This window comes from Macaca thibetana, chromosome 4 (assembly GCF_024542745.1).
Source record: "Macaca thibetana thibetana isolate TM-01 chromosome 4, ASM2454274v1, whole genome shotgun sequence".
Lineage (NCBI taxonomy): Eukaryota > Metazoa > Chordata > Mammalia > Primates > Cercopithecidae > Macaca > Macaca thibetana.
In genome coordinates this window covers 51,594,956-51,667,044 of record NC_065581.1, presented here as the reverse complement: position 1 = coordinate 51,667,044, position 72,089 = coordinate 51,594,956, and the positions used below count along the sequence as shown (strand labels likewise).

The 72,089-nt window shown below is 40.5% G+C and overlaps 1 protein-coding gene and 1 long non-coding RNA gene across 3 annotated transcripts; both read right to left on the bottom strand.

Moving 5' to 3' along the window:
• Window positions 1–28,143: 28,143 nt before the first annotated feature.
• On the bottom strand, window positions 28,144–38,421 carry LOC126951989 (uncharacterized). Its single transcript, XR_007724758.1, has 3 exons — window positions 38,332–38,421; window positions 28,630–28,731; window positions 28,144–28,290 (listed from the first exon to the last, which is right to left on the bottom strand). It is a non-coding gene; the product is annotated as an uncharacterized LOC126951989 (long non-coding RNA).
• A 6,521-nt stretch (window positions 38,422–44,942) lies between these two features.
• TFAP2B (transcription factor AP-2 beta) lies at window positions 44,943–70,340 on the bottom strand. 2 transcript variants are annotated; one of them, XM_050786281.1, is made up of 7 exons: window positions 70,190–70,340; window positions 65,347–65,805; window positions 60,571–60,631; window positions 52,987–53,206; window positions 51,172–51,290; window positions 48,932–49,073; window positions 44,943–46,140 (listed from the first exon to the last, which is right to left on the bottom strand). In XM_050786281.1, exons 1-7 carry the CDS (start codon window positions 70,268–70,270, stop codon window positions 45,840–45,842), a joined length of 1,383 nt encoding a protein of 460 aa, XP_050642238.1. In that variant the 5' UTR covers window positions 70,271–70,340; the 3' UTR covers window positions 44,943–45,839. The 2 variants fall into 2 exon arrangements, with proteins under 2 accessions (XP_050642238.1, XP_050642239.1); XM_050786282.1 differs by lacking the exon at window positions 70,190–70,340 and adding an exon at window positions 67,038–67,206.
• Between the last annotated feature and the right edge of the window lie 1,749 nt (window positions 70,341–72,089).

Here is a 72,089-nt window from a genome sequence, read left to right as displayed (position 1 = left end):
CATGTCAGTATTTTCTATCTTAATCTTACCTTTCGGGCTATTTTTAAACTACAGACTGGGGAGAAGGAAGTGTCATTCATTCATTTATTATTTCAGCAAATATTTAGCAGGCACCAGATGAAATTAGGGGCCACTGAACTTAAAGCCCCATGCTGGAGATAGACAAGTAACTAGCAATTTACAATGCACTGTGATTATGCTATGATAAACTGAGATTCTATAGGAGAGTAAAGTAGAGCATGCAAAAATATATATATATATAATTAAATTATTTTCTTAGAAGAGCTTTTAAACTTGTTATCAAACATGCAAATTGTTTTATTGTCCAGTTCACATGAAGGTTGCCCTTATTATTGTTTTACCAATAATAATATATTATGGTTTATTCCTTTCTTATTCACTGAGGGTTAATATTGCAAATAAAGTGGGAGTTAGTGAAAGCTAGATCACTCTGGAGGAAACTTCATATCAGACATTCTTCCTCTTGTGCTTAATTTTACAGACTTTGGTCATCTCACATACTGCTTCTGGGGCTGAAAGAAGTTTGTGTTGTGATGTATTACATTTGTCATCATGTGCCCCCAAAGCCCCTCCTCTTCTTACGTTGCTTTATTGCAGTATAAAGTCTAAAATCCATGAATCTTGCTGTCTTCCAATAGCCCCCTTCCATAACACGGTGACCTGTGCAGAATTAGAGCTAATAATTCAAACCAAAAAGGATAAAAAGCATAAAGCAACTGGCTTGCTTCCAGATTCCACCTGACATTTTTAAAGCCCAAATCAAATATTTTAAGCAGTGCCCTTTCTGAGTCAGAATTTTAAGCAGCACCCTTTCTGAGGCTGTATGTGGCTCTGTCAGGAGCCCTGGGTTCTAACTTTGCTTCTGTTAAATATAGAAGGCAAATCATGAGTTTCCTCATCTTTAATTGGAAGAGGCAGAGACTACAAGATCCCTAACATCAATGTCAACTCCAATATTCTAAAAGTGAATTTTAAAATAAATTAGATAAATTTTTTTGTTATTTTAATGTTCAAACCTTTAACCTACCCAGTCTTTAAAGAACATTTTTAGATAAGACTTCCTACATCATTCTAACATACGCAAGTGGCTAAGAAATGGCATACTCTCCACGATTCTGAAATAAAAATTCTGAAGCCGAGAGAGATTTAGTGATTTTTTCCAATAATATGCAGTGGCTTAGCAGAGGAATATGGAACCCAATCCCTATCTTTTCAAAATTTACATAAAAAACACAAAATATTCCATAGGAAAAAGACAATTTTTTTTTTTTTTCCCTAGACAGAGTCTCACTCTGTCACCCAGGCTACAGTGCAGTGGCATGATCTTCGCTCACTGCAAGCTCCGCCTCCCAGGTTCACATCATTCTCCTGCCTCAGCCTCCCCAGTAGCTGGGACTATAGGCGCCTGCCACCACGCCCAGCTAGTTTTTTGTATTTTTAGTAGCGACGGGGTTTCACAATGTTAGCCAGGATGGTCTCGATTTCCTGACCTTGTGAGACAATTTTTAATAATTGTGTCTGATTCAGTTAATAATCTGACCCCCAGTATGAATTGGTAAAACATTAAATATATTTGGCTGTCTGACAGATAAAGTAGTTTAAATTGCCAAAATTCATACTTAAAGGAATCAGGTGTTCATTGGAGCACCAAATGGGCCACAGAGAAAGCACAGATTAATGCTCCAATGTCTCTATATTTGATAGTGATAGTCACCACTGGCAGGCAGGAAATCTAGGCCAGAAGTATCTCAATATTAGCTTCCTTCTCTTCCCCTCTGAATGCTAAATATCCTGACATTACCATTTGATCTGTATATCTGGAAGTCTCCCTGGACTGGTTAGCAAACTAAGAGCATATCTCCTAAAAGTGAATATGTGTACTCTTAACTTGGAGTGTCTCTAGCCCTCAATGCACTGAAAAAAAAACTCAGGCTATTTTAAACGATATGACACGATGACCACAGAATACAGGAGCCTGGATTCCAAAGAGGTAACATAGGTAATTCAGCCCAGACAATGTCCATGTCCTTTGCCCCCATCTTGTCTATCTTCTGCACATTTTCTAAAATGTATACAATCTAAATCTGCACCAGGAAGAGATTCTGAATAAATGCTATTGCTAGACTGTGTGTGCGAGAAGAGGGTTGGAAATAATATATTTCTTGGTATCTTGCCCAGGTATTAACTCAGTCCTTTCAGTCACTTCTTTCCCGAGTTGAAATTCAGTCATCTAGAAAATGTGACTGCCTAACACATAGAAATTCAAGTTTTTTAAAACATATATTTCAGTGGAGATATCATGTCAATTATGTCAATGTAACCATTTTGTATATAGTTCAAACTTCAGAGACTATTTTATCTTTTGTGATTCAATGTTGTCCAGTACTTTTGCTCTTGCCAAATCCCTACCTCCTAATCCTTACTCAGTAAAATTAAAGATTGGTACTCATCACTGTGATGCTTGTCTACAAGTAGACAGGTGATAAACAAACCTAAACAATAAACTCTCTGCCCCAATTTTTCTCAGGCAAATGAAACAGTAAGACATACTGATAATCAAATATTTTAATTATTTTATGTTGAAAGCATACAGGGTCTTCATTTGAAGTCTGGTTCTATCTTACTTTCACTCTAAGAACAGAAAATAAATGAAATTTTGAGATTAGTTTGTATGAAGGAGATTTTTCAATATATTTTTAGGGACAGATCATTTTATGTAATTATTTAACCAATATTATATAGAGCTTACTCTGTGCCAGATGGTATTCTAAGTGTTTACGAAATTTAACTTATTTAATACTCATAACAGTCCCATGTGTTTCTACGATTATCCCCATCTTACAGGGAAGGAGAGTAAGAAACAGAGGTTAAGTAACTCTCTGAAGGTCACCAGCCAATAAGTGGAGGAGTTGCGATGCAAATCCCAGCAGCATGACTCTAGCGTCTTTATTCTCACATCTCAACAAGATGATTTAAATGTCAATAAGATAATATGAAAAGTGGAAAACATTTCATTTCCAATGAAAACTAGAAGCATCACCTAATTTCCTGAACCTGATCTCAGTCCTGGAATCATGCTTTCTCATGACTTGTTCAAATATTTACAGAGCATTCTGAGAAAAGTGCTATTGTTTCTCAAAAATAATTTTCATAGTCTTCTCTAAATCTATGATAAGTATTTGTACAACTTTTACCAGACTGATTTTTGGAAATGAGAATAATGAAGGAAGTTCTAGAAAGAGAAAATGGAGGAGATATTCCTATTGTTTTCATCTTAATTCACATAGATGCAATAAAGAAAAATAAGGAACTGCCTGGGTTTGATTCCCAGAGAACCAGGCCATTGGAGATACAAATCCTTTAACTCAAAAGGAAATCCTAAGTCCACCATTCTGGGACTCTGTGCTATTTGGCCATGCAGTTTTAATTTTCTTTTGTAAAATATGGTGAAAATACCTGCCTCACAGGGTTGTTGTAGGAACTAATTGAAATAATATAAAGTTCTTAGCAAAGTTCCTGGCATAGACAAGCCCTCCATAGATACCCAAATCCTTTCCTCTTGCTGCAGAAATAAGGGCTTTCCAGTTTTTAAATATAGAGGGGGAATTATTAAGCTTTCAAAAATGCAGCTGGAGAAAACACTTTGACTCAATCATTTAACAAATATTTTTCAAGTGCTTATTATGTTCCAGGCACTATTATTTCAAACACAACAGACTAGAATTCCAGAAGGCTGAAAAGTCCCACGGATACTTGTTTCAATGTTTCTAATTTCATTAGAAGCAAATGTGCAAATGAGTGATTTCCACCACTTTTGATTGTTGTTCCTTTGAAAAACCACACTATTTAGTTCAACAAGAACAGAATATTCTGTGATTACTTTGTCTATTACTTGACTTGGTAGGAAAATCATTTCTGAATAACCACACATTTGAAAAGGCATATGACGCTTGGTCCTAGGGAGCAACCGCAAAGCATTCAGAAACAACAAGCTACATGAAGACCAATACCATTCCATTTCTGGTCATTTCGAGGAAGCCTGTTCCTAGTGATCTACAACATCCAAGCCCTTTTGCAATGATCAATGTCTAATTGGATCATTGGTATTAAGACAGTGCCTTTCAGGTTTAGTCTATTTTGCTAGAAATCCAAGAACATGTATCTTCTTTTTAAAAATTATCCAGGTTTGTTACTTGAGTCTCTGGTACAAATATTAATGAATTTTCAGCTCCAAAAGAAGAGTAGAGCAAATGACCTCAAACTTTAACGGTTTCTTCTAGCTTTCTGACTCGCCCATCAGGTGGGAGGCAGCTACTGCCTGTATCAGCTACCTGTATGGCACAAAGACACACTTTAATTCTTCTCAGGTTGGCTCTTCACTAACATACTTGTTTGGTTCATAGCCACTGCGTCTGTTCACAGAGCCTAACATTAACAACTCAGCCCTTCTCCTCACTGTCTTTCCACTTCCCTCTTAATTCTCACTGCTGCAGGTCAAGACATATGGCCCCCTTGATTGATTTCCAGTAGTCATTCACATCATCACTCCACAAGTAGCTATTGGGCACCTAGTATGTGCTCCGTGCTAAGTACCGTGGGAATGTACTACAACTATGCCTCAAACAAAAGCATTTATTCTGGTTGGAATATAGAACTTAGATTAAGTTTCTCCTAACTATTCAAGAGGGTACATAATTAACAACCATTGCACATGTGTGCTGCCTGATTCATGGTTCTACACTGCCCTCCTCCAAAGTCCCTAGCAGAGATCTCAAAGAGCACTCCCCTGTGACACTGAGCACTCCTCACTATATCTTCCTAACAGCTCCTCTGCACAGGAGATGCTGCTTTGCAATACTTTATATTCTATCCAAATTCCTTTAATAATATAATCTCTCTCAGAGTTGCCCCAGGGTTTTCAATGTCTTCATCTGAACTCCAAGATGAACCCCTAGAATTTATTCCTGCTGCTAAATCTGTCAGTATTTCCACAGATTCCTTGGAGGGTTATACTTTGGCTGTACAATTTCACTTTAGGATAAGAAGATCTTAACAGGAAGACACCCCACACACACACACACACACACACACACGAATAAATGATCTTTGGTTGTCTATTTGATGAAGAGAAAATTTAAATCACAAAATCCAAGATTTTTAGGCAGAAAGGGTCCCGTAAAATTATCTAGAATTTTAAAAAATTATCAGTCCTACAGAAGAGGTTCTAAGGCTCAAAGAGAATGAGTCTTGTCCCAGTTTATATATTTCTAGAATGTTTAAGTATATTTATCTTCTTTTATTTACTCTATGAACATACTTCATTCTCTAAAGAATTTTTCACTATTTATAGTTAATGTAGACTTATAAAATTAAAACAATTCAGGCATAGTTTTCATCAACCTACTTTTTGTTCTCTGTTTCATAACCATTTTACTGCTGCTTCTCTCCAAAAATGAAAATATTGGTTCCTGACACCACTTCTGAATTCAAGTAAATTCAATTAAGCCAATATTTAATGAATAATTATGCTCAGCCCTAGAAATTCTCATTCTATAGATTTAAACTCCATAGGACTAAAAGATTTCTACAGATAAAAGAGTTGGTCAATTTGTAAGTGAATGTGGAGATTCAAGTAGTCATTGTGACTGGCACAATATATACCTTTACTTACTGTCTGGCGTGGGATCCTATAAACATTAATACATTAAGAATGCTGTTGAAGAAAAATCAGAAATAGAACTATCATATAATTCAGTCATCCCACTTCTAGATGTATATATCAAAAGGAAATGAAATAAGTATCTTGAAAAGATATCTGCACTCTCATACTCATCACAGAATTACAATGTATTTATGATCATTAATGGAAGAGTTGTGGTGATTTTTTAATTATAATAACTAAATAAATTATATAAAACTCCATTTTTCCTGATCTTTTCTCTAGTTTCCCTGATGTTGTCTCTAGATTTTACCTATGAGTAAAATAGGAAATACAAGGCAGATAATAGGATATTCTGATTTAAAATACTTTTGCAAATATGACAGCTCTCCAAAAACTGCTAAAGCCAACTTTTCTGCAATATGCAAACTCTACAGCTGAAACCACACCTATATTACAAGAAACTGGCTTATTTTTAAGCTCACACCTGTAATCCCAGCACTTTGGGGGGCCAAGATGGGTGGATCACTTGAGATTAGGAGTTCGAGACCAGCCTGGCCAATATGGTAAAACCCCATCTCCAGTAAAAATACAAAAATTAGCGGGGCATGGTGGCACATGCCTGTAATCCCAACTACTCAGGAGGCTGAGGCAGGAGAATTGCTTGAACCTAGGAGGCAGAGGCTGCAGTGAGCCGAGATCGCACCACTGCACTCCAGCCTGGGCGATAGAGGAAGCCCTCATCTCAAAACAAGCAAACAAACTATATATATATATATAAATATATATATATATATATATGTGTGTGTGTGTGTGAATAGAACTTTTTTTTATTTAGTATATAAAGGCAATTTGGACCAAATTGAGCATGTCATTATTTGTATTACTACGTTGTTACCATATATTTTAAACTTCTAAAAAGTATATAACCAACATATAAAATATTATATAGAGAACAAGTTTTTGAATGAATCAATAGTATTATACTGCAGAAATGGAAATTAAAATGCTAAAATGCAGCAAAATCCCCATAAAACACAGTCCAGGTCAGGGATGAGAATGGCTCCTGAAAAATGCCTGAATTACAGGCTACCAGTAAGGAAGTAGTGAGGAAAAAGAATTTTGCCCCCCTTCCCCAGATAGGCCAGTTTCACAATAATGGAGGCCTAAAAAGCGAAGCTCCTAAAAGTTTAAAGAAACAAAAGAATCTAATGATCAAAAGAATTAAATCACATTAAAAAAAAAAAAGTGGGTTGTGTCCACACAAGTCAGAATATTCCCCTCTGAATGGCTTTGTCTGCAGAACATTCCCTCTGAAAGCTATGACTTAGGAAAATGCTCTTTTCCTATGGATTTTCTAAGTGAAGGGATGAGTGGAATCAGACTCTTCATTTGCCTCTCTCTCTCTCATTAGTGTTAATAAAGAGGAGGCAGGATGGTCCTGGGGTATGGCATGGTGTGAACTCAGTAAAGCGGGAAGGAGACAAAGGAGAACCTGGTTCTAGCTATACTGCCTACTCGGCCACAGGAAAGTGACATAAAACACTTTAAGCCTCCTTTTAAAAAAAAAAAAAAAGTATGTATAATGCCGCATTTTTTTCATTTCTCTTATTTAACTGCCTGCACTTTTCTTCTAGCCATAGTGAAATACTCGTAGTTCCCAGAAATCAGCATGTTCTAATTTTTATTGTTTCATCTACTATTCCCATTGCCAGAAATTCTCTCTGTACCCTTATTGTCCCTCCTCACCCACTTAGCTAATGCCTGTTTATGATTCGGGTTTTATATTAGACATTACTTCATCCAGAAAGACATCCCTGATGCCTCAGTATTGATCTACATACACTTCCTATGTATCCTGATAGACAGCAAGTGCTTATCATTATTTCAGTGTTCCCGGCACTGAAGCCCCACCCTTATCCTCCTCTAAAAACCCCCTGCGAGCTTAGTACAGACTAAGCACTCAAAAAATACCTGTACAGGAAGGGGAGGGGAGGGGAAAGGGGGAGAGAAAAGGGGACAGGAAGGGAGGAGGGAAGGGAAGAGGAGGGGAGAAGAAGGGAAGGGAGGAACAAAAGAAGGAAAAAAAGGGAGGGGAGTAGGGAGGGAAATTGAATAGAACTTAAGTTTTAGATTGGAATGAACTTTTAAATACCTGAAAATTAGATGCTTTAATGCCTATGAGTGACTGGGAAAGAAATGGGTCTGTTCAAGTTATAGACAAGGTGTAAAGAAAGATTTATCAAAGCATGTTTGAAAACAACAGAAGGGGAAAAAAAAAACTTTTTTTCCATTTGTACCCCTATCAATTTAACATAGTTTACTAGACTAGTTGGCTATGGATATAGATATAGATAGATATATAGATACAGATAGTATACCCTGAGGGTGGAGGGGCTAGGGGATGGGGAGAGAGGCCAGAAACAGCTAGCACTTACTAAAAAATTAAACAACTAACGCTTACTATGTGCCATGCCCTTTTTAAGCACTTTCATGTACTAGTATTTTACCCTACCAAGGGGGTACTATTATTACCACTAGTTTAAAAATGAGCATAATTAAATAATTCACCCAAGGTCACACAACCACTAAGTAATATTTTCTATGTGGGTATCCTTTGTTGAAGCTCCCAGTTTATTTTGTTTGGCTGAAACCAGCGCTTTTTGTCTGCTTGTTTTAATGTGATGCCTTTAAGGTGGGTACAAGCTCTCCTGGTCAGCCCAGTTCCCACCACTCCTAGTTGCCTTAGATGTTTTCCCACTTAGATAATTAACATTGCCTGCCTAGCCCATAAAGGAATGTGAAGTTTGTAACTCCTGCCAATCAACCTAATTTAATTCCTGTCCTTTACCTTTTTGTCTTACCCATCTGCCCATATTTATACCTCTCTCTTAATCTGGAATATTTTCCATGACCTCTTTTCCAGATTCAACTGCCATACTCAATTCTTGCCAAAGGCCCAGCTTAAAACCTTCTTAGATTAACCTCAGTACTTTAATAACCTTGTATATGTCTTGAATTCTAACAGTACCGCATAGTTTTCAGATTATCCTTTTACTCACTGGCTTCATTAATGCACACCTTATAGCCCTCCTGACTCTCCATCAGAGTGTAAATATAGTTGATGGCATTTGTGATATACCACAATAACTAGTCCACAGTCTAGTTATTCAATCAAATACTAACCTATATGTTACTGTAAAGAGATTTTGCCGATGTATTTGGGGGCCTTCTCATCATCAGTTGAGTTTAAGGAAAGGAAAATATCCTGAATTACCTGTTGGAGGCTTTACAAGTGGGGCCGAGGCTTGAGAAACAGAGAGAAAGTAATTTCATCTGTGGAGTTTCATCCTGCTCATAATTTTCCTTTCCTGACTGCTTGATCTATAGACTTTGAATTTGTTTTCCCAGCTCTGACAATGCAAGGCAATTCTTGTTTTCACACACACACACACACACACACACACACACACACACACCCCCATCCTACAGGTTCTCTGGTTGAACCCTGGCAGATACACAGTGAGTGAAAAGAACCATTTTTTTCTTTTTGAAACTCCTACCACACTAACACATACACACACAGAGAGATATGCTCACAGTTAATATCACTGAATAAAAGATAAAATTGTGAAAAAGTTTGTATGTTTGGAAAAATATGCAAGATAAATTAGATAAATAAATGCTGAGAAATAGAAAACAAGAAATTATTAGAGCAAGTTAGTATAAATCATGGAAACCTTTTGAAAAGAAAAATGTTTGAAATGAAGTCTTAAGTAAGTTTTGAAAGAGAGTCTACATAACAGTGGAGGAAGAAAGAGAAAAATATTTCTAAAATAGTGGCAGTACAAGTACACAGTAAACCATATGTATACCTGCATATTTGTTTGAACAGTTTTTTCAACATATAGAGCTCCAATAATTAAAATGCAACAAAACATGTATTTTAACTGTCTAGGTTCCCCCATCTTTTAAGTTCATTCTACCAAGCTGTCACAGGGATAGCAATAATTGATGTTTACCATTTTAATATTAAAGTTTTTTCACTAATGGCGTTAGATATAAATGACTTTGATTTGTGATTTTCCCTCAACACTGTGCTTTTAGAATGCATGACATGATTATGTATGAAATGGGAATTGAAAATTCCCTTAATATCCATGAGCATGTATTTATGCAGTCTTTAAAATTTAGAATTATGTAGGTTGCCTAAGCACTAGATTCAAACTTACAAATATAAACGATTACATATATATGGTAATCTTCCCATATTTGAAGGAATTGCAAAAAGCAGGGAAAGAAGCAGTAAGTACACAAGTTCAAGGTTACAACTTTCTGGACATCTCACCATCCACACAGCATGCACATTTTTTAAATATTCTGAAGCTTCTAGTTAGCTATGCAATGACTCAGAATTGGCACAAAATGTCACTAAAACCAAAGGATATTATTTCGGTTTTAAAATTGGTTTCTTGTGTCAGTTAAAAATTCAGAAACATATTTTCTACTCCATTCCAACTCATTTCAACTCTCCCACTATGATGTAAAATTATTTTAATCAAATGAAACTATGTAGATCAAATTTAACTCTTCACCGAGTTATAAACCCTGAGTGTAAGAGTTATAGAATGGAAATATTGATGTTCCACTGGGCAAGTAGAAGAAGCAGCCTTTTTATGATATTGTTTTAGGAGCTAGAGAAAGAATTCTTGCCCCTAAAATATTAAATTTAGTTCAAATTTAATTTAGCAGACATATATAAAGTGCCTTCTATTTACTAGGTCCTGAGTTGACAAATGTGAGAACACAGTTGTTGCCCTCAAGAAAATCACTATGTAATGAAAACAATAGCTGTGAAGTAATGTGATAAGTATAATAATAGGTATCTACACAGAACATTATGGGACCAGAAAAGAGGGTCTCCTACCTCTGGAAAGGACAAGAGTATCGAGGGCGACTTTTTGAAGTAGTTATCCCTGAGCTGAGTCTCAAAAGATAAGCAGGAGATAGCCAAGTAAAGAGGAAGGAGGAGGGCCTTACAGAAAAAGGAGGACGCATGAATAGAGCCAACATCAGAGCCACACTGTGTTTAGGCTACCGAAGATAATTTAGGGTTGTTGCAACATAAGGAATGTGGCAAGGGGTAATAAATACAAATACACCTATTTAAGTCCATAGCTAATTATATATGATGGATCATAAAGCCTCCCCTGCTAGAATAGATGTACTTGCCATTTGAGAGTGTGGAGAAAGGGAAAACCATGACCAAAACGAAGCCTCAAGACATTAAAGGCAAACATTGCACCTTCGTAATTTTGGTTAGGTGGGTCCTAAGTAGAGACAGACAAACAACTGCCCCTTTAACATCAAAAAATCATCCACAGACAATTAAGCTTGCCTACAACATAAACAATGAAGCCACAGACATGCTCTTAGACAGTTTCAAAAATATCGCCAATATTATGATGAATCAAAATATTATTATGAGTAATAAAATTATTGTTTTAACAGCTCTATTCCCTGTCATCACAAAAATTGTCCAAGTTGTATGATATCTCATATACCCCTCCATACTATACCGTAAGTATTAGATTCCCTGGATATTTTACATGTAAATAAACAAACAAAGGAAAACAATGTTAGTGTATGTAACATGGAATACTTTCCTTCAAGACATTTTAACTGTTAAATTTCCTGTCTACTATTCTGGGAATAGTAGTAGGCAAATCTATTTATTATCATCTCAAATTCTGGTGATAGTCTTACGGACATAGAATTAAATGACATAATGACATAATCTTTAAAAATCAGATTATGCCTGATCACTAAGAATGTGTGATAATTTTGTTCTAACCCGACTTCTATCTTCTAGACTGAGGGTGGAGGTTAAATAGACATGAGATTATCATAAGAAAAAGGTGCCACATAGGCAAACATTACAGCTTGGTAGTTAAATAGAAGGTTTTGAGAGTCACACAGATCTGAATTAAAAATCTGTCTTCTGCCACTTGTTAGCCCTGTGACCTAAGGAGATGTACTTAACTTCCCTAAGCCTGGGGGACAATGAAAGAGACACATTACATACTGCTCCTCAAAAGTCCAGGCAAGATCAATCCCCAGTCCCCCCAGTGTGGCCTAATCAATAATACACACTCTTATATCTTTTAATTTTCTCTCCCTCATTCCTTATATCAACCCCTCCTCCTGAATTTTGGCTCCCTGGGATGGAAATGCCCAAATAAACTACCTCCATCCAAACTTTTGTCGCAGGCTGTGCTTTCAAGGGAACCCAACTAAGGCAGCACATGAAAGTCTACAACTGTGGACTTTAACTACAGAGTCAAGTCTCAAGTTCAGGTTTTTCACTACTCCAGACAGATCCCTAAGGAAACTGGGTCCTTCCTTGACTGGCTTGAAGGAAAAGAGCACTTCTGTGTTAAATACTTCTTACACTTATGGGACATTTTGTTTTCTCCAGGTGTTTCCAAGGCATCCAGAAAGAGCTCTTTCCAACTGTACCAAGTTCCATTTGCTTTCCACACCCTGTCCCTACAAGGAGTGCTGCAGAAGCACAAAGTCAGCCAGATGCATGAGCACACTTGGAAGTATAAGGCAAAATGTTCCAGGAGCAATTCTGAACCATTTCTGGAGCTTGGAAGCTGAAGGGTATACATTTCTTTCCTTGGTCTAAATTTCGCAAAGTATTGATCAGTTCCATAATGCACATTTTGATTGTTTTTAAATTGTTCTTGATTTCACATTTTTTAGTCCTTTACCCCTGTTCTGTGGACTTTCTTCCCAAAGTAACCACATCAAACGCTTGTCTCAGCCTCTTTTTTAGGGGGATCTAGGCTAAGAAAATGTTAGCAGGTTACAGAGTACAACAAACATACCCTGGGAGCATGTTGTGGTCTCAGGTTGTTCCAGAGAGCTGGTCCTCTAGTCAACTGGATGAAGCCCTAACTCTCATCACAAGTGGCCAGGCCTTGCAGGCCTGAGATGCCCAGGGTCACAAAGTGTCGCTACCCCTTTAAAATACATAGCAAAAAGTCATCATACTTATATTTCCAACACAGCATTGGTGCTATGGTCAAACTACTGCATTATCATATTACAATACAGTAACATCAGTCAAATTTACATCAAAGGCCTCCAGTCTTCAGTTATTTTAGGTTGTTGAACAAAGCTTTAAAAAAAAAAAAAGTTTCATCATGAGTGACATTAGTTTGGAAGACCCCAATCTCAGTGACATAGTATATCTCCTACCTATTACTAAATCAAATCTCTACCCAGGAGCTATGTTTAAATGGAGGAAACAGGATGCATAACTATGAAAAACATTGGTATCAATGTAATTCCATAGAAATTAAAGTTTTTATATAGTCTCATATTTTATAATTAATATCAAAAGTATATAAAAAGCTAGTGAAATATTTAAGTAAATGATCTAGACAATAGAGAATATAACAATAAAATTAAAGTTTAAGGGCAAAAAACATAGAAAAAGAGATAGAGAAAGGGTATAGTCTAAGGGTTCCAAGTTACCCTTCTGAAGCTCTAATTAAGGGCCACCTGGAAAGAATGGTTCCTGGTTCTTCATACGCCACAACAGGAGTGGAAGTAGGTTTACCACTCCTCAAGATAGAGATCCATTGTCTTGAGGCAAGAGAAATGGAAGAAGCAGGTGCAGAAAAAAAAAAAAGATTGGAGATGTTAGGAGCCCTGCCCATTAAGATGGGAGCACCACAGTTCAGTGCTCAATACAGCTGCATTGCCAGTACACTGAGTCAAGGATAGCTGAGGAAAACAACTCCTAGAATACATTTCCATTCATGTGAGTGCACTTCTTAGTAGGGGTGGGGGAAATTGGAGCGGGGGGATTTGCTAAACTAATATTGATTTGAATTATGTAATTTGCCAGGCTTTGTGCTAAGTGATTTACACTCCTTACTCACTACTCACTTTAACATTTGGAATATTTCTATAAAGCAAGTATTATAACTGTACTTTTTAGATGAGAAAACTGAAGCTTAGATTTTAAGCAACTTTCCCAAGACCAAACAAATTAGTAAGTGGTAGGGATAGACAGACCTTTCTGACTACAAAGCTGCTGTTCTTTTTACAACACTAGGCTGCTCATCATCCTTTTTATATGAATCAAGACAAATAATTACCAAGCTATTAATTTACATCGCAGCTTTCATTAATGGAAAAGTAATGTGTTTTCCCTACAAGGATGCCAGAATTGACAGAAGCATCTCACTAGCTTAATAACAAGAAGAGCAATTTTTTTTGTTCCAATATTGATGCTTGCATTTAGAAATGTAGACCTTGTTTTAGTATGGAATTGATTACATAGAAATTGACTGAACTAGGTTTAAGAACCGTGGAATACAAATAATTTTGGTGGGCATTGTATATTAAAACAAATCTGATGAGGAATGAATACCCAGGACTCATAATTTTCTTTTAAAAGAGAAAAAGCAAATACATAAAAAAAGAAGCAGTATTTCCACACAGACATTCAGCAGAAAGGAAATTTAAGCTCCAGGTCTTCAATGATTCCTTCTAACTCTAAGACCATTCTCCAGAGAATGATCTGGAGGGCTCTCTGCTCCGAGCAAGTCTCTTTGGGGATGGCTCTGTATCTTCCTTCCTGCTCAAATTCTTCCCTTTCTAAAAATGTCTCAGGCTTGTCTTTGAACTATTTGTGACATTAAAATGCAATTCTGTCTTTCCTCTTGCCTTTTCTGCGAACAGTAGTCCATAATTACTCTCTCTACCACCACTCATAAACCCCTAGAATGTCTGCATGTATAATGTATCATGCATGTGCTCAACAGAATATGTTTTTTTTCTACTGAGAGAAAGCCTTGGACATCTGACAAAGTATTCAAGTTTCTATAGCTGAATTTTAAGCACAGTATCTTCTTTTCTGCATTTAATATTGACCTCAGGCATCTGCTGTGGCTTTAAAGTCTACAAAATTATTATTCAATTTACATTCTTAGGGTTATACGAATGCCAGTTCCTCAGAGGCACTGTAGTTGGTTTGTCCTGGGATACTTGAGTTGCCTTATCCCCTTTTCTCTTGCAAACTTAGTCAAGACTTAAAATTCATGATTTTTATTAGCCTTTGGATGTCATGTTTCATGGAATGCCTCATCCATGGTCTGGAGTTCTAAAGAACTCCACAGTCACCTGCATTGTTGACAGAAGCAGCTTTGCTTAGGGTGTTACACCACTTGGGAAAGCTCCAGATAGAGGAGAGTTTATCACAATAATAGTATAGTATGAAGTTATTTGCAGTGAAATATATTAATACCCAGATAAATACCCATCATGGATATCAGGGAGGATTATCCCTGAATACCATTTGGAGAAAGAAAACTACTTTGTAATGGGAAAATTATTTTTTTATCTCTGATCTCACCTGCTGCATTTCCCTCCCATTCTGCTGATAATATTCTTACACTTTTATGAAGAGCAATTCCAGACTCCATTATTGTTCCAAGCTCTGACATTCTCATAGAAAATGAAAAACTGCCATAACCTTCCCTCCTGCTCATAAAGTCCTAGAAGAGATGGAACAGACCAGAGAATCTTCTGACTTAGGGTAAATTTTTTATTCTTTTACATGAATCCCCCAGGCAGAAATAAGGAAAAAGTATTTCCAACCCAATTCCAAATATTTCACTTGGAATTGCTCCCTGAGAAGAATGGAGCAGCTGCCAATTAGCATATCTGTAGATCTTCTGAACAAACTCAGGAATATTTTCACTAATAAGTTGACTAAATAGAGCCCCCAGCTGTCATGTGGGTACATACTACAACAGGAGATTTTTGTAAAAAATAAAAAACAACGAAGGCTAATTGATTATTTCTCAAAATGCCTTCAAAAGGCATGGAGTTAAAGAGCTGACAAAGTCTATAAAGTTCAACTGTCTACCAAAGCCCCCTCATTTTATAGGCAAAGAAACCAACTCCCAAGGAGGTTAAGAGAATTAACTAATTACAAGGTCATGTGACTACTTAGTGATAGAGCCAGCACTGGAACCCAAGTATCATGAACACATATCTGGAGTCCTTCTTACATTGATAAAAATAATCTATAATATGCTATTCCATTGTTTTCATAGCTTGGAAATCTAATGTAGTGCTTTATTTTTCTCAAGAGCTTAATTATACCTACTAATCCCATATCATTATTCTTTCAGATACCCACTGAAACAACTGTAATGTCATCAAAATATATGTGTTGTGGCCTGTAATCTCAGCACTTTGGGAGGCCAGGGCTGGAGGATTGCTTGAGGCCAGGAGTTTGAGATGAGCCTAGGCAACATAGCAAGACCCTGTCTATACAAAATAAATAAAAATAAAATAAAATGTGGTGGTCCCATTTTCCTGAGGAGGAAAAGTTGATATGATAATCATAAGGCTTAGTGTATACGCTCTCAAAAATTCTCACAATAAGGAAAAGGAACTACTCATCAGACCGTACCAGTATCTAGTTTTCATCGTTTTCTATTTTTCTCTGATATTTCTCTTGAGTTACAGCATGCCCCTCCTGCTTTTATCAGATCCTCACTTTAATGCATAGCCCTTGACCTGTAACAGGCATTCTTTTTCAGTTGGAATAAATTGAATTCTTATACAAGACTTACCTAAACAAAAACAAAGCCTTATATTCAAAAACATTTGAGTATTCCTGAGGGTTTAAATATCGAGATAGACAGGAAGGGGCAAACAACAGAGCCATAAAAGTCTTTGGAGTACCCATGAGTTCAGCAGCCCCTACATCAAGCTTCAGAGCAGCCCAATTTGGGGAGTCTATTTCAGGCAAACCAGAAACAAAATCAAAATGAAAATGGCTGAATGAAAGAAAAACTATGAGTTAACACAATCTATACTGCTTTGCACTACCATCGAAATTCTTTGCAAAACAATAATAATAATAATAGTAAAAGGGCTGAAAGTCAAATCAATGTAGGGTGTACCTAAACTTAAGTAAAAATTAGCTTTTCATTCTAGAGAGTCATAAAATGGTTCTCTGTCCAGAGTTGTTCTGGGCACATTGAATGGCCATTGCTCCCCACCTCCAGAATACCTGTAACAAGAGGGGAAAGCCAGCACTATAATATCGACCTGACTCTCCAGGTACCCTCAATAAAGTTCCAGCTCTAAACTCCAGTATTCTTAGGACATCTGAATCCTCAACTGAAATCAAAATAGGTCAATACCACAAATGGTCTTTCTGAGTCCCTTAAAGGATCAGGGAGTTAGGTACAGGCACATAGGATAACATATCCTAATACACATTTGCACATATGAGAAAGAAATACCTATTTGGGTTCTGGGTTTAAAAGGAAACGGGGTTATCTTAGGGAGTGTTCACTCAATTATGCCTATATAATATGAAGTGTACAAATGCTTCAAATGAACTTAACATTACTAGTTCCTTGAATTCTTTGGGGAAAAGGGAAAATCTTAAGAATTAAATTATTACTCTTCTGGAAGAGAATGTACTATTTATTATCTCTTTGAATTTTATTAAATTTCTATTTGTGCACCATACTTCAATTTTAGAGCAGATAGATACATTACAGCCAATGTCTGGACACTTCAGTCTTCTGATACTTCAGACATTGCTCATCAGTTGCACCAATTTGAAATGCTCTTATTTGTACATATTAGTGTAGACAGAATTCTTTATTGGAGGAAGTTTTGTTTCTTTTCTAAATTCCTTATACCTCTAGGATGGGAAGTCTAAAGTACTCTATGAAAAGCATTGAAAAATAATGAAATCAAAATACAATATGGCAACTACCTATTACCAAAACCTAGAGAACGGAAATTTGTTGTACAAAACTCCTACCATTTGACTCTGATAAATATTTTTAGATTTAAAAATTACATCTGCAAATTCTAAATAGTTTCTGAATTAATCTTTGATGACAGACTTCAGAGACTGAATCAATTGAATTTTAGTAGTAGTAAGTACTGAGATGCTGTGTTAAAAGAAACAGTAAAGTGGTCCCTTCTTTTAACAACATCCTCTCCTTTTAACTTGGTGCCAAATAAACACAACTCCTGGAATGAAGATTTAATAGGGAAAAAAAAAAGGGAAATTTCCCAACAAATAATAGCAGCAGCATGTAAAACCCATCAGGAATTAAGATACATCTCTGCCACCAGATTAATAATGAATAAATAGGGCCCACTAATTTTTACTGTGCTTGCAGTAAAATAGACCACACAGGCCTTCTCCTCTGGAATCTGTAAAGCAGTGCTTTAAACTCCGTGCATGGCTGTGGCACCTGTAATGACTTAAGATGTTCAGGGATGTCTAGAGGAAAAGGTACTCAGCATTTTCTTACACACACAGTTAAAAATAATTTCCTGACTGTTACCTACTATGACCCAGAGGACAGCTGCAGGCCCAAACACCAGGGGTACTATTCTCTACTCATCTATTATCTACATTAGCTTTTTTTTTTTTAATGTGGCTCATCAATTAACCCTATATAAATTCATCCTCTAGCCCTAATGATTGATATAAATGTTCCCCATCTGTGATAACATAATTTACAGTACTAACTTCCTTTCATCTATAATTCTGCATAGGTTTTTGATTTGTACTAAGATCTCACATCGCTTTAATTTTTCATATTGAATTCATTTCAAGAACGGCACCCCAGGATCCCCCTCACATGACATTTCATTTCCAGAACAATCTGTAAACACTATGGCAATCTGTAAGCCAACCTGATAGGAGGCTATGTTTATGGAGACCCCAAGGAACTACTGCTGCTGAAGGGAGACTCTCTCTTACCATGTTGCTGCCCCTACATTTGTGACAGTTCCTGCTAATGGCTATGTTCTGACTGATGCTGCTACAGCACTGACTCAGATACGGCAGAAATCACTCTTTGGTGGAGGCTTGGACCATTGTACAATCCTTAGTTGTCAGGAAACAAGACAGGGATCAGAATGTTTATATAGAAGCAGAAAAAAAAACCATGTTCCCCCTTCTCAATCCTAAATTTCCTATTCCCACTGTACTACCCAGCTGTGTCCTATGTTATGATGAAATCTTGACAGTAAAGAATTTCAAGAGAGCCCCATGGTGTCTGTGCATTTTCACATTTTGTCCTCTAGCTAAATTCTAAACCTGCTACTTTTTAAAACAGGGTGTGTCTTTGAAGATTTTAGTTTAGATCTAGGACCTTTTTCATGGGAAAACCCAATGAAATCACTGGGAGGCGTGTGTGTATGACATACTTAAGTGAGCCTGAAACAGTTAAACAGCAAAAGCCTGTCAAGGAATCAGTGAACAGCTTTTAACCAAGGGCTTCTGATGTCATGGGGGGTTGTTGATAGCAAAACACAGGAAGTAACAATAAAGTAAATTACTTCTGAGTAGTGGGGGAGACACTTTTTAACTAGTGCTCAGCCTGAAATTTGTTCTGTTTCCCACCCCTAAAATCCAGGAATATCTACAAAGTCTCCCCATAGCTACAGAAAAAAAAAAAGAAAGAAAGAATAGAAAAAGAAAGTGTTTCTAGGCAGCTATAGAATAACCAAACAAGTACCAAAAGGGAGGCTAATCACATTTCCAGCATTAACATGAATCCATGTAGTAGGAGATAGGAAGCAAATAGCTAAAGCCAGCAGATAAGGCTTTATTTACCAGTAAACAGATACCAGTAGATAAGGATTTTGCACTTCAAATGCTAAACTTTGTTGTCGCAGGCAGAGAGACAAAGAATTCTACATAATTCATATATAAATATGACAGAAGCATGACAAGGCCTCTATGGACCACTGTAAGATGCAACACATCAGCATGGGTACATGGGCATGGACTGAAGTGGACTCCGGCGGTAACAGAAAAATTGAGTGTCTGGACCTGAACCACAACAGAGATGTTTTTCTAGCCACATCTGCTGCTGGCTTTGGTGGGAAGAAATGAAGAAATAACACAGAACTATAATATCACTATTCCCAAATAATACTTAAAGTTCGTTTTGTCGGGCCGGGCGCGGTGGCTCACGCCTGTAATCCCAGCACTTTGGGAGGCTGAGGCGGGCGGATCACCTGAGGTTGGGAATTCGATACCAGCCTGACCAACATGGAGAAACTCTGTCTCTCCTAAAAATACAAAATTAGCCTGGCGTAGTGACGCGTGCCTGTAATCCCAGCTACTCGGGAGGCTGAGGCAGGAGAATTGCTTGAACCTGGGAAGTCAGAGTTTGCGGTGAGATCGCGCAGAGCCGGGATCGCGCCATTGCACTCCAGCCTGGGCAACAAGAGCAAAACTCCGTCTCAAAAAAAAAAAGTTCGTTTTGTCTACAGTTGTGTGTAATTTAATGATTTAGTAAGTACATCTATTTCATTCTATTATGAGCATTTAATTATTCTTAATATTTTTGTATCTTTATAAAGTGTCTTTATATATATTTCAAATAACTCCATTTGATCACTTTTAAAGAGAGAAAATTCTACCAAATGGTCACAAATCAGGTTTTCAATCAAGATTTTTGTGTTTGCATATTAAACAAAATGATATCTGACCTAGGCCTAACCCATTGTAGAGTATCTTGCATTATATGTTTATGCTGAAAACATAATATTACATATTACAAATGTGTGAGCTATGTTGTTTGACCAATGTGAACCTTCAACACTGCTAGATTTTTGTATTTAATGTAAATAAATATGACAGCATCTAAGCCTGTTACTCTTATTCACTAGTGAGAGATGAAAAGTTATTAGTTGTAGAAACACAGCCCAAATGCATAATTCAATTTTCCTCTCTTTAGCAGCAGGAAATTCTTTCTGGAAAAAAAAAATGCTTTTTCCACTTTTTACAACATTTTTATGTAGAAACATTATCAAACTTACACAAGTGGTTTCAGAAGAAATCATTCCCATATTCACACAGATTCACCATTTTACCTCATTTTGTTACCTTCCTTCCTTTCTCCTTCTCTCATGTTCTCCTAAAATATTTAAAAATAAGCTCTACCCTGTGAGTGTGTGTGTATATATATACATATATATATATATGCATTACATTTTACCCTATAAATACATATGATTATGATTTGTCAATCAAAAGTAATATTAATTTTGCCAGGTGCAGTGGCTCACACCTGTAACCCCAGCACTTTGAAAAGCCAAGGCAGAATAATTGCTTGAGCTCAGGAGTTCAAGACCAACCTGGGCAACACAGCGAGATCTCATGTCTACTAAAAATTTGAAAAATTAGCCAGGTGTGGTAGTACAGGCCTGAAGTCCCAGCCACTTGGCAGGCTAAGGTGGGAGGATGGTTGAGCCTTGGAGATTGAGACTGCAGTGAGCTATGATCATACCACTGTACTCCAGCCTGGGCAACAGAATGAGATCCAGTCTCAAAAATAATAATAATTTTTAAAAAGAATAAGTTGCACATATCATGTCACTTTATGAAGGTACAAATATCAAAACTAGAAAACATTTGTGCAACATTATTTTCTAATATATTGATTATATTTCTAATATATTGATTATATTGATTAATATATATCAGTTTCTCCAATAAATCCTTACAGCAATTTTTTCTTGGATCCAGCTTCTATTCTGGGATTATAAATTGCATTTAGTTTCAAGTCTTTTAAAATCTGAAAGAAAGAGTTCCTTGGCCAGTGTCTATCTTTCACAGCATTGATATTTCTGAAGAGTGAAAGTCACTTATTTTGTACACTGTCCCTAAATTTGGGTTTACCTGATGTTTCTTTGTGATTAAATTCAACTTATGCATTTTTTTCCCCAAGTTTCAAACAGCAGAGTGTCAAAGTTTAAGTGGCTTCTTATGAGGAGACACATGGTACTTGTTGAAACAATGGTAGTCAACATTTTCTACTGATAATAATTTTTCTCTTACAATTAATAAGTAATCAGTTGGGTGCATGCCTTGAAATTATATAAATAACTTGACATCCATCATATTGTGCTCATTAATTTTAGGATCTATTGATGACTCTCATCCAAATCAATTTTTACAATGATGGTTGCAAAATGGTGATTTTTAAAAACTCTTATCACTCTCTCTACATTTATTTTGTTTTTTGTTTTTCTGTTTTTTTTACGGCAAAAAATATTTTTTAATAGACAATTTCAAGCATACACAAAAGACCAAAGTACAATATGAACTTCATTATAGCCATAACCCAGATTCCCGAATTAGCAAGATTTTGCCATTTGTGCTTCCTCTGTCATTCTTTTCTTCTCTCCCCTCCTCCTTCCTGACCTTCCTTCCTTTACTTTACTGAAGAATTTCAAAGCAAATCTCAGATCTCATTCCATTTCACTCCCACATACTTCAGTATGCATCTATACAACATGCAAACCTTTTTCTTTTCTTTTTCTTTTTTTTTTTTTTATTATACTTTAAGTTCTAGGGTACATGTGGATAACGTGCAGGTTTGTTACATACGTATACCTGTGCCATGTTGGCGTGCTGCACCCATCAACTCATCAGCACCCATCAACTCGTCATTTACATCAGGTATAACTCCCAGTGCAATCCCTCCCCCCTCCCCCCTCCCCCCTCCCCGTGATAGGCCCCGGTGTGTGATGTTCCCCTTCCCAAGTCCAAGTGATCTCATTGTTCAGTTCCCACCTATGAGTGAGAACATGCGGTGTTTGGTTTTCTGTTCTTGCGATAGTTTGCTGAGAATGATGGTTTCCAGCTGCATCCATGTCCCTACAAAGGACACAAACTCAGCCAACAGACACATGAAAAAATGCTCATCATCACCGGCCATCAGAGAAATGCAAATCAAAACCACAATGAGATACCATCTCACACCAGTTAGAATGGCAATCATTAAAAAGTCAGGAAACAACAGGTGCTGGAGACGATGTAGAGAAATAGGAACGCTTTTACACTGTTGGTGGGATTGTAAACTAGTTCAACCATTATGGAAAACAGTATGGCAATTTCTCAAGGATCTAGAACTAGAAGTACCATATGACCCTGCCATCCCATTACTGGGTATATACCCAAAGGATTATAAATCATGCTGCTATAAAGACAGATGCACACGTATGTTTATTGCGGCACTATTCACAATAGCAAAGGCTTGGAATCAACCCAAATGTCCATCAGTGACAGACTGGATTAAGAAAAAGTGGCACATATACACCATGGAATACACACACGCAGCCATAGAAAAGGATGAGTGTGTGTCTCTCTACATTTATTATTTGGCATCCTACGACCAGGAAGAGCTTTCTTCTCCTTTCCTTCTACTTAATTATCAATCAACTGATTATTAGTATGGAATTATCAATTTTTGTATTTTTCATGGATTATAACCCATTACTATCCTTACTCATTTTGATGGCAAATTGTCCCAGATTTGTCAAATGTGAACCCCTTAAGTTGTCTCATTTAACAGTCTCTTCTCAACCAGACAAAATTCTAATAATATATATTTTTAAAAAACAATTTTCTGGAGATCACTTATTTTGTGTATTATCCACTGATATTATATGAGAGAAGGAAAATAACCTTCTATTTTCAAATAAATTTCAGTAATTCTTAAACAGGGATAAATAGTTTTTTTATTGCAAGATTTCTCAGAGCATTTACCATGCATCTTAAAGCTGTAAGAGACGAAAATCCTGATAATGGTTTCAAGTCAAAGGAAACTTTTTCTAATGTAGCATTTGGCAGGACCATGTACTGAAGAACACAGCTTATTAATGATAAATTAGTTAAATCTGAAAAGAATGTTCTTACTTCCAACAAGTTCTGGTTTAGAGAGTAAATGAAAAGTAACACATTTTGGTCTAAATCTAATGTATTCTGTCAGACAACATTCTCAAATTAAACCAGAAACTTCCCCTAGTATGTACTTATTACCCTATCAATAAAATTATCTGATTTCTAGAGCTAATTTCCTTGAAAGGACATTGAAATGAAATTTTTCTTAGCATTATCTGAAGCTAATTGGTATCAATCATGCCTACAAGTAAGGTGAGAGTTTCCTATAAAACAACCTGCCAGACATTAAGTAGAAATAATGAGCTCTAGTTTGGTAATTTGTTTCCCTCAATGCTCAAGCAGTAGGTCTGAAACTTAGTTCGCGTTAGAATCTTCTGGGTGGCTTAAAACAACAGAAATGTAGTCTCACCATTCTGAAATCCAGAAGTCTGAAAATAAGATGTTGGTGGAGATTCTGGGAGAGAACCTATTCTATGCCTCTCTCCTAACTTCTGGTGACTCTCCTTAATTTCCGTCATTCCTTGACTTGAAGACACAGCAGTTTAATTTCTGCCTTTGTCTTCTCATGGCTTCTCTTTCTGTGTCTCTTTGCATCTTCTTTTGTGTCTCTTTTAAGGATACCCACCATTGAGTTTAGGGCCCACCCTAATCCCAGATGGTCTCATCTCAAGATCCTTAGCTTAATTATATCTGCAAAACTCTTAAAAAAAAAAAAAAATCAGGTCACCTTCACAGATGCCAAGGTTTAGGACTTAAACATATATTTTGAAGGACAAAATTCAACCCACTCCAGCTAAGACAATAAAACACATAAAGGTGATTTGCTTTCCTGTCTTTGCTTTCCTTATGTGCAACCTTAATGAAAGCAATTTATGTCTCTCTTCTTTCACATGCAAAATACAGAATAGGGTTCCTTTTTATTTTTCATTTCACGTGAAGTGCTATATTAGTTAATGAAAAAATCCAGGCTCCTTGTAAACTAACATTTGTAGCACTGAAACAGAACACTTTTTCATATATTAATTATACTAACCATCATAGCAACTCTAGGAGGCAAGTGTAAAATGATATTTCCATTTTATAAATGAATAAACTAAGATACAGTCCCTTAAAGCCACAAGTAGCTAGTAATTGAATTTAGAGTAAAGTCACCTATCTCTAATTATCTAGTACTTTTTACTTGAAGATTCATGCCTTTCTTCTCTTTTACTTGGATACATCGGCATGTATAAACCTGGAATGCTAGGCCTTTGTTTTCTTGATTTCATTACAACAACAACAAAAAAATCAGCCTTTCTAGGAACTAAGGATTATCTCTGCTAAACTGATGAATGCCAGACTTGCTGACTTGCTTTGAGTAAAAACAAAGCTGGCACTCAAGGAAAAAAGACACGTGAGAAGAAATTTAAAAAGAGGACGGATGAAAGGATGGAAGGTAGGGAGAAGAGAAAGAAAGAGAAGGGAAGGGAAATTCAACTTAGCTTTAAATTATACATTTTTTTTATTTCTCTTCATCTTATCCAACTAAAGAAATAGCATTGCCTCCTTAACTCAACTTTATGTTCTTTTGGATCTAGAAAGCTGTGTCTCTTCACCTTGTTTCCTCTGCAGAAGCTAGTGCATTGCACTCTATATAGTAAAGTTTACTATGTTGAAATTAATTGAATCATTTGCTCAGACTTATAAAAATATTTACCTGCAAGACAAAGTTTTCTGAATCTTTCTCTAGGGTTTGGAATTTCTCTTTGGTTTAGAAAAACCATCATTCTCTAAATCCGTCATCTGACTATGTATCTGAGATGTATACCTTTGAGAGATGATCAGAAAGGCTACTACAAAGTAAACTGTCTAATTACACATATCACATTTACTAAGACATCGCTATGAATAACCTGTTTGCCCATACGCAAGTGCATGGATATAACCAGGTACAAATTGTAAAATATCTCTTTAGAGTCTCCAGTGACTCCATTCATTTTTTGTGTAGTGGTAGCTCCACCTCATTATTGAAAACACAAAGAATATTTTACTGTGAATACAACTCGTATATCCAAACAAAAAATAAGCTGAAATTACCCTTTATATTTTGACAGAAAATCATTTATACTAATGTACTCTTTTACCTATAGATTTGTGCTTTAAAAATCTTTAATTTGTAATAGAGAACTGAAAAACTTTGCCTCATATTAAGAGAATTTCTGGCATTCAAGAATCAGGTAGAAGAGATATTTAGAGTGAAGGCAGCCTTTTCTTGTCTCGAACTCATGTTAAATATCTGGCTGAGTCAATTTCAACATCATCTTTGAGGGTCCCAAAATTAGCCTTCAGTCAGAAAGAACAGTGGTATTACCAGCTGTTTCACTTACTTTCCCACTTGTTAATCTATTTTTTCCTTTATTTCTCCATTCTGTCCTATCTTGCTTTCTTTTCCATCCTTATATTCCTTTCCTCATTTCCCCTTTGGACAATCATTTAACATATCCTTTGTCTTTTCATGCTCTTAAATCCTGATGATTAAATGCCAGAAAGCAGACATCTTTCTAAAACTCAGCGCCCTCTCTTCATCTTACACTACCACCCATGACTTACATATATACACCCCACCCCCAGAAACCAGAGGGTTGGAAACACACTTAACATTCATCAGAAGACACTGGGTCATCAGGAACACTTTAGGAGTAGAATTAGAATTGGGTCCCTTATACACACATCCCTTTAAAAATATGCTAATTCAGATATACACACCCCTTTAAAATATGCTAATTCATTCTTTCATAATCCACCTAAATTATTGTAGTCAAATTGATAAGTGTGGATTGTCTATTACGATTTAGAGGACTTTGGTGTGGCAGGATGTCCAATGGCAATTAGAAGACTTCCAGAAAGTCAGGTTAAATCTCTTTAGTTTCTTATTGCTGAACAAGCCTATTAACTTTCCTCAACAGCCCTCTGCTTAACTAATTCTAAGTAGTTCATAATATATTAGATAAATTGTTATGGGGAATTAAATAAAATGTATGAAGGCACACTATAAACTGTATAAAAGCTAAACAAATATAAACTATTGTTTTAATTATACTTTTCAACAAAAGATTTTCCTTCAAGTTCATTCAAGGCCCCAATCAAGTTCTGAAAATATCAATTAGAACAAAATACACAGTCTCAAATGGAATGATAAAATGTCAAGATACTGAAGGTTCACTGGATATCCTCTATGTATATCCTGAGGGCCCTCATCTGAAAATGAAGAGCTAGTTGGCTTAGTGATCTATTTAAAGTAGAGGGAGAGGAAGAAGGAAATGGAGATCTACTTATATATTCAGAGACACACACACACACACAGAGGGGGAGAGAGAGAGAGAGAGAGTGTGTGTGTGCGCGCGCGCACGCGCACGCATCTTGGCTTTACTTACTAAATCTCTATCAAAAAGAAGAAGTGGGGGGAGAAGGAAGAGGAGAAAGAAGACTATAAAACACAATATTCCGGCGTCTGGTACTATTGACTAAACACCCTGAGGATTTCGTATAAAAGGGACCCAATTCTAATGCTATTTCTACAGTGTTCCTGATGACCCAGTGTCTTCTGATGAATGTTAAGTGTTAAGTTACTTGGTTTTCTTCTCCTAAACAAAGAGGCCAGATACATTGCCAGTGCTTTGCTTTCTTTAATGCCACAATTGTGCAGGGATTCACTCAGCAAGCTAGAGGAATAACATGTGGGTGTTGAATAAAAGAGGCAGCAGGTTCCAAATGCAGCCTCCAAAAGACAAGGCTGTCTCCACACTCTGTATGGCATGGAATAAAACTGTGTTTTGCCCAAAATTTAAAAGCCTGACCTGCGGGTCCTCAGAGGAGAAAAAGACTTCCTGCAAAGGTGACATCTGGATTCTCTCCTTGCTTCTGCTGCTACTGCTGTTTTTACCACCATTTTCTATATTCCCATTTCTTTGCTGCAACTATCAAATTTTAAGTTTGAAAATATTTTATTCTGCCCTCTTGCATGAAATAGTTGGAGGAGGGAAAAGTTATAATTTCTCAAACGGATATAGTCATTTTATTGTAAAAGGGTTTAACGGCCCCACCATTTCTTCCAGAAATTTTAATAAGCATATAGGAATAGCCAGCTGGCTAATCCTAGGAATATCCCTCCTCCCTGTTCATTTTATAGAAAGATCCTGTGGTCAGGAAATATAAAGCTTTCAACACATTGACCACAGCTAGGATTATAGCCTCATATGGTAGAGATTTTTCCCACTGTCTTTTTCTGGGTGTTGTCAATATCCAGCCGTCCTCACGGGTATTGAAGTCACCTTCACCCTTCTCACCGGGGAGAATTTCAAGATTGACTGCACTAATGAGGGAGTCTGGAATTGAGACATTATGTGTAAATCCATCACTGTGATTAAACTTAGCACGCACACTGTGTGTGCTTGGTAGTTTCAAAGAGCCTGGCTATTAAATGGCTTCATATTTTTATACCTTTTGGCACCCTCATAAAAGGACTTAAGGAAACAGAATTTTTCCTCCACAGCTACAGACAGACTAAGACAAATCTATGCTAAGAAGCTATAAAATAATTTGAAATTTCTCAGGTTCATTGATAAATCAAGTCAGTAGCTCTGCAAAGTACTGTTAAATGTATAAAAACATATATATTAATAAAGTTATACATGTATGTAAAGACAGATATATGGGGCAACACCTATTAAATTGCAAATAAAGTAAAACCTCATTAATTCAGACTCACCTTAAATCGGAATTTCTGATCTACTGAAAGTCTGGCTAAGCAGAAGTTTTCCGTTACCATATCAACAGACAAAAGACTTGCTGAACAAATCTGTAGTGTAAATAAAGTTTATAGGGAGCATATGTAGACTGTTTAAGAGAATACACTGTTGTTAGCATCCTCAAGTACTTGAGGAACACCCATTTACACAAAGATAATTGAGAGTATAATTACAAAACATTCTTAAGTATTAACCAAAGTAGGCACTCTAAGAACCTCTAAAAGAAATCTTTAATTATTGCAGGTCCACTTCTTTTATATACTTGAAAGAGGTAAATTATATTATGCTATAACACATTAATGTACTAGATTTTTTGTTTTTGCTTTTCAAGTACTTTAGCAAAACTTGGTATTGGCATATTTATATGATGCCTATGGATGCATACTTACATTTATGGCAGCATGGGATGACAGAAAGAGCATTGAACTTATCAGCTCTGCCACTATCTTGCAAGGTGAGCTTGAGTGTCAACTTGAGCCTAAGTTTCCTCACTGTAAAATCAAGAGAAGTGCTTTGGTAACCATCCTACATCTCAGACTTGATGCAAGGATCAAATCAGATGATGTTATTTAAACTAATGAAAGTACTTCATAAAGTGAAAGGCAAATATGTTCTAATTATTTTCTCTGCATAATGGATACTTATCTTTGATTTAGAAGGAAATGAAGATGACACATACCATATTGAAATAACCAGATATATATTTTATGTTCATTATTACCCAAAAAGTGTACTGTGTCCTACTTGGGGTAAAACTGAAATTGAAGCAATCTACAAACATCTATTCATTCTATTTACCATTTAGAGTGCAGGGGTAGGCACTGAAACCATACGATTTTTTAGTAATTTGTAGAAATCTTCTAGATTTTAAAAATCTTTGTGATTTAATGTGTCAAGTAAGTGGAGTTTAAATGAAAATTTCACAAACATACAAGTTTTAGAAAACACAGAATGGGTCAGTCCTAAGGGCAGATAAAAGAGTATGTCCCAATCAAGACCTCTGTAGCTTGGTTCATCTGCCCTCTTGTAGCCAAGACCTAGCACAGTGGCTAGCAAACAGAAAGCACTTAATAATTATTTGTTCTACTGTGATGTTTCTTGGTGAGCTATTAGCGAACCCTAGATAGATTTGCAAATGCAAGGACAATATAATTGCCCTCAAGGAAAAAATACTGTAAATTTCATAAGGTAAAGGACTAGGTCTGTCTTATTTTCTGATGTAGCCCCAGATTGTAGAACTTGGTGATTGTTCAGTAGAATGTGTTGGGGATTTTTAAAAAGAAGAACTCAATTAGGCCGGGCGCAGTGACTCATGCCTGTAATCTCAGCACTTTGGGAGGCTGAGGCGGGTGGATTACCTGAGGTCAGGAGTTCGAGACCAGCCTGGATAACATGGCAAAACCCCCATCTCTACTGAAAATACAAAAATTAGCTGGGCATGGTGGCACATGCCTGTAATCCCAGCCTCTAGTGGGGCTGAGGCAGGAGGATTGCTTGAACCTGGGAGGTAGAGATTGCAGTGAACCGAGATCGTGCCACTGCACTCCAGCCTGGACAACAGAGTGCGACTCCATCAGAAGAAGGAGAAGGAGAAGGGGGAGAGGAGGAGGAGGAGGAAAAGGAGGAGGAGGAAAAGGGGGAGGAGGAGGAGGAGAAGGAGGAGGAGAAGAAGAAGAAGAGGAGGAGGAGGAAGGAGGAGGAGGAGGAGAAGAAGGAGGAGGAGGAGGAGAAGGAGGAGGAGGAGGAGGAGGAGGAGAAGAACTCAATGAGCAAGCAACTCCTAGAGGTTATGTCTTATGTAAGTTGACTAAGACGTGGTCTTCATACTCAGTTTATCATATGAAGCGACCAGGGAGACAGAATTTTAAAGAACTATGGGACAACAGAGTAAGTGTCCAGTTATGAAATAAAGTGCTCTGGGAACATACGGCACTGTTTTGCTATGCTGGTTGCACATTAGAATCATCTAGGGATTTTTTGAAGCAATATCAGTGTCCCAGATCAAATAAAGCAGAGGATGGGGCTTGGGGCACTAGTATTTATTTTTTAATTAGGTGATTCTAATGTGCAGCCAGCAATAGAATAGTTGATAGAGAAGTTAAAAAGGAGGAATTATAACAGGTAGAGGAGTTAGGAAAGGACATTTTCTCAGGTGAAGTGACACTTATACTAAGCCTCTTTGTCTTTATGATTCACGAAGTCCAGAAAAAATGTCAAATTTTTCCCCTTCCGAATGTTCAACAGACCTTCTCTTCTAAACGGATTATGAAGACGAGTTCCTCTCATGCGCTGCTCTTCCCAACCCTTTGAAGTTCTAAATCCCAAAGACTTAAAGTGATACCCAAGAATCTTAAAAGTCCTAGATCACATCTCACTTTGGAAAAAGATTCAATATCTGGATCAATTCAAGATACTGAATTGATAAAAATTCAATTCAACCTAGAGCAAGGTTAGGAAAAAAAAAAACCGAGAACAAGGACCTTGTGATTCTCAAGTGGATGAATGTTTGATATTTATCTAATTTTCTTCACTTCAAGAGTTCTTCACATGTGGGCAAACCCAAGGGTGTGGATTTAATCAGGGCTAGTAGTATGACTTGAGAAGTCAAAGCATTATCTTTATCTGTCATAAGTTTCAATCATGTTCATACTTAGTTATAATAACTTATACTAACTTTTATTTATAATAGTAGGCGAACAACTTGGTCTCCCATATTGAGAAGGGAAACAACAGGGTTCTTTATCTTATTACCCTGACTTTCCAATACCAACCAAGTTGGAAGAAAAATTTTTCCCTCTTCTTGCAAGTAATGCCAAAAATTGTGTACCAAAAGAGTATCCATTATAAAGGATCTGTTTTTAAAAATAACATACTCAGGAACAAACAGACAATCTACAGAATGGGAGAAAATATTCACAAATATATATCCAACAATGGTCCAATATTCAGAATCGATGAGGAACTTAAACAATTTAATAAGCAAAAAGCAAATAACCCCATTAAAAAGTGAACAAAGGACATGAACAGACACTTCTCAAAGAAGACATACAAGCAGCCAATGAACATATTTAAAAAATGCTCAAAACCACTAATCATCAGGGACATGCAAATCAAAACCAAAATGAGATATCATCTCATACCAGTCAGAATGGCTGTTATGAAAAAGTCAAAAAATAACAGATGTTGGTGAGGCTATGGAGAAAAGAAAACACTTATACGCTGTTGGTGAGAATTTAAATTAGTTCAACCTCTGTGGAAAGCAGTTTGGAGATTTCTCAAAGAACTACCTCTTTTACCAAGGACCCACCAACATGGGCCACGTTTTCACCAAAACCGTGAAGAAGGCTGCCTGCATCATCACACAAAAAGTACTACATGCGCCTGAGCAACGACTTCCAATCGAACAAGTGCATGTGCAAGGAGATCACCATTATCCCCAGCAAGAAGCTCCACAACAAGATAGTAGGCTATGTCACCTATCAGATGAAGCAGATTCAGAGAGGCCCAGTAAGAGGTATCTCCATCAAGCTGCAGGAGGAGGTGAGAGAAAGGAAAAACAATTATGTTCCTGAGGTCTCAGCCCTGGATCAGGGGATCATTGAAGTAGATTCTGACACTAAGGAAATGCTGAAGCTTTTGGACTTCGGCAGTCTGTCCAACCTGCAGGTCACTCAGCCTACAGTTGGGATGAATTTCAAAATGCCTTGGGGACCTGTTTAAATCTTTTCTGCAATGCTGTATTATTTTCAATAAATCTGGGACAACAACAAAAAGGAACTAAAAGTAGAACTACTATTTAGCTAAGCAATCTCATTACTGGATATATGTACCCAAAAGAAAAATAAATCATTCTATAAAAAATACACATGTCCCTGAATGTTCACTGAAGCATTAATCACAATAGCAAAGACATGGAATCAACCTAGATGCCCATCAACAGTGAATTGAATAAAGAAAATGTGGTACATATACACGGTGGAATACTATGCTGCCATAAAAAGCAACAAAATCATGTCCTTTGCAGCAACATGAATGCACCTGCAGGCCATTATTCTAACTTAATTAATACCGAAACAGAAAAACAAATATACTTCATATCCTCACAAGTGAGAGCTAAGTATTGGGTATACATTTACATAAAGATGAGAACAATAAACACTGAGGACAATAAGACGGGGGAGGGAGGGAAGGCCAGGCACAGTGGCTCCCGGCTATATGTTACTTTTGATGAGTATAAGGTGGATCACTTCAGGTCAGGAGTTTGAGACCAGCCTAGCCAACATGTGGATGCTGGCCTCTACTAAAAATACAAAAATTAGCCAGGCATGGAGGAGGGCGCCTATAATCTCTGCTACTCGGGAGGCTCAAGCAGTAGAATCCTTTGAACCCAGGAGGCAGAGGTTGCAGCGAGCCGAGATCACATCACTGCACTTCCAGCCTGGGTGACAGAGCAACACTCTGTCATAAATAAATAAATAAATAAATAAATAAATAAATAAATAAAATGGATTGGGGAGGTCAAGGTTGAAATACCACCTACTAGGAACTATGCTTACTACCTGGATGATGGGTTCAGTCATACCCGAAACCTCAGCATCTTGCAATATACCCACGTAACAAACCTGTGCACATAACTCGTAATCTAAAATAAAAGTTGAAATTTTAAAAATAAAAAATGAAAGTAAAAAGTTATAAGTTTAAAAATACTGTACTCCAGTCCAATGGGATCAGAATTTTTTTAAGCTCTCTTCCTTCAAAACTATAGAAAGTTACGTAGAAAATAATTGACACTAATATCTAAAATAGAAACCTAAGCTCTAACATCTATTGTAGAGGAAAGAGCACTTTGAAATCAAAGTTGTATTTGCAGTTCTGTCAAGAGTTACATGCATGATGTTGGACAAGCCATTCTTTAACATCTTATGATGTTAAAAGAACGCTTTCCAAGCCAATGTTGCATCCTATTTTATATTCAACATATTAACAACAGTTTCCAAATGCATCCAAGGCAAGTGTATTAGTCTGTTCTCAAACTGCTAATAAAGACATACCCAAGACTGGGTAATTTATAAAGGAAAGAGGTATAATGAATTCAGTTCAGCATGGCTGGGGAGACCTCATAATCATGGCAATAGGCAAAGGAGAAGCAAAGGCATGTCTTACATGGCACAGGCAGGAGAGCTTGTGCAGGGGGATTCCCATTTATAAAACCATCAGATCTTGTGAGACTTATTCACTACCACCAGAACAGTATGGGGAAAACTGACCCCACGATTCAATTATCTGTACCCGGCCCTGCCCTTGACAAGTGTGGATTATTACAATTCAAGGTGAGCTTTGGGTGGGGACGCAGCCAAACCATATAAGCAAGCAAATGTCCTGAGGTAAAAAATGTTAACATCCCTCTAGTGCTTTCGGCATTGGTTTACAGATGCCAGTATTAAAAATCACTTGAAATTTGGTTTCACCACTACCACCTTTGAACAGGAGCTTTTACATGTCATTCTAAGTATTTAGTGCCCAGGCCATTCTACCTGGCCAAGTTATGAAGGTTATATATATTACTTTTTTTTTTTTTGAGACAGGAGTATTACCACATTGCCCAGGCTGGTCTTGCACTCTTGGGCTCAAGCAACTCTCCTGTCTCAGCCTCCAGAGTAGCTAGGATTACAGGTGTGTGTCACCATGCCCAGCTATATATTACTTTTGATGGGTATAGGTAGCCCATGTAGACTTTGTTGGTAGTCAGAAACTTTTTCCTACACAGCTATTGTTTATCTAAATAAAAGAGCCATAGCTCCTGCACTTTGTTTTTTCTGCCTAAGTAAAGCTGTGTGTGGATAAATGTTACTAGGTAGTAGAAGGAAACATTAAAAAGGTACTGCTATCATTACAGTTTTAAGTTCCATCATACTTATTCAAGGACTATAAAGCAATGGATTAAAAAGATGCATGAGTAGAACAAATGACAGGATAGATCAGTCCTACAGACACCATACTTTCAGGCCTGCCACTAATCGATCCAACAAGTGTATTCAATTCAACTGTACACTTACAGACCTAACCAGAGCCTGAGAACTCATGACCACTGTTGCCGGTGTAGATTCAGAAAAGGTGCTTCTACTGCCTCCATCCATATATATTTCATAAGCCCTTCTTTCGTATTAATGAGACCTTAAATATTACCTATAAGGCCCATAAACTCCTTGCTATATGCCCTGTGTGGCCAGGTGCTTATGGACCCAAAGACTTGTCAAGGAATCAGCTGGATAGAAAAGGAATATAACATGTGTTTGATTGGCATGATGAATTATATTATTAAAACAACCCAGGGTATGGATGATGGCAGGCCCAAAGGAGAATTAAAATCACCCAAATCTTCCCTATAGCTGAGAAGGGCCACAAAGGACCTAACTGATTATAAGGTTAGAAATTACATTTTCAAGTTCCCATCTGGAGGCATGTTTGTTTCTTGCTGTGTAAGTTTGCTCCTGAGTTCTTCAATGGCCTGTTTTGAAAGGGTGCAACTGAAACAAATGTCTCTGTCTTAAAGACTTGAAAAAAAAATCATTGAAAACAATGTAGGGATATAAATGTCTGTGCCCACAGCCAAGATAAAAAATGCAAAGTCTGGGCCACCTTGCCTTTAATTTTCTAACTGCTGTTTTGTAAGGCTGTGTCATGCTTCTCAGTTCAAACACGCTTTGGCTCTTTATTATTCATGGACCTTTTTCTCAGTCAGTGGTGTTGAATAATAAAACAGCCCAGGATCAAATGGGCCAATTCTCCACGCCTGACACCAACTGCTACTGTTCGCTGGGCTCTGCCAAGCGTTGCCTCTGATAATGAGTGGGATTTGGTTAAACAGTAAATTAATGAATAATGAAATATCCAGGTTGATCAGTTAGAGAGCACGCTTGCTTTGCCCTGGGCTAAACGCTTGGGGCAGAAATTACTCTCAAACGGCACTTGCCTGGCTGCTGGTCTGGATAACTATTTTACAGCCTACTGCTTGACAGAATGCTGGGGTGGGGGGAGTCAGTGAGGGAGAGGAAAGGAAGGACAGAGTTATTAACAGCAAAAAAAAAAAAAAAAAACGGAACAGAAGAATAACCTAGTTATCACCTTGTAGGTTTCTAAACTGCATGTGTAAGAACAAAGTCACAAATATGAATGACCTGGAGAAGTTAGAGTTCCAAAATTCCCAACACATGTTTAACATCAAGGAGAAACGATGAGTGATAAGTCTTCTATGTGTGCACATATGTGATTAAATGTAGAATGATTCAACCGCAAACTCATGTTTCTGTGTCGACATTAGAGTGATGACATGCAGGGAAGCTATCCAGTATCCAGTTGACAGGAAAACTCTTCCCTCATTTTAAGGTTTCACACTGTGGTTACTAGACACATCCCCTTCTACAAATTTTAAAACATTAAAAATAGGATGGCTTTTCCAAATGACCTCCATTAGGAAAAAAGTTTCACTGCAATTGTGATTCCAGGAGATACATACAGAGGGATAGAGATATGGAGAGATATTTTGTCACTTTTCAACCTTAACTTCACCCAAAAGTTTTAAGTTGTTATGGAGTTTTCTGCATGCATATGTAATAGGTTTGCTCGTTCAAGATCGCAGGTATATCCTTTCCAAGAGACAAGCTTTGGATCATCAAAAACCCACAACAGAGTGCCATAAGGACAACATGTATTGAGAAAATGTGTTATTTCACTGTTGACATTTGTTTTGGAGATAAATTTCTCTAATTGGTTATCTCTGCAATATCTTATTCTTTCAGATCTTTGACCCTTTCGAATGGGCTTGAGATTAGTGGACTTTGCAGTTTTACACACTAAAGGTTGAAACACTTTTCAAAAAATTGACAAACGTAGTGAGTATTAGTGTTTTGTCAAGGTTTGGGTGTGGTTTGACTTTAGTTTGTTTTTAGGTCAATGAAAGAGGGAAGCGCCTTCACAAAACTGATGAGAGAGTGAGAACGTATTCCGGAACCTAATTTAATAGTCCTCACACCTGAAAGTAAATCCCAAACAAGGTTGAAGAGAGGCAGACTGTCTTCTGTTCCTGGTGTATAGGTGACATATGATAGGATCGTTTTTTAAATGCCCACAGACTAATAAAGATGGGGAAGAAACATATGAATTACCTATATCTTGAGAGTACATAATTAGTACACTCCATTCCTCAGGGCCTGAGAAGCAGCAAGGCTTAGTGGATGTTATTCCACTAGTTTCATCCTGAAAAGCAGTGTCATAGACAAAGATTTAACCTCTGCACACTGGCACCCAACTCCCCCTCCCCAAGAAAAAATAAAATGCTCTAATTGTCTTTATTACTTTCAGACATTGGCTCCAAACACAGATGTTCACTCCTGAGAATTAAAGGAAGGGTAAAAGGTCGCAGGGACCGAGATCAGCTTGATCCTTCTTTAGATTATTTGGCCCCATTGTCTTGAATGGTCTTCATCTTTGAAGAAGAAAAGAATATTTCGATTGAACATAAAAGTGAACACATGATTCGGGGGCTCATTTCACTGGGAGGGCTCATGCCTGTGGCCCCCCTCTTCTGCCTCCAAACATAACAAAAGGAAAAGCATGTGAAACAACCTATTTTTTAAAAGCCTTGCTTTTGCCTCAATCTTGATAGTTCCCCACCTTTAGGAATCCCTGGCCAAAAGAATTCTATACTGAAAGCAAGAAAAGCAAGAGTCTTTAAACCTAAGCAATGAGAAAAACAGCAACAACAAAAATCCCTTCTGCTTAACACATGGGTCTCTCATGGCAAAGAAAATTCACATCGGCAAACACTACTTTGTTGTGGTTGAGTTTTATTTAGTCCTGATATTGGGGAGTTCCCATATTGCAATATTGTGTGTATGAGTGTGGTAAGTAGCCCTAACTACAGTCCCCCAAAAGGGCCTTTCACCTAGTCACTTGGCAAATCAGGTATCGGAGAGGATAACATTTGCCAAAAATTCTTCCCAAGATTGATGCTTTAATCTCAAAAGTTAGTACTGGCATTTTTTTGTATGTTTTTTATTTGTTTGGCGAAGACTAGCTAATGGAGCACTGAGCCTTGATTTGGTTTTATACTTGTTTTCGTTGCATTGCCTAGCACTTTCTCAGTCATTTTGTACAACACCTACCTGACCCTTTTCAAACTTAGAACAAGCAGCTGACTATAAGTAAAATCCAACGCTGTGTAGAAACTAAAGATCGGATTTCCTAAATCCGAGAAACTCGAGTTTCGAGTCGCACTCTCTTTGCCCAAGTAACCACCACCAGCCTTCCGCGCAATCAGGTGCTTCCGAGCTGCAGGGCATCTGATTGAGAGTCCTGACGCTGAATTTCCAGTGTTCAGGGCCTTATGGTTCACATGGCAAGTGCTAGGGCTCAGTGACTGGACTCGATCCTCCACCCTATTCTAGGCAGTAGATCTGTCTGGTTTGGGGAGTTTCCACACTAGAGAAGACTTGCATGACTTGCATGTTCAGTCCCAGTCTCAGAGAAGCTTCCCTTTCCACGTCTCTGTAGCCCAGTAGTCATGTGCCAGCTTTTCTCCAGTCATTTGATAAATGTCTGCACAGCTCGGAACATGCGGCTATTACAGGGAACAAACTGTGACACTCCTGCCCACCCCAAATTCTACGCCTATACGCCGTGGTCATGCCCTCCTCCCAGTTAGGCAAATGGTTGGGTAAGCAAGCGTTGGCTAATGACATCTGACAGCCACATCCTTGAAACGTTTGCTAATATCTCTGCGAACAGGCACGTTCGGGACGTTAACTGGTCGAGTTACAGATGACTGCCAGAGTTGCCCTCCGTGCAGCCTGGGCAAGTCACGCTTTGTTAACTCCATTGGCCATTATGCTGATTTAAAAAAATTTTAAGAGCATTTTTATGCAGAGGACTCTCTCGACAGCAGGTGTGACCCCTATTTGGGCCCTGGACGCCTCTCGCCTGAGTCAGCTACAGAAGGCTGCAGCCCTTCGGAGAGAGGAGGAAAAGCGAAGAGCAGGGTGAGCAGGAACTAATAGGTTTACGAGCAAGTGGGCGAAAAATCACTACCTGACCTTGTTAGCTTGTGACCAGCGTGGAACGTGTTGAACTTGTGTGACAAAACTGCTTCCTCAATCTGGGCACACGCAGCTCACATAAATAAATAAATAAATAAATAAATAAACAAATAAATAAATAAATAAATAAAGGCTTCCCACGCTGCAGCCCCTTCATACCCCAGTGCCCTGATCCCGAGGGCGTGCCACAAACTCTAGCAGGCGAGCTGCGAGCCCTGGCCAGTCCCGGCGGCTGGGGTTACGCCCGAAGGCGCCACGGCGCGTGCGCCTGCGTGGGCATCTGCGCGTGCGCGCTTGTTGACACCCTGCTTGGCAACCCGGAGAGCGTGCCTAGACGCGGGCCCCGGGCGCCGTGTGCGTCGGCTCGACGCAGGCTGGCGCGGCGCACGCGCGATTCGTTGGCCCGCGGTCCCTGTGCCCAGAGCGTGTGTTGTTACCCAGTCTCCCAACTGGAGTCGGCGATTGAGCTCTGGAAACCTGAAGGAAAGGCAGTGGGAATGCGCCAACATGTGACCCAGGGGAGGGGCATGGCGAGACCCAAGCCTGAAAAGTAGACCCGGGGAGATGTTTGACCGCATCCTGAGGAAGCCCATGGGGTTATTTATGAGGCCTGATTTAAAGTAGTGGCTGCCAGGAAAGTGAAAAAGAGCTCACCTCAAGCTATGAGAGGAGCTACAGTCGCAAGAATGCTGTTTATGACTATATAAATCACCGTGGAGCGTGTGATGGGAAATATGGAGACTGCGAGTTTAGGATAGAAACAAGGAAACAAAGTCAAGAAGGAAAAATGAGTTTTCGCCCTCTCTTTTCTAGCCACTCCCTCCGACCGCGCGCAGTTGCTCCCTCCCCTAGGAGGCCGCGATCCCCGACGGGGAGGAACGGGAGGAGAGCGCACTCCCCCGTCGTGGGTAGGGTCTGCCCGAGTCTTCCCCAAGTTTACACGAGGATCGTTAGAGAGCCGGGGAATACATGTAAATAAACAACTTGGAAGATTTATGGGAAGGAGTTCAATTTTATAGGACTGTATTTATAGAGCAAGCGCTGGCTCACTTATAAATAGATTAATGGGAAGCTAAAATTAATGGACTTGCGAGCTGCACGTTTAATTTCTGAGGCTTCAACATGACAGACAACCGCCCTCGAAGTCCAAGCGTGGAAAGCAGCTTGCCTCGGGAAGCCGTGAGCGCCCTCAAGAAAGGGACACTTCCCACCGGGCCAACAACTCTCAGTTGGCCCCTAACTTCGGCGCCCGGGGTCCCTGGGGAGGGACCCTACGGAACTGTTATTTGCAAATGAAGAAAAGGAATGTGTCTTCATAAAAAAATAATCGGGTCTTCCTTTCAGCACTATTTTTAATCAAGCCCTTAACCCGCTAACACTGGCCGGCGGGTACGCACCCGTTCTGGGTCACCGTAAGCCGCCTACTGGATCTTGCGGACTCTTGGCAGTCAGGGACCGCAGCAGCCCTCTTCCAGAGTCACCCAGGGTCCCCGCGCTGGGCCGGTCAACGACCTAGAGGTTCTAGCTACTGCTCTTTCCTTACTCCCTCTACAGCCTCCTAACACCATAACAAAGGAGCCGGGGGGGCTGTGACACGCAGCCCAGGGCTGTCCAGCTTCTAACCCCTTTACTTTCCTTATTTGGTTCATCTTGCCTGGTCTTTACTCCAGTTATTTTCAGGCTCCTCAAAATCTTGGGTTTTACTTGCTAAAGGTGATTGTTTCAGACCCTCTCTTTACCAAGTGGTTGGTGGTGGGTAGGAGTAGCCTGGAGCTTACCTGCGGGATAATAGATTGCAGGTCGGTTTATCAAGGGCTCGAGCTAACCTTGGGCGGGAAAAATTGCCATAGGATATGGAAATTACACACCACCTGCTTTATATAATCCCAGTGGTAATCAACCCCCATCCTCTGTAAAGCCAATGAAAAGGACACTCAATGTAACAATTCAACCAGAGACTAAGACATATCTATTTTTTTCTAGATAAATGTATGTCCCTATAAGCACACATCCTTTGGTTTTCTCTGCTTCCTTGTTTCCTTTTATTCCCCCCCCCTTTTTTTTTCTTTTCTTTCATTCCACTATTTATAGTTCTAGCCATGATCTCCCCGCTTTTAATTAATAGGACACAAAGGGGGAAATGTCACATAAAGCAGATTCCATTGTTCTTTCTGCCTTTCCCTATAGGGAAGTCCAACTGAAAAAGATTCACGTTTAAAAACAGAAAATTGGTATGGGAGGAATATTAACTGAAAACAAACTGTATGCTAAGCACTCATATATAAATCTGGGATCATCACGATTTAACGTTTCCAATTCTCCTTGAACTCATATACAGGTTGCTGTTTCTGCTTTTTATAATAAACTATAGGCAATATTGATGAAGTAAAGGATGTTAGGAGGTCCATATTTGTTTTTACAGATAAAGATCTTGAGGCGCAAAAAGGAACAGTGACTCATCCAAACTGTATAACATCGTGAATGATTTTGCTTTCCTGGCCTCAAGGAAGACACCTAAGCCTTGGAATAAAATACAGATTGAGATGATGTTTGATCACTGCAGCCCATTAGGGCCGGGCTGAAGCCTATTAACCCAGGTGTGAAAAGCTCTGGCTTCTCTAGGGAGCCTCTGAGCCTAAGGTAGGAGCCCCCCAACTTCCTAAGACATGTACACTTCTTTTACTTTTCTCAGTTAAGGGAGCTTTTTCCTCCTTTGTTTAGGGAGGGTCTTGCACTGCTAATGAGGTCAGGGTCGGGTTCAGTCTTGAAATGGGGGTTAACTCCTTCATATCCCAAGCTGAGGGGTGCAGGAGCCCACACCCAGCCGTGAAGACTTCTCCTGCACCGTGCACCATCTCCTTAGAACACGATGCCAGAATGCCAACCCATGAACAGTGGGAAGGGAGCATCATCTTTGACAGCGACCCAGAGTCCTCTAGTTACCTGGGAAGTAAGTTTGACTCCTCGATTTGTAAAGGGCAAAATAAACCAAAAGATTCAGTTAACATTAGCTTTTATTGCAAATCTGGTTAGAAATAGGAGAGAAGAATGTAAATTTGGAATTTAAAAAATAAAAAACAGTTCCTAGTGAAAAAAGGGTGTTCATTTTTCTGAGAAGCAAAATTTATTGTATTTCTGTTGTAATGAAAACGCTGTGGGTGCTTCAATGAGAGGAGACAAAAAGAAAAAAGCTTCTTGTTATACTTTTCCTCTGTCTGTAGAATTAAAAACATTGTCCACATTTAAGAAACTGAAGATGAAAACACAACAAAAACACAACAATCTTTTTATTTATGTAAATCAGATTAACACTGGACAATAAACCAATTTCTACCCATTACCATAACAGCTTGTTTATAAAGAACAGAAAAATTCAGATAGGATTCTACCTAGGGTCAAGCGGTTTTTTAACCACCCATTCACAGAGGTATAGATTCACAGATAAATAATCCCAAACTACTTGCTCGCCATATTTACACATTCCCATTAAATTAAGCATAAATAAATATATACAAACTTAACATGAATACCCTCTAGAGCTCTTCTCGTGAAGAGTCAATAGATTGATATTTCTTGATTGTGTGGCAAAAACAATGTTAGAGAATTAGAGACCAACTCAAAAGAGGAGTCGATTTTGGCATTTAAAGAAGGATAGTGTTCATTCCGTAAAAAAAAAAAAAAAAAAAAAAAAAAAAAAAATCGATACTTTTTTTTTTTAAGCCAGTAATTTCACATACATTGTCAAAGGTGGGGAAACGCTGTTTGGGCTCTTGAGGCAACATCAGATGGTTTAAGGTTATTTCCTTTCCACATAATGTATTACAAGTACAGGATATCAGATGTGATGACAAATTCTTTATAAACACTCTTAACTAGTAACGCATTGTAGCAGAGGAACAGTGTGTAGATAAGGTCGGGGTTTCGAGTTTTCCATTCGACCAAAGTTTTCATAGGATATGAAATAATTGCTTGAGAGAAAGTGGCTTCCTTGGCCAAAGAAAACAAAGCAGCCAGGTCTTTGAAAGCCTTTTCGGTTCTTTAAGTGGGGGTGGAGGAAGCTATGGGTGTGGAGGCCAGAAAGAAGGAAAGAAAATGCAAGGTAATTGGGGGTGTAGGAGTGAAGGTGGTGGAGAAAGGGGGGAGAAAGTTACCTTCTCACTCTGGGGGAGAAGTTAAAGATCTTTTTAGATGACGGAATCCTCACCCAAACAGGACATTTCTTGCTCCCCAGAGACCCACAATACGTGCAGGAGGCGGCAGGGTTGGGCAGAGAATGGTCTGGAGATATTTGGAACCTTAAAAAGAACTTGCGAAGTGGAAAGTGTGAAGGCAGCACTGCCACATCCTGACTCCTCCTGTCTTTCGCTATTTTGTTTTGGGACCAAGCGTTTAGGAGTGGGCACTCGACAGGGACCAAATGTCTGAAGAGTGAAGGGGTCAGAGGGAGAGCTGCAACTCACCTGTTTGGTTTGAAAACAAAGTTCAAAGGGGCTTGCCTTAAACGTTTCCCTTGACTTAAAAGGCAAACTCTTGCGTTAATCCTACTGTTTATTGATTTATAGGCCCAAGGAAACCAAATCTTTTAATAACTCAATTATCAGATAAACGTAGCGGGCCTGGCTAAGGAAAGCGAGGGGACGGGGGTCCTACATGAAAGGAGAAGTGAGGGAGGGAGAAGGGGTAGTGGGCTCACTCCACAAAACGGGGTCGGGGGCGCAAAAGGTTCTATCTCGCTGGAGCAAGGAGGAACATACAAATGAGGGCGCCTGGCAATGAAGGTAGCCTGCCTTGCCAAGTAAAACAATTCCCATCCCATCTCCCCGCTTTAGGATTGTGACGGTGGGGTGTTTCCGTACTGGCTGAGGTGGAGGAGGGGAAGCTTCGGATTCCTTGGATATTTCTAGGCCACTCTCCCTCCAGGAGCAGACGCCCGGGGAGGCCGCTGGCAGCGCTGGGAGCCCTCCCCACCTGCAGCCCACCGGGCGCCACCCCATTACCTACTGGTGAATGGGGCTTTCTCGGTCGCCTTAGCCCTTAGGGTGAGACCGAGAGCGGGAAGGGCCCGCGCAGTCGGCAGCCCCTCCAGCGGCTGATTCTATGTCCTCAACACGACTGGGCGCCTGTGGCCCACAGGCTCTCAGGACCTGCACAGTAAGAGCAAGGCGCGTCCATCGCGTCTCTCGCACGTCACACGCGTGGGGCGCGTTGCCCTGCAAGGAAAGGAGACGATCGTTTTCAGTGTGGTCTCTCCTGGCCTTGTGCAATCAGAACACATCTAATGCGATCGGCCAGGCTCTAGGACGAAGGCGCAGGCCTCTGGACTGGGAAAAGAGAGTGACTACACTCTCCATAACATCTGATTCTTGGCCATTGTATTCCTCTCAACAGTTCTAGGGCTGGGCCCTGAAGATCAGAGGTGCCAAGCGAAGCTAGGGGTTGGAGAGGGGCTGCAGTGTGGCCCAAACAGTTGCTTGGGCCCTTTTGGTGACCTGAGACCAGTTTCCTAACTTCCCCTTCCTCTTTTAATAAAAATGGGCAAAGCTCTCAGCAGGTTCCTAAAACCCCAACCCAATCCCCACCCACCCAATCCCCACCCCCACCAAGGCAAACCGGGAGGGGAGCAAAACTGAGAGTCCTGGAGAATTGAGTGGGTCCTAACTATAAATCCTGCAGAACAACATCTATATCGTTATCTTCAAGGAGTATTGCAAAGATCCTGTCTACTTTGTTAAATAGGTGAGTGTATCTACACTGTATTTAGAGACGTCTCTCATTCACCCCTATTACGGGATAATTTCTCACTGCTTTTGGGGAGGTGCAGACAATGGATTCCAGATCTTATTTCATGATAATGCTAAGATGGAGCCCAAGAAAGGAGCTGGGCTGCCAGAAGTGAGAAATATTAAATGCATGAAACTTTATCCACTGGGAATAGTCCCAGTATATCCAGACGGTAAAAATCAAAGCTGAAATACATCTCCCTTCACTTTGCATTATTTTGCCATTATATGCCGAAACAAGTGCACGTCTGGGAGGGAAAAATGCCTCATTCATAAAGCATCTTGTAAGAAAGCAATTGTTACAGAAATGTGGGCGCTTGTGCCGCCCTCCTCCCCGTCCACTCGCAAAGCTGCTGCTTTCCTCGCTTAAACAGCAATCACCAAAGAACCCAGGGAAATCAAATCAATTTTAAATGCAGGGCAATACTATTAGAATATAGGGCTCTAAGAATCTTTACTCTTTTCCCTTAAAATTCATTTTGCAGACGCCCTCCCCCGCCACCCTCATCGGAACTGGAGTGTTGAGGAATGTTAGCATGTAGATTCAAAGCTGCTTCCATCATATTGGCCACTTTCTAAATTATTCCCTTTGAGCTTCTTTAAAGAAGTGCACCTGCAGAATTCTGACACACAGGCTTTGATTAAAAAGGGATCGGATTTTTTTTTTTTCTCTGTACCTTATAGATTGTGTAGGAAGCCCAAGTCCTCTTTGAAGAAGCTCATAAACCATACGGGCAAAGCTTTGGAAAACAGAAGAGAATGAAATGGTACATACCCCTCCGAAGGAATTACATACTAATCAACGTATTCATATTGTGTGTGTGTGTGTTTTACTATAGTTCATAAAATTAGTAGATGACACAAATATAACAAATGTGAGATTCTCTCTATGCAGATGCTGTCAAAGCTGGGAGCTAGTAACATTTCTGAAAGGAACTGATGATGAGTCTGAATCAACTTATTGGTCCGGATTTTCCTCAGCCGCCAGAACCTGCTCGGCCGGCTTGCACCAAAAACTGCAGCCTCCGCCTGGTCTCCGCAGGCCTCCCGCCCCGCCCTCGCCCTCCCTAATTATGCAAGCGGCAGGGGAGCCGGGCCCGGTGAGTTAAGATCGCAGGGAGGGGGGGGGGTGTACCGAGAGGACTGAAACAACGCAAAAGGGCCAACCACACTCATTTTCATCCCAGAAGATTCCCGTAACAACGTGAGGAAGGGAGGATAAGGGTGGCTGGAAGAGGGGTGAAGTGAGATGGAGGGCGGGCACTGCGAGAGAGTTTCCTAAAAATATATTTAAAATTAAAAAGTTCGTGCGTCTCAGTCAACCAGCTCTCAAAGCATTGACACCAACGTTTCTCCGATTTTCTTCCAATAAGTTAGCGTTTTCTCATGTTTAGTCTTATGTTTATTTTCCAAAGGGAAGGGGAAATCATAGTTTTCTTTTATTATCAGTATTACTAAGCTCGAAAGAACCGAAGTGGAAAATCCGGACGGTTGTCTCCAAGTGTATCTTGAAATAGACACTGAGAACCGATATTGTTGCTCCGTTGTACGCCTCAGTTTTTTTTTTTTTTAAGTTATTTAGCTTTTTTAAAATTTTGATTGTATGTGTATTCTACCTAATATAATTCTTCCAAAGCCAATCCAACATTTTAAAGCTAAAATTAAATTTTTGTCTGTTTTTCCTTTTGTATTTAAAACATTTTTCCTTCTTTTTTAAAAAATTTTTCATTTCCTGTGTTTCTCCTCCTTGTCGCCAGTTTTACTACCTGGGCCTTCCCCAGACGTGTGCCTGTTACTGGTGGTGTTGTTCAAGAACATCTTGTCCATGCCTTTGAGCGCCTCGGTGAGATAGTTCTGCAGGGCCGTGAGCGCGGCGCAAATGGCCGGGGCGCCGAAGCCGTGCGTGATGAGGCTGAAGTGCGTGAGGCAGCTCTGGATCCCCGGCTCCAGGATGGGGCTGGGTCGGCTGTTCCCGATCGGTGTCCGGTCCTGCGCCAGCAGATCCGTAAATTCTTTACAAAGTTGCCTGCAAAGGGGTGGGCGAGGCACAGAAAATCACCCTCAGTGTCGTTGTCATTGGCATTAGAAAGGAGACGCTCATACAAGCCCAGAGGCGCCGGGTCACCGAAGAGCGAGGCTAATGTGGGCGATTCCGCTCTGTTTCCTTTCCCAGCGCTCTCTCTTCTCGAGCAGCTGGGACTGAAAGGAAAGCGGGGGTGGGGAGGTAATGCACCCCTTCCACCCCAAAGCCTTGCCTTCCCCCGACTTCAGCCTTTTTCCCTTCCATTCCAGGACCGCGTGGACTCTGCTTTGGGACATTCGCTAGGCTTTAGCGGTTGATTTTGAATACTTCATAATGTTGAGCTCTTACCTGGCATTTCTTTTGAGCTATTTCCCCCGCGTCCCTCCCACCTCTCCAACCTCTTGGTGATCAGGCGCAAAAAGCCCTGAAAGATTTAGGCCCCTCGGCCACAAGCCTGTCCCAGGCACTGAAGCAGATTGCTGGAGCCTTCCATGGCCCAGGGCAAGAAACTGTTTATTCTAGAGAATGCTGATTCCATTCAAAGCAAAAACCTGTTTACCTGCAGTATTGGGGGAGGGAGGTAGTTTCTGCCTTCCCCCTTTTCTTTCTTCTAAGTGTAGGCTACTGAAAATCTTTGTATAACCGGACTTGTCAATATAAAAGGATTCCCATATAGTTTAAATAAAACTTAAAGGTAGGCTGTTAAGACACTAGGGAGAATAGATTTTTATTTGTTGAAGGTTTTTATTTCCTCAAGCCACCTACAATTTAGAGGAATCTCCCAGCCTTAGAAAGTCTGCGTTCCTATCAATGGATTGAGCTTATTTGAGAAATTTTAATATAGGAGCTGGATGGGATGGTTTTAGCCCTGAAGGTCAAATGGCTGGCAGGCAGACACACAGCATCCCAAAGGCCACAGCTTTTCACAGATGGGCAGATTTCTCATGTCCACCTGCCTCTACCCAGCCTATGGGTCTGTGGGGTTTAGAAAAAAACAAACCCACAGCACTCCAGTCCTAGACCTCCAATGGGTTGGCCTGACAGATACCTGGCCACACCTGGCCTAGCTAACAGGTAAACAGGGCAGGTGATTGGACTCAAAGAACCCTGAGGCATCCTTTCCTAGGGTGCTGCCACTTTGGGATAGTGGCTAAATCTGATGAGGAATACCACCCAGTCACAGCAGCTAAACAGTTGCTGGTTTTAAGGCAGGTGGATAGAGAACACTAACAGGCACCCTCCATTCTCCCTTTGAAATACACACATACATCCTCACAACCAGGAAGAAATAGATAAGGGTTCTAACCAAAGTGGGGCAGTTTTTAAGCTCTTAAGAGGTACACCTTAGAAACACCTGTGGGGTTCAAACACACACTCCCAGGCTCCCACCTCCAGTAATTCCAATTTAGAAGATTTGAGGATAGCCCCATACAGAAATATCTTGAAAAAGCTCGCCAGCTAATTCCGATACCCCAGGGTCAGAAGTGCTGGCCTAAGAGAAGCCACAGTGCTTGGACAGGGGGCAGTTAGATGCATACCTTAGGGAAATGAGAGTCATGTGTGGGTCCTATCTGATTTATACAGTTTGGTTTTATTTTTTTCCCTAAAATACCCTTCCTCTTTTATAAAGCACAACTGATTCCCCCACCCCACCCCCCACCCCCAACACACACACCAGACACCAGTACAAGGGGTAGGAGGGCAATCTACTGACAAATATCTATTATATTGCTGGTTGATACAGCAGATGAAAACCTTTTAAAAAGAGGGTGGATGCCAGGTTTTGATCATTGGGAGACATGGGTAAAGTCTTTCCTTAAGTTTGTACTCATTACCAAAGTGCCAAAAAAGATATTCTGAACTGGGGAGAACAAATGCTTACAGTCAAACATTTTAAATCTTCAAAGCCCAAACCAGAGTCTGTAAGCAATTAAAGTTCTGGGACATTAATATTTTTTGACCCTGCGGAAAGGGGCAATCAAATTCCAATCACGTCTCAAAAACATCTGGACAAATTTGAGCAAATGATTTTTCAGCCTTCCATATATTTCTTTAAATTACGCTGTCAACGGGACAAACCGCGTCCTCGAGCACTAAATAAATGAGCGCCGCTGTTTGGGCCGCGGCTGCAAGAGAAACGTGCAGGCGCACGCAGTGCCGCCCACTGCAGGCCTGAGCCGGCCATAAAACACCAACAATATGACACCGAAGCCAAAGACAGGAGTAAATCAAATAAATAGAAAACCCACTGTAAAAGTTCAAATGAGCTCTAGACCTAAATTTAGCCAGAGATTTACTATTTTCCCCTCTGGAGTTGTAGTAAATTTTACAAGTCTGTGGAAGATGACAAACAGCAACGTTGGAAACGGAGTAATTAGAGCTCTGTGTAGAGATGGGTACACGTGGGTTTTATAGACACCCTGAGCAGCACACATGGCTATGTGGCTACACAGGGAGATAGATGTGAAACCCAGGCAGAAATATGCACCTTCGGATCCAGGGAAGAGCTGGAACAAGAACTACTCAGAAAAGATCTGCCTGACATTCCCAGAGAGATAAAAGAGAATTGTAAGAAGCCTGGATTCAGATTAACAAAGCCTTTTTCCCCAGAGAGAAGAGACCTGAGACAAACCTGTAGCCCATCAACTCTGCCCACCTTGCTTGCCACAGACTGCAAATGCTACTTCTAGACAACCCTCTGGATTCTTTCTCTGCCCCTCCCCACCACCTACTCCAAAGTCGGGTGGCCCAGCCAGCTGGGAGTGAGATGAGGGCCCAGAGTCTAATCACTCACTTGGTGGCCAACAGCATATTCTTTCGGGAGTGCAGATCACTTGGGTCTGTGTGCTGCCGGTTCAAATACTCAGAGACGGCTTTGGCGGGAAACTCTGTTTCGCAAATGTACCCAAAATCCCGAGCTAAGTGAACAGCTTCTCCTGAAAAAGACAGCAGTGAAGGTAACATTCAGCGCCCAGGCCCTAAATATCCCAGGGCAGGAGACATTCCCTTGTCAACTTTGTTAGTATTTCCAGAGAAGGCCAGCTGTTGGAGCCAAAAGCAAAGGTGAGAGATGCCTAAAGAAAAAAAATGATTCTTAAGCTGTAATTAAAATTGGTGGGACCAACTTTGCTCCTGCCCCTTTTTCCTGCCTCTCCCTGAGCCAAGTCCTAGGTAGACATCCCCTGAATAGCTAAGGGGTCTCCTATATCCCACTCTTTTTGTCTTAAAAGAAACGTGCCGATAAATTCAAGAACCACCTTACAACTGAATCTGGACATTTGGCTGGACATTTAAGCCAGATCCCTCTTTCTTTTTAAAGTATCTGTTACACTTGCTTTAAATAAAACTTAAAAGTCACCATCATCTTGCTACAATTGTATTACAACAAATATATAAAAACAAGCCTATGTGTATAGATGTCCACATATATTAAAGACTATATGTAAAATGTATATGGAAAGAGTATTTCTATCTGCAATGAAATAATAATTCTCCTTGTCACTTTTCCTGCTAGTCAAGTTTCAGGTTTCCCCACTTCAGAGGTTCCTGTCATCATCCTCCTACTTCAGGACTTTTCACTGCACAAAGATGACACAGCAGCTACAGAAAACTGGGGTATCTAAGGTATTACTCAGCTTATGCGAAAGCCCCTTTCAAGTAAAGCATTATTACCCTTTAAAACACAGCCTGTTGGGGTTCAAGGAAAGATCCCAAACATGAAAAACAGATATGTTGAAATACACCATAGACCCCATAGCTACATTATTTTTAAAGAGGATGACTTACTTTTAATCATTATTATCATCATAATAACAAAAGACTTCCAGCATGGTGCTTACAAGGAGTCACAAAACTAAAAACTGGCAAACAAATATTGGAATTTTAGTGGGGTTTCCAGTTTCCTCCCTTCTCCACTAAAATCCCTCTCTTGAGCTAAGGTTACCTTGATTGCTTTTCAAAATGAGGACTATGATATTAGCAATTCCCTGAAGGGTAAAATGTGAAACTTCCAGGCTGAGAGTCAATCACTAGTAAGTGTGGTCTGGAAATTCAGTGACTCCTCCCTCTGGAGGGTGTTCAGGCCAAGCAACTTTGCCTTAAAAATGGCCAAGTATAAGGCCTATAACTATAATTATTAATGGTTGCTACTTAAATATTTTAATATTCCATCTTGTAAATACCAACTCTCTACAGAAGCGTCATAATATTGCACCCATACAAATGGAATTAAAACACAAGACCTACAAGCTAGATGCTAGAGAAAATTCTGCATCTTCCTCCATTAGGACCATCTGACTATATTTCATATTACTTTCCACAAATTTAACTGCAGATCCTCTTGTTCTAGACTGTGTAGATGATTTTGTTTATTACATACCATCAATATCATCCCGAAACCCAAACTGATGAGCAAATTATAAGGTGCTTATTGCAATTATCACCCTTTAATTCACAACTGATGAATCTACATTGAAGATAACACCGGACTCCCCTACATATTTCCTCAGCCCTCCTCCCCAGTGATAGCTAGGGGAAGCCCTAGCTATCATTGACCTTACTAAGCTATCAATATTTCAATAACAATATGTCCCAGGTAATCTGCAGATTTGGCCCTAGGAGTGACAAAAGTTTTTAAATAACCATTAGGGGTCATGAATGCAATGTGTTTTCTACTACTGACAATTCAAATCTGGCAAGGTGAAGGGGTATAGACTGAATTATTGCTTAAAGAGTTACTCTTGCAAGAGTTCACATAGAGGATGTCCTGCACATGGCAGCAGGAGTGACCCCTGCTTTGGTTTGGAGGCTGGACCTGAGCACTTTTCAGAGCACTTCCCTTGTCCTCTCTACAGCTGCTGGCTTCCTCTAACTAAAAGGACCTTTGAACCTCTCTCAAGCAGACGCTTGACATCCAGCTCATAAAAGCACAACAATCACAATGATTTCCAGTTAATCATGAAATGTGTAAAATGTCAGCCTCCAGCCGACAGTTAAGCTCAGCCACTTCGTGAAATGGCCACACGTCTTGCTTACCTTCCACCAGGGAGGTGAGTAACGTGACATTTGCTGCTTTGCGCCTGCCCGCGGGTAAATTCAAACCGATTTTTTCTAGCCTTTCTCGCAAAGATCTCCCCCCATTTTTCGATTTGGCTCTGAAATTGCAAGAATTAACATTCTGATTAACCTTAGAGTGTTCCTGAAACAAAGTTTAGACTTAGCAATCTAAAGCCCAGTGGAGCTTGAAGAGGTTTTAACTTGAGGTTAGCACATTTTTCCCCCTTCCTTTTGGTTATTTGCTGATAGTTTGCTGAGGTTTGCTTAATTTCTGCGATACAGAGAGTTTTTTTTTAAACTGAGTTTTCTTTTTTTATCTTGTAAGAAAATTAAAAAAAAAAAAAAAAAGGATACCAGATGGGAATAATTAGGTGTAGGTTATGGGTCTAGAGAAAGTAGAAGCTGCACATGCACGCACGTGCATATTGCTTCCTTGTCAAGGAGTCAGTGAGGTGAGCAGAAACTGGGCAAGCATAACCTTGCTGAAAAGAGGGAAAGAGCCAGGTGGCTCAGAGAGGGGAGCACGCTTACTGCAACAGGTGGGCTTTGTGAGGAAGGGGTCAAGAGTTGCTGTATATGGTGTTATGTTAAAAGGAAAGGGCAGACTGAAATATGAAATGGTGATGATCATAATAACAGTAAGGCTAACATTTTTGGAAGTGTAGTTATGTGATAAGCACTTTATATTGATTATTTTACTTCATCTCAGCAAGTTTATATACACAGGCTTAATGTTCAGGGGTGATTGAAAACTTCCACACTCTGAGGCTCAACGCACTCACTTGAAAACTGAATCAAAGGAGGTCAGAGCAAGAGGATTCAAAATGAGAAAGTTCCTGGGTCACACTCTTAATTTCCCCCAAGATTCTCCTTGTATGTGCTAAAGTATGGACAAAAGTACAAGTAAAAATCCTCAGTTACTATAATCTCTTTTGCTGTACATACAGTCACTTTTAGGAAAGAAAAGGACTGTCAACCCCCAAAACAGGTTATCTTAGAAAGTTTTGCCTCAGACAAAGTCACTTTCATATCAGGGACACTGCCAAAGTGTTCAGGCATTGGCAGGGACTTTAAGGGAGGCATTACATCTTAACATAAAAGCCACATTCTCTCCCATTTCCATGAGGAGGAGTCAGTCTCTGGGCTATGGAATACTGTGAAGCACCTGAATGGCTCCAAGGAATACCTATAAATACTTCTAAAGTGGTATTATTGCTATTACTGGTGGTGGTGTTATTGAAGGAGGGATATCACAAATTTAGAAAAAGAGTTTATTAAACTGGGTTACGGTGCATCAGCAGGTTGAAAGACCAATTTCACTGGGTGCCAACTGCATTTAAAACACGCAAAAGAGAAAGAGTACCCTGGAGGTATGAAGAGAGTTGCTTCATGAAACTTATGGGTTTTTTTAATGGGGGGTAAGGGGAGATGTTAGTTCCGCGTTGTACTCAGGCTAGAGAATGCCCCCTGAGATGTCCTAGGGGTGAGAGGGAGAGAGGCGCCAGGCGCAGGGCCAGGAAAGTGAAACATTTCCAGGGCGGCAAAATCTGCGGTAGAACGTGGCGGCGCGGGCAGGCCTGGGTGCAAGGGCACCAGAGTTTGTGGGCGAGCACGTGGCGGCCACGGATCCTCGCAAGCGCGGCGGGCCACCTGGTTGCTAGGCAACCGCGTCAGCCGGCAGATTGGGTTTTGCTGGAACCTTCTCCTCCCTGTCCAATAAAAACTGGTGTTTTTTTGTTTTTCGTTTTCGTTTTGTTTTGTTTTGTTGGGTTTTTTTTTTGGTGGTGGGGTTACCTTCTGAGGACTCCGCCGAGGAGAGATGCATTGAGGCATTCGGGGGGCGACAGCCGTCTCTGAACTTCTCCCACCGTTACTTTGTACTTCGAAGTTGAACTGAGCAGAGACAAACGGCCTGGAACGGAGCAAAACACCTCGCCGGTGTTGACAGACATGCCTCCCAGGAAGCCATCTTTATTCATCATTAGAGAAGTCACCGATTTGGGAGGAACCGGAACTAGAAAGAGAGAAAAATTGCCATAAAGGTGACAAAGTCTCGATCCTGGTGACAGGCTGATAGAATAAGTCTCTGTGTGAGGCCACTGGACAGACACCAAGTGGAAAGCTGAGGGAGGAAGTGTTTGTTCCAGTGGGGCTGCAGTGTGTTCAGAGGGCTGTAAGACGGCAAAAAGAGACGGCAAAGCCATACCTCCTCTGGAAACTTACGTCGTGTGTAGACATATGAGTGTCATTTGCTACAGTCCTGCTCACTACACAAATCAAGAAATCAAACAATCCAGAGTTTGGACTGTGCTGTGAACCAGGCAAATCCTATTCCATCGTGTGCTAACTCTGTGACCTTAGACACCTGATTGACTCTCTCTGAACCTCCTCAGTTTCCTTGTCTGTCTCCTGAAGATAATAATGCCTATCTCATTTGGTGCTGAAGTCTGATGGTGATTATCACCATGCAGTGATAGAAAATGGTAATTCCAATGGAAACCCCTTCCTCCTTTCCTATTGGACCCAGATCTATGGTCATCACTAGAAAGGATAATGAGGGTGGACCCCATCAGATACTATGCCCAAGAACAGACAAATAATACCATTGAGCTGGGGAGTTGGGCCCAAAAGAGCTGCTCATCTCTTTAAAGTGGGCCCCATTCTTCCCTACATAATAACAACAGATTCATTTAGAAAGGAACCCAAATGCTCATCTTCAGTGAAAGCAATTCTGCAGTGACATGAATTTTGTTTACAAATTAAAGCACCGGCTGGTGATTGTTTGGAGCAGTTATGATTTACAACAGGTGCCCTGATCAATCAACCAATCACTCTAATTAATATGAGCGGCGGTCTTGCCTTGCCCCAGTTGTTTCATTTCGGCAAGTAATTGATAACAAACCGCACTCAAGGTATGTTTTATGCAGAAGTTAATAAGAGTTGACAGCTGGTTGCCACTGCTACCCTGGCGCATTCAGCCTCTCCAGCCTGTATTTCTGCTTAATTGTGTTTCAGTGTCATCTGCATGTCAGAAAGAGGCTAGGCTCAGTGGAACCAGAAGGCTGGGAATGAGGAACAGTCAACCTCCCAGTTCCCTGGCAGTATTGCCCCTTGGACTTCACTGCTTAAGCCCATTTTCTTTATGTAGGTTTTACAGGCCCCTGAACAGGTGACTATACCTCCTGACTTTCCCTGTAACTTTGCTTCTTCCACTGGGATATGACGCTTCCAAATCTTCATGGTATTTGTTGATCACCAGTCCAAAAAATCTATGGAAACATGCACCTAGTGTGGAAAAAAAGAGGTTTCCAACACTACCATTTAATAAAGTCTATCTCACTCTGTAATTGTGTGGGGGAAAGATATGCTGTTTCTATCATCTGGAGCCTAGAACCCTATATATCAAACAAGATGCATAACCTCCCTTCTATGGAACAGACTAACCAATACTGAGTATTTCTCTAACAGTTTATTCTCTCTACCACAGATTCCAGTATACAAACCTCCATAGTTGTTTAGAGACTCCTAAAAGCCAGGTTGGTCCCAAATCTTTTATTTACTATGAATTTCATTAGATCCTTTATAAACACCTTGTGGAAAAAAGCTTTATTACAGGAGTGGATGAGGAGACTAAAGCCTTCCCTGGTAGGCATTTTAGGATCTATAGATCTGTCCACAGAGCCCAAGACCTTGTCCCAGATGGATGAATGATGTTGGCAACAGAGTAAATATTCTGCACTGTCATGGGGTGGGGACAGGGGATATAGAGAGGTTTCTTCTTTTTGATTTCCCTCATTTTCTCATCAGTGAATCTGCTTCCCATTTAAGAATGAATCAATGAAAAGTTGAAGTGTGAATGGTAATCAAATTTGAGTAAAATGTGAACTTAAAGTCACTTAATAGGTGATTGGTGGGGACATCTGTCTTATTCTTCACAACAGTGCTGATTTCCATAATTCAGACTCATAGTGAAGGCATTATAAACAAATAATTGACAATCATGGGAATTAGCATTATGAAAACTTGGAAAAGTTCATTTTCCAAAATATAGATGACCCTTTGTAACTTTAACATGGTGTGAATTATAGAAATAAATTATATAAAAATCTCACCTCGATACTCAGCAACATATTTATCTCTAAATACTATTTAGAATATTTTTTTAAATAACAACAACCAACTCCACTAAGCTGAAAGTACCAAATTCAGTTCCTGCTTCCTACAGTGGATAACCAAATACCCACTGAGGATTGGACTCTTACCTGCTTCTCCCCATCCCAGAAGCTAAACCTCTGGAAAAGCTGGGCCTTTTAAAGAAATGTTATAAACCACCCTGTAATTTCACTATTTTTAATTGCCTGATTCACCTGACAAGAGCTATTTCCTTTGGGGAATGTATATTGCTCCCTGCCATGGGTTGAATACCTTTCTGCATATACATTATCACCTGCATATCCCCAATTCAATCAGCTTCTGTTAGTGCACTGCCCTCTCTGGGAAGGGTTTTTTTTTTTTTTTTTTTGCTCCCTGCAGTCAAAGCATGGACAATGTCAGAAGATGTGCTTTGGACTATATTTCCATTTTCTAATTTAAGTATCACAATTGTGTTCCTAGCCTCCTAGCCTCATGTTCTAAACCTCTCTCCTTAGTATTGATCCCCTAGACTAGATCTGACACATTTCTTGTCCCAGCTTTCCTTTAGGTCCATAACTCCATCATCAACTACTTTCCCTTCCACTTTCACACCTGCTTAGCTCACCTGATTAACCCCATATTTTATTTTCTTTGTCTTTTCCCTTCTGCTTTCTTCCAGTTTATCAATAAACCCAGCGCTCAACAGGGCCCGGTTGATTTGTTAGTAATTATGAGCACACTGTTCCTGCTCATGGAACCCAGAGATGACTGAGATAGGTTTAAAGCGACAGCAGGAAATAGTAAGGAAATGGGGCATGGCGAAACTCAGCATGAAGCTTTCAGTTCTTTACATGTTTACAATTTTCTGAGCATATATTAAAAGTATTTTTTTTCCTCTTCAGTTCCCAGTTGGGTGTCAAGCCCAAGTTCTGGATGTAACACCCACAAAACTCATTTCCCCCCATTTTTTGCTGCATTATGTTGGGGAGAAGTAAAAAATGGCTAAAAGCAGATCAATATTTCATTAACATGGTTGGAGTTTTAGTTAAGAGAGAGGAAAGAAAAATGATTAGAGAAAATTTTATTCATTAGTGGACTATAGCTCTTTAGAAGAGCTAAAATGTTAATAGGCTAGCTTTTATTCTCTACTCTTTAAACTTAAGCGTGAAATTATAGTTTTGAGACTTTTGTGTTTGATTGGATCTGCTGGTGAGGAGAAGGGAAGAAATGGCCCTATCTTATAGATTCATGGGGTAAGTCCCTCCGAAAGGCACTCTTGACCTAAAGATGTAAATGATGCTGGAAACAACCAGGAGGCTTAGCATTGATTCAAAGTGGCCCCTGAAAGTTAGCACTCTTTCTCTCCAGCAGAGCACCCTTTCCTCACATTTGAACACTTTCTCATGTACCTGAGCATAAAATTTTATTCCACAGCTATAGCGTGTGTGTAAGTGTGCGGACTGGAATTGTGGAAAGAAAAATAATTTCCACAAATAAAGCAGGGATATTAAAAAACTCAAACATCCAGTATTGGCATCTTGTAGGGACAGAGTCTAAAAGGCTAAGAGGCTGGAAACTGAGTTGGGTCTCATCACTTACATGGTGTATAGGACCATGAGAAAGTCATTTATTGTCTCTCTCAGTTTCAGCACTTGGAGTGTTGAAGAAGAATGTCTAATCTGCCTGACTTTGAAAGAGTGGCTGCAGTGTTTCTCAGGGTCTCTAGTTGATAAATAGCTATTGGGATCCAAGTCCACCCTGGAAACGTGAACTTTTTCCTTTTGAGAGGAAACTCATACCATTCAGAAACTCTGACAGACTCTCAGAGCATTTTACCTTCTAGGTCAGAAGAATCCCAACAGAATCAATTGTAACAGAAATTTGGCAATTTCTTTACTTCCCATGAAAGAAAATCCACACCAATCAAAGTGTTTATGTGGGGAAGGGGCCAGAACTAACGGGAAAAAAAGTGGAAGAGAATGGAGGTTGAACTGAAACTAACCAAACAGGATATCCCTAAGACCAATGAAAATGCCCCACAGTCACAACATTTGAACCTTGGATTCCAGCCACGCTAGCCTTTCCAAGAAATCCCAGCATATTTTCTGCTGTCTAAGGTGTTAAACAGATTGCACAGTGGCCTCTGATTGCACCAAAAACTTTTTTCTTAAAGTTTAGGTGAGCCTTTTTCTGAGTTAAGCAATATGATGGTGGCAGTGATGATTTTTATTAGCTGGGTACACCCTCTTCCTCCCCCCAGATTTCTAATCTCAATGGAACTGAGAGTTAAGAATGATTTTTTAATGTCTCGTTGGATTTTTAGACTGTTTATGTACCGAATCCTTCTCATTATTACTTTATTGATTGCTCATTGACCAGCCCCCTTCAAATCGTATTAACCACCCTCTGCCGGTTTAGATTAGGAGAGTTTAAAAAGCACCTTTCATTACTCTCCCCCTCACCCCCACCCCCACCCCCCGCCCACTTCTGCCATGGAGTTGAGACTAGGCAGCTTAATGGGAGCTCTAATGGGGCAGCTAAGAGGAGAGGGGCCACGGTCCCTGCCGATTGCATTAATAGCTCAAAGGGGGCCAATACAGAAAATTAGCCGTAAACGAGCTCTGGAGATCTTCAAATGAAAGAGCCATTTATCACGCTGGCTACCTTCACTCCACTCGTTTGCTCTCTCTACTGGGAACAACTCATTTCCTCTTAACTAAATTACTTCAGAAATGTCAGCTAAGCCCAGATAGCAAACATAACAAGAGAGGGAGCCCATAATCTATGGGGTGATATAAACGCAGGTGAAAAATTAGACTGGTTAAATTTTAGAAGGGGCCTTGCCATAATTGGACAAAGAGATATAGAGATAGAAATATGTATCATTTATGCCTAAGTCTTCCAGCTTCATAAACACAGGGTCAGAGACCCCCAAACCTAGACCACTTGCCAATCTTTTATTAATGAGGTAGCATTTTTTTTTATCTGCCTAAAAGCCCATTAGAAAATATATTAAGAAACTATGCCTTCTTCCAGGTGCTGAAATGTGGAATGTTTAGTTCACAAAACTTTCTCACCTCTTTTACAGAATTAATCTCTTGGAAACATCTCTCATAATTGGGGAGATGATGAGCAAAGACGGGAGCCTAGGGTGCAGGGAAGGGGCCAGTGAACCCACCACAACTTTAAGTGGCTTATAGTGAGTTAGAAAAGTAAATCAACCTTGTATTTTTGTTTTGCCTATGGCTCTCTAAAGAAAAAAAATGACGTTAGGATCTTTTCTTAATGTAATAAAGCAAATATGTCAAATATTAAATAATGGAATTGACCTACCATTTCATCATATTCATACCACACCCCCGAATCAATTAAAGTAACTGGGATGCTACTTAAATATTTTAAGCTGCACATTTTTAAAAAATCTGCACATTTGGGAGGACATAAAATGTACTCTTGTGTTTCCAAAAACAGAGCCATCAACTTTAGTCGTCATTCTCCTTTTCTTGTTCCTGGAGACAACCTTGCACATCGATATTCACATTTCACTGACAAACATATACAAGCTCTGAAACCAAAGCATCCCACATCTAAGAATATCTCCAGCTCTGTTTTGCTAGGCAAGCTAAGTTACAAATATTTTTATTGGACCGGCTATGAATAACATTTCTGATTGGTCATCTGTTGGGCATGTTCCCCTACCAGCCCAAATGATGTTGCTAGGATACAGAACACTGAGCTAAGTGGTTCTAGCTTTCCATGAAAAGGGCGGAGGAACTAAAACAAACCGAAAAAAGCCAATGGAGAAGCTCCTCCCCGACCCCACCCTAATCAACCAGCAATTAACAGAAAGAAGAGACCCAAGAGAAAATGGGAAAAGTGAGCTGTCAGCACAGTTGCGAATTTAAGCACCGAGCCTAGGTATCCTAGCAAACCCAAAAGCTGGCATTAAAAGCCAAAACAATATTATTTAAAGACAGAGAGATGTTTGAAGCAACCATTAAAATAAATAGTTTTTCCCCAAACCTTACTATACTTCGGGATATTCATTCCAAGGCCCAATGGCATCTTTAGTACAGCTTCCCCCAGCTACCTTTCAAAGCTACTCTTCCTGCCTTTGTAAAAGAAGACAATTTAGAATACCTCACCCTGTTTGGAATCCTTATTCCACAACCCTCCTACTATCCCATTTGAGTCTGGATGAATTACTTCCCAAAGCATTTTTTCTTTTAATTGTTTTTGTTGAATGTCAAGTGGCTCAAGTGAATCATAAATGATTGAAAGCTGGGGATTGTTGACACTAAATATAGGGACAGAATTTCTCCAGCATCCATAAGAACCGGTTACAGTATTAAAATTGTATCTTCAAATGCCAGTTCCTGTGATAATTAAAGATTGCCCTGTTTACACATTTAAGCTCCTAAATGTGTGGCATGTGAGTGACATTCAGGCCTTTCAGCATCTACACTAATCGCCAGAAATTCTCTCAGTGACTGTCAGAGAAGAGGAGAAAAAAATTAAGCAGCTGCAATACGCCCAAAATGAGTTATTGTAATTACATTTAATTAGTTTAATTAGTTAATTATTTTGCTTACAGCTGTACAAGAGACTGCAAACATTTGTTAATATCACATGCCCTTTAACAGTATGGGGTGATTCCACAGTCACACTAAATCATGAATGCATATGTAGGAAGATTTAGAAATGTGCATAGGCTGTCTCAGCTTCTCAGGATGCGCATATTTAGCAACACATTTGGCACAATGAAAAAATAAATAAATAAAAAACAACATATAAAACATAGAGAACTGGGAACAAAATTACCACCAAAAAATCAAATACAAAACGAAGAAAGAGCTGTCTCAATAACGTAGGATTTAACTCAGCAAACTCCAGTTATCATTGAAATAATTGTAGCACCTTCTTGAAACCAGTGTTTACCAGCCAATTCCACACATGATAATAGCTCAATTATTTAAGATGTATCGAGAATGGCTACCAAATATGCCATAAGAAAAATTGCAACAGTCTGTCTCACTCATCTGAGTTTGTGTCTGAGGTTTTCATTCTCCCTTGCCCAACTTCCATCTTCCCAACATGCCCTTTCCCTTAGTCTGACAGCCATTGTCCTATGATTGTGAACATTTATGTCTTGTCAAATAATGAATTCCCCCAAAGTGAAAACTCATCATAAAGACATTAATGCACGAGAAAACTTTGCTTACTTTTGGGGGGAATAATCCATACCTTTTTTAATGACAGACTGGTCCAATAGATTCATGCCGCTGTTATTGGCATCTTCAACTGACTGTGAATATAAAAACATCACTATTCAAATTGACTGGATATTAAATAATTGTACACATAAATCATGTTATTCCAAACTGGAACTTCTGTTATTTCCATTTATATTAATTCACAAAGGGCTGTTTTATTATTATTATTACCTCCAAATCGACATAGAAATGAAATTTACTCAAATTATAAATTTTTCCAATGGAAGAAGTGGAGAAAGAAAACTTTGAGAGACATCTGGGATGCAACATTGGTTTAGTTATTATATAAAACATAGATATTAGACAGATAAACCTTTATATTACTTGCTCTTATGAATCGTAAAAATTTGGCAACAGCTGACAGATTTTCACCAATATTAGTAAGAGCAATTTGTGTTTTCCATTCTATCCCAGTGCATCTTAACCCCAGAGCCATTTTACAAATACATAATAGTTTACATTATGGGATTTTAATTAAAGTCTGAGCAATTTGGAATGGAATGCAAACAGCAACACATAGGAACATGTTTGCAAGCCTCTAGGACTGCACACCCATTACAGTCCATACACGTTCCTGTAGACTATGAGCTTCTTGCTGCACAATGACAATCTCTTGGAGGAACCTTCACAATTTACCCTTCCTTCCAGCCCTGCTGATGCTGCTTCCCAGCAAGGAGCACACCTGCTATGAAGGCAGTAACTACAGACAAGCAGACACACACAAAGGTCTAGATCCTCCCAGTCAGTGCCTAGGTCATTGCAAGGAATGTTCATCTTCCGTGCCACAGTTTCATTCCAGAGAAGGAAAGTTTTAACTCTGAGCACTGGTAGCACTTCTGAGAGGAAATAGCTGTTGGAGCAAGTTTCTTACTGTCAGAATACACATGAACAGTTCTGGCTGTGCATCCCAGGGCGTCCAAAAGCAGTGAGTTCCCTTTCTCTCCCACCAAGAAAATAAATACTAAGTCTTTCTAAAATCTACAACTACTTTCTTGATCCTTCAAAACCTAAGTTGGGACCAAATTGTTACCCACTTTATAGAGAAGTAAAAAGCAAAGGGCTTGAGAGTGAGGAGGTGTTTTCACAGCACTCACACCCACTCATGCTGCATCCTCAGAGAGTGAGTTCATCACAAGAAAAAGACTGTCTACCCCAAACAAGCAGCACTTTAGAAATGAGATGATCTAATCGTAGAGGGGGCAGGTTGATTTGTTTCTTTTCATTTTTAATAGTCACTCTTTTGTTCTCAGAAAGGTGAGCAAAATTGTTATTCTCTATAGGAACTGTTTTCCTTGCTGCAACATGCCATGCACATCTTAAGAAATAGTAAAAAGGTGTTTTAAAAATATTTCATGTAAGTTGTTCATAAATCCTCAGGGGACCCTGCCACACACAGACACACACGATTCACACCTTTCTATGATCATGTGTATACAGTGACAATGTTTCCAGGCACGACAGAAATATTCTCCTGTGCCGTGAGCAGCCAGACCCTGACTTACACTGACCTGGACCCGGGAACCCCCACACCTTACCCTCACTCTTGTACGTAAATATGTATAAACGCCTCATCAGCGACGTGGGGTAGTTGTGGTAGTTAATGAGAAGGCTCTTGTCTGATTTTCTATCTAATTACGGCCGCCTGCTGGGTTTTTGTACAGGATATTCACGCAGCATGCTGGCGCTTAATCGTCACAGGGAGGATCGTAAAGATTTAATTAGGACTGCATGCGGAAGCGCAGAAAAACAACTCAGACTCGTAATTACTAGACTTCTTTAGTTAAAAGTGATACCAGGGGTTGCTTTAAGACACTCGGGTGTGTTTGAGTGTGTGTATGTGTTTGGGGGGGAGTTGACTTAACATCCTTATATGCTCATATTCTTGGGTGCTAGAGGTAATGGGAGGTAAGAGAGCAAAGGTGGGAAGAAGAAAAGAGGTGTACATGGCAACTAAACAAATCCCAAACTAGGTGTCATTTCACTCCCTCTGTCTCTCTCTCTGTAGGTGTTTTCCTGAGTTTTTAACACTTGTAGCCCCCTCCCCAACACCACACACACACACACACACACACACGCACGCACGCACGCGCGCGCATGCACAATGGGTGAAATGTAGCATACCCAGAACCCAAACAGCGATTTGCTAGTTTAATAGCCCCTGTGAGTAAATTGAAATAGAAATTGACAGGGTTTTATAGTTTCATTTAAAAAAATATTAGAAGCATTTGGTTAATTAGCTCTCCTCCTTCTCTTCTCTCATGGTGGGGGCTGTGGCCCTGAGTGTGTGCATCTGGGTCACACAACAAAACCCTCAACCCATAGGCAGGGCAGCACCCTCAGGGTCTGCCTGCTCCCTGGCTCAGGGGGATCTGGAACACACACGACGTCCTTGAGATCAGAACAAGTGACTTTAAGATCCAGGCCTAGGCACTCTCTGGTCTTTTTAAAGACTGGACCAGCACAGGCTACCCATTCTATAGCTGCAGGGAGTGTTGAAATCCCGACCTGCTTGTGTAACTTTAGCCCCCGTACCCCAGATCCCTAACTCAGAAAGGGATCCTTCTGTATTAAGCAGATGAGTGGAAGCCTCTGGATTCGAGGCTCTGGTCATGGAAACATAATCCCTGGTCTTTGTCACCTGCCCTGCATCAGTCAACTTCACCCTGGCCTCAGGAGGTCTGTCATCACTGCGGAGACACAGAGCGTCCCTGTCTTTGCTGTTTCCCTCTAGGGACAGGAACAGGGTGTGTCCCTTGCACTACAGGGGTCGTCCCAAGAAGATCCTGAGGACCTCCCGGCAGGTGATGGGATGTGATTAAGCAGGGGAGGAACAGGGTGGGGTGGGGTGAGTGGGGAGCCTGCAAGTGCCCCTGGTCTGCTGCCTGCTGCTTTTCTCCTTTCAGCTCTCCACCTCTGTGGTCTGTATTCCCAACAGCAACAACTTGGCCCTGAGGTACTCTGTTCACACAAACACTCTAAATCCTTTCCGATGCTTTGACAAGACTATTCTCCCAAATACTGATCTGGCCCTGTTTTTCTCTCAGACTTTGCATTTCACCAAACACAATAAACTCACTCAATTATTTCTTTAAAAACATTTAACTAAAGAAATCTGCTCCTTGTTTTGGGGGAAAAATTCCTGAGTTCTTCGCTAGAGTCACTCAGCCTGCAGGGTGGTGGTGACAGGACCGGCATTAGCATCACCAACAGTAATGGTGATGAGTTGATCTACTTTCATTATCCAGCACTTTGAACCATGCTCAGAAAGGTTAATTTAAAAACTTTTCCCCCCGAGACACACATTACCCCATGCATTAAAAAAAAAACTATTAAATATTTCCTTTCTCATATGATATTCTGAAATGAGCAGTATCTCTAGACAGGGACAGTCAAGCTCAGTTAAATCAACAAAACCATCATTACTCTTATTACTATCGGTAAATCCAGCCACAAATCAGGTAATTCCATCTTTTCTAAAAAAATAAATAACTGAATTTCTTTTAAAATAATAAACAATCACAGACCACACAGACAGCATTTGATGCTGTCACCACATTTTAACTGTTTAAAACTATTTTTTTTTCAGCAAGGTACAGAAGAATCACTCATGCACCCTTTTCTCTTTCCCATTTTATTTTCCTTTACTTCAGAGGTATGTCAAAGGATGCATAATAAATACAACTAGGACAATGAAACTGAAGTGTCAATTACATACCTGTAAACTATACTTATCTTTTCTGCAGACTATTTAACTTAGGGTGAAAAAGCAGACCTGCTCAGAATCACCCAAACAATTTTTAGGAATAATTTCTTTGATGTTTCTTTGTTTAGTTTAACCAAGTATTCTCAACCAAATCAGGCTCCATTGTGTAGACTGCAGATGGGATAGTGGGTGGGTAGGGGGAGTGTTTTGAGCCTTTTGTTTTAAGAAATAAACACGTGATGCCTCTCAACTGGGATGATGGCAGTGGGGAGAGAAGAGTGTTAATATAGGCGGAGGCCAGGAGAGGGAGGTGGAGAATATTACACTACAGTCACTTAATGAACCAAAAAGTGAAAAGAATTTCCAAAATGGTATCTACCATCATTTACTCCCGAAGTATGGCTTTCTGAGTTTCTCCTTCACATATGTTCTATTTCTCAGATGACGACTGCAACTCTATCTTGGAAAAAAAGCTCTGTGGCTTATGAGACATCCAAGGCAAAACCTGGCTTAGATGATCATAGCTCATTGTCATGCTTAGCAAAATCTTTGCACATCCAGCAGCAACCTCTGGAGCTTACAGAGGCCCCTGGACCTTCAGGCTGAAGCTCTAGCCTCTAGGCAGCCAGGTCTTCACCTGTCAAGTCAGCAGGACAGCCCCACTATGGGGTGTGTGTGTTGGTAAAGAAGGGGTACCAAGCTTGCTTCCACAAAGCACTAGAGAATATGCAGGAGATGGTAGCTGAGGCAGGACAAAAGCATTTGCCTTTATTCTAATAATCTTAAGGTACCAAAACAAATACATATTTCTCTTCTTCAAGATTTAATTTCTCGTGGTTTGGATTACCATAATTAGACCTCTGGAAATCGCCACTATAGAGCCATACATACAGACACACATAAACAGTTCTATATCACTGTCTAGTCCTGTTCTAAACATGGGAACAAACTCCCCAAAAAGAGACAGAGCTGCCCTCTCCTGCCCTCCCCCCTCCTGAAGCATTCCTTATTCGTGGTCTTGTTTGTTTGTTTGTTTGTGGTTACCTGGACGTCTTCCATGCCGGGATGGCCGAGGCCGTGCAGCGAGAGGCTGTCACCCATGCCCGCGTCCAGGCCGTGGTGCGCCGAATGCAGCAGCACGTCCGGCCGGCGGACCGAGTGGTAGTCCCTCCGGGGGTCAAGGCCCGAGAGCTGCGGCAAGGCGGCCCGAGGCTGGGGCAGGAGAGATCCGGCTTCCGAACCCACTTCTTGCCGCTGTCGTTGCCCCCAGGGATGCTGCTGGGGCTGGTGCAGTGGGTTCAGGGAGTAGGGGTCGTTGACGTGGGAGTAGGGGTCCTGGCTCTGGTGGTAGGGGAGCGGCTGGTAGGGGGGTGGAAAGTAGGGCGGCTGGAAGTCCGACGACGGGGTGTGGGACAGCGGCGGGGCGCTCGAGTAGGGTCCTTGGGACACCGAGCCCAGCTGGGAGAGCCGCGAGCTGTGGCTCGGGACACCATCGTGCCGGTCCTGGGAGCGGAGAGAGGAAGGGACAGAGAGCGAGAGAAGGAGACAGAGAAAGAGAAAGAGACAGAGGCAGAGAGAGACAGAGAGTGACAGAGAGGAAGAAAAAAAAATACAAGTGACAAATGGAAGAGCCCGGCTTTTGTACGCTCTTCCCGGGACAAGGGAAGCAAGGATCTGAAACTTAGACCCCCCCAAGTTGACTCAGAGGACCACATGATTTCAGCAATTTCAAACCCGAGGCTTGGGGAGAAAATGGGAAAGGAATCACCCACTTTAACATTTTAGCCGCCTTTTGGGGAGTGCAAAGCAGGCAAAAGGCAGGGGTACAGGAACAGTTTGTATGGAGGGAGATTCTAAATGCCTTAACTAAAATTGTAGGAGTCTTACATAAGGTGCTTGCTCCTCTGGGTGTTTTTAATTACTTTTTTCTCACTCTTCCAGAGGTCCAAATCACAACAAATAAAACTTCATAGTATTTGCTGTGCTACTCCCCCTGATTAAAAATCAAATTCTGCCTTCGCTGGAAATGCAGCTGGCTGATCAAGAGGAGCTTTCCACACAACCCGATCATTCCGCGAGCTCCAAGGAATCAGCCTGGTCTGAGTTCCCCGTCACTCCTCCCTCCCCAGGAGAAATTAAAGAACTTAAATAGTATTTCACTGAAATGGATCTCATTCGAAATCATATCCTAAGCCCATGTTGAATTAAGTTGAGTTGTGGTTCACAGGAGTTATTTCTAAGGCTGTTTTTCTATATCTAATGCTGTTATACTCAGGGTGTGAAAATGAAGGACCTAAAGTTGGGGTGGGGGGAAATAAAAGCCCAGACAACTTATTCCTGGTCCTATCTGGAGTGTGAACTAAGTGAAAGAAGAAGGGGGAGGTGTGTATACGGGGGGTGGACTTTGTTTCTCCCTCTCTTCTGTGGAACTCCCCATGGTTCTTTTTGCAGAAATAGTCACCTAAATTTCCAAACTGCAATGGCAAATAAAAAGTTTTTCTTTTTGACCTCTCCCCTCCCAGCTGACTCATGGAGCTCAGACGGAGAACACACAATGCAGAGAGAAGCAGCTGCAGCCTCGTCCAATTATGGTGCTAAATTACCAAGCCAAAGGCGCTCAAAGGAAGACAGAGAGAGACAGAGAGTGTGAGACACACACACACAGAGACGCAGAGACAGAGAGACAGTGAGAGGAGGGAGCATGCAATTCTGGTAACACGTGAATCCAAACTCACCATGGATGAATAGGTGTGGACTAACATCTGGAAAAAAAAGCCTGGTTACTGCTCAAAATCAAACAATGATTTCAAAAAAATCAAGGAGTCCAGCAGAGAAGCGAGCTGGACACAGGAGCTGAGCTTGATGTGTTTCCAGGACAAGCCATCAAAAAAAAAAAAAAAAAAAAAAAAAAATTTCACTCCCCCCCCACCCCAACAAGATTGGCGATGCCTATCACACACAGACAGAACTATTCATCTGTCTCTTTGCTGTCTTTTTGGCCTCTTTTCTTCTGTCGTTCTTCGGGGCTCCAGATGCAGTCCTCTTCCACCCGAAGCTGGGCTCAGACTGCTCGGGCGCCCCTTCCTCCCTCCGCTTGCCTACACCGCCTCATAATAATTGATATTCATGACTATTAATATTACACGAGTACTTTAAAGGGAGAATGGAGGACAAATGGAGCGTGAAGCAGCAGCGAGCGCAGAGCTCCCCTACTATTGTAAATGACGTTCATTCAGTGGAGAATTACTAGATGTAATCAGACGAGGGGGCTGGCAAAGGCAGACTGGGGAAAAAGTTTAGCAGAAAAGAGGCAGAACTTCAATTAACTGTGCCGGGGACACGAGTAAAGCAGCCCCTGCTCCTTTGGACAAGGCAGTGAGGGAGAACAGTGCCGGGAGGTTGTATAGAATGGAGGTGTCCTCCTACCTGGAGAGAGACTTTCCTAATCGGAGGAATTGATTGCCCTGGGCGCTTTGTGTGCGGATTACAAAAACAAAATAAAAAGGATTGCTTCATCATTTGGAGGCGAGAGAAAAGAAAATTGGTGGGCCTGGTTATTTACAGTGACTTTTGCAGACTTTTGCTAAATGTGGAAGATTATGCTCATTTGTTAAAGGACAGACGCGAGATGTAGGTTTTTCATTCCTTGTGCTGCCTTTTCCTGTTCAGTGCTCACATAGTTTGCGATTTTTACCTCAATTTAAAACATAAGCCATCAATCTTCAAATACACTAAACTTATCCTTTCCAGGCAAAGCCAGGGGCAACAGAAAACCTTTTTGGATGTTTCAGGAACCCGTTCAACTGGCCTGACTGCCATTTCTGTTAAAGTTCAACCTTAGTCCAGACTTAAATAGGCTCCTTCCACCAAGCTGCGGATTCTGTTTTTTGAGCAGAAAATTTAGGCAGACAGGACTACCTGTAATATTCCCTCTCTCCCTGTTTCTTTCTCTCTCTCTCTCTCTCCTCTCTGTCTCCCTCCCCCCTTTTCTCTTCTCTCTTCCCTCCCTTCCACTCCACCCCTCCCTCTTACTCTCTCCCTCCCTCCTTTCTTCTCTCCCTCCCTCCTTTGCCATTTAGCTACTTTACTTTCTGTAAAGAACGAGCGTTACCCTGGTTACTTTTTAGAACCCACTGAAATGCCTCTACATACATATACCTTGAGCTGTTTTCACCATGGCCCCATGGCTGCTAATGTCATGCCCACTTTGGGTGCCAATATTCTTTAGGACAGTTCTAGCGCCTTCGACTCTACCATTATCCCGTCTGTTAAGGAAAGAAAAGGAGGCCGAACCGAAACAATCCCCACCAGGCGCGTAGGCGCGGCTCTTGGTCACAGTCGATACACAACCACAAAGAGGAAAGGAAAACCCCAAGCATCATTCAGCAACAAGACGAATCTCTCTACTCTGCGCTCTCGCGCTCTCTTGCTTTTCTCCCTCTCCTCTCTTCTCCTCTCCTCCTCCTCTCTCCTACACACCTCCATACATACACCCCAACTTTAGGATTCAGGGAGGGCAGGAGGTGTGGGCGCCGGGCGCTGCCTGTGGGCGCTCGTCGGAGCCCGAGTCCTGCAGGAGCTTGCCGGCCGCTCCTGTGAGTCGCCCACTCTTAGGATCTTCGAGGCGGCTCCCCGCTGGGCTTTCAGGAGCTGTCCCGATCCGGAGGAGTCGCGTGTCTTTCTCGGCTCTTTGGGGAGCCTCTGCGTCCCTCCACCTTTCGTCCGACCAAGTGGCCCACGCCCGCCACCCGGGAGTGTGCTTGTCTTCCTCCCTTTTCTCTCCAACTTTTCCTCTTAGCAATCTCCATGGCCCGCTTCGCCCGTCTCGACTTCCCCCCTTTTCTAACTACGCTTCGCCTTTCCTTTCGCCTTTCTAAAGTTTTTATTTCCTCCCTCGACGTCTCCGCAAAGCCTTCGCTTCCTCCCTTACCCTGGCAACCACATAGGGCTGTCCCAGGCCATTCCGCTCAAGAGCGAGGCTCCGCAGGCTTCTCGGTCCCCAGCCCGGCCAGCCGCGCGCCCCGCGCCTAGCCCACCTGGCCCTCGAGTAGCGGAGCCGCCCGGCCTCCGCTTCAGCCCTCGCCCGAGCCAGAAAAGGGCATTGGCGAGCGCGGCCCCGGCCTCGGAGGCGGCTGGCGTTCTCCCGGCTGGGCGCAACTTCTCCTGTCGCGGAAGAGTTGAGCGAGACTCAGCGCTAGAGACCCGTGCACATTGAACGTGGGCAGAAATTTCTGTGAAAGATGCCCAAACAGGGGGCGGCTGCGTTCTCTGTTTGGACGCACTGACCCTCAAGGAAGCAAAACACAAGAAAATAGAAAATAATAAACTGCTACGACTCCTTCGATTTTGCTCTATCCATCCATATCTCCATCCGTCTATCTACCTCTTTCCCGCTAATTCTCTGTCCTCTTCTTGGAACCATTTATTATCAATTTCAGAAATTTTATTGAAAATAAAAATTAAAAGCCCGAGTCTGTTACAAATGAGGCTTGAAAACCCAATTCTCTTCCACACTTAAAACGAGAAAAGTCCCTGCCTTTATCAGAATCTCGATTTTCTCTGACAGCATGCCCACATTCAGTAGCACCACATTCCCCATCAGAGCTCAAAAGGGTGGGGTGGGGTGGGGGGAGGCGAAGAAAAGAGAAAGAAAAATAAAATAAATTTAAAAATTCCTAAATTAAAGTTGTCAGATTCCAACCTTAAAGTCCCTTTTCAGAACAGCGAAGCCTCCCCTAGCCAGCTTTTCTAAAAGTTAAAGAAAGATGAGAAAACCGACCGGAAACCTACGAGTAAATAGCTTTAAAATACATATCAGTTGGGGTATCAAGAAGCTCAAATTCTCTATCTGCAAAGCTCTAAGATGCATCTGGGGATGTCGACTCACCTCATAGATATCTTCGTACTTGACATTCTCCACGAGCTTCCAGAGCATGATGGCAGCCTGGTCTCTAGGAGGTGAGTGCATTCATGTGAGGAGCAGATGTCTGGCTTCTCAGGACTCCGCTGTCTGTAATGATCCATCTATAATTGGAAATGGGGGATACACACCAAATCCGACGCTCCTCTCCCATCGCAACTTATATCTGTTGTCTCAAACAATAGGCTGGACAAGTAAGCCTCAGCAAAGAGAAAAAACATTATTGCACACACAGGAGTTAGATGCAACCCACAGACATATATATTATAAAAATCATAAACCCGTATTTACACCCAGACACCCACATATAGTTATATAAGCACCTCTGGGTCACACAGTCTGCAGACTCCAAATGTGCATTTAACAGAGAGTTGTTCAGGGTGATTAATATAATATATACATTTTAAAACCTCTATATCGAAAATGACAAATCATTGTAGCCACTAACTGAAGTCTTTGCAATTCATAATGAGAAACTAGGGGCCATCAGTCCCCTATTTTCTATGTAGATTTTAAAGGGGGACCATTACCAAGATTTTAAAACACAAAAGCTCCTTCCTATTCATGTATGTTCCGGAGGAGAGTATTTTGAAAGACTGGATACGGGAGGTTTGAAGGACTATCTCTCTGTGTTGATGGCTACACAACTTTTTTTTTTTTTTTAACTTTATCTCTGTCACCGTAGAACAAAAAAGCTAGCCACCATTGGTGACCATTTCTAATATTTTCTGGTCGTTTTGCCTAAAACCTTTGGAAACTTAAATACACCTCAGTTTGTCCTGCTTGTTATTTTAGGTGTTGTTTGTGTGCATTTTCAAGGGATTCCATGCACCATTCCTCTTGGCTGGAGTCTCCATTTTATCAAGTTTTTTTCAGATGTTAGAATTAACACAAAAGGTTAATTCTGAGCCTTCTTTGCAGAGGCAAAGGACATTTTATATTTGCATCTGTTGTGTATGACTTGTAAGTGGTTTTAATCATGGAGAGTCAAGAAATGGCCACCCGAATCTTTGAAAAGGTTTAAGCAGAATGTCTTCAAAGAGATAGTGAAAAATATTTTCAGGCATGTGGAGTTTTTTTTTGTTTTTTTTTTTTTTTTTGTATAATTTTTCTTACTAAGGTGATTCATATAGTTTTTTTAAAAAAGAAAACATCATCAGCAACAAGAACAATATTAACCAGACTTCGAAAATGGGCACCTTTTAAGGCGCAGGGATTCTGAATTTTGTAATGAAATGAATACTCATCTGTTCCCCCCTTTCCCATCCCCTCTGTTTTTCTACTCCCTTTCAGGGTTCAGAAAGCTCCTCACAGCCGGGAACAGACGCCCAGAAGAGGATCTTTGCCCCTGGGACAGAAGAGAAATGCCAGGAGGGACCCAGGAGGGATGGGGCAATTTGGGGTGGAAGTTATTAAGCGTGGGGAGAGTGAATCTGCAAAGGGTGATTGTCTTTAAATCCAGGACTGCTGTGTGCAGCTCTGCGCGAACAGAGATGGACGCTCTTTGAGTAGAGGGCTCCGGACAACCGTGTTGGACGTCGATTCCATCAAAACCAAGGAGAAGCTTCACGAAGTGCAGAATAATCAATTCTGCAGATTTTTAATTTAATTTTTAAAGATAAGTCAAAGGAAAAGAACACAAAGAAGGTGCTTCAGAAGGAACTTCAGAAATAAACCCTTTATTTCCGGTTGAATTTTTTTATGTTTTGTCTTTCTGTTTCTCCTCTTCCTCCCTCCTTTTTGTTTTCCTTTTTTCTTTCCTTCATTTTCCTTTTCCTTCCTTCCTTTCTCCATTCCTTTCTTCCCCTTTAAATGTTAACCTTAAATCATACACAATCTATACAGATTTTTCACTAGGAGCATCAGC

Coding starts and splice junctions, on each gene's coding strand:
- TFAP2B (XM_050786281.1), bottom strand. CDS start 70,270: ATGCACTCACCTCCTAGAGACCAGGCTGCCATCATGCTCTGGAAGCTC. Junction 51,291..52,986: donor CTCGGCGGAGTCCTCAGAAG/GTAACCCCACCA, acceptor TTGCAATTTCAG/AGCCAAATCGAAAAATGGGG. Junction 49,074..51,171: donor ACTCACCTCCCTGGTGGAAG/GTAAGCAAGACG, acceptor TGTCTTTTTCAG/GAGAAGCTGTTCACTTAGCT.